General features: G+C 38.2%; 3 protein-coding genes across 10 annotated transcripts in view; all 3 read left to right on the top strand.

The window, feature by feature from the left end:
• The first annotated feature begins 29,118 nt into the window (after positions 1-29,118).
• Positions 29,119-49,221, top strand: LOC107772945 (DNA-directed RNA polymerase V subunit 1). Of its 3 annotated transcripts, none has more exons than XM_075217795.1 (19): positions 29,119-29,394; positions 29,902-30,103; positions 30,435-30,561; positions 30,783-30,898; positions 31,583-31,636; positions 33,315-33,479; positions 33,895-34,053; positions 34,145-34,300; positions 35,226-36,959; positions 37,062-37,237; positions 38,701-38,776; positions 38,863-38,987; positions 40,216-40,373; positions 40,867-41,141; positions 41,829-42,002; positions 42,107-42,247; positions 44,309-46,254; positions 47,219-47,333; positions 48,743-49,221. In XM_075217795.1, exons 2-19 carry the CDS (start codon positions 30,023-30,025, stop codon positions 48,950-48,952), a joined length of 5,988 nt encoding a protein of 1,995 aa, XP_075073896.1. In that variant the 5' UTR covers positions 29,119-29,394; positions 29,902-30,022; the 3' UTR covers positions 48,953-49,221. The 3 variants fall into 3 exon arrangements, with proteins under 3 accessions (XP_075073896.1, XP_075073895.1, XP_075073898.1); XM_075217794.1 differs by having other exon boundaries at positions 29,135-29,394; positions 30,006-30,103; XM_075217797.1 differs by having other exon boundaries at positions 29,187-29,394; positions 30,010-30,103.
• Positions 49,222-50,665: 1,444 nt separating this feature from the next.
• On the top strand, positions 50,666-55,900 carry LOC107772952 (uncharacterized). Of its 5 annotated transcripts, none has more exons than XM_016592418.2 (7): positions 50,666-51,290; positions 52,539-52,598; positions 52,679-52,888; positions 53,866-53,945; positions 54,040-54,137; positions 55,215-55,339; positions 55,426-55,900. In XM_016592418.2, the coding sequence occupies exons 1-7, from the start codon at positions 50,772-50,774 to the stop codon at positions 55,573-55,575; spliced, it is 1,242 nt and encodes a 413-aa protein (XP_016447904.1). In that variant the 5' UTR covers positions 50,666-50,771; the 3' UTR covers positions 55,576-55,900. The 5 variants fall into 5 exon arrangements, with proteins under 5 accessions (XP_016447904.1, XP_016447924.1, XP_016447910.1 ...); XM_016592438.2 differs by having other exon boundaries at positions 52,539-52,678; positions 52,807-52,888; XM_016592424.2 differs by having other exon boundaries at positions 50,668-51,290; positions 52,539-52,678; positions 52,807-52,888; positions 53,827-53,945.
• Positions 55,901-70,252: 14,352 nt separating this feature from the next.
• LOC107775616 (uncharacterized) overlaps positions 70,253-71,743 on the top strand; it is a 3,789-nt gene continuing 2,298 nt past the window's right edge. For both annotated transcript variants that reach the window (XM_016595374.2, XM_016595369.2), the window contains exons 1-2: positions 70,253-70,594; positions 71,218-71,616. In XM_016595374.2, the coding sequence (XP_016450860.2) occupies positions 70,324-70,594; positions 71,218-71,616 (670 nt within the window). In that variant the 5' untranslated portion in view covers positions 70,253-70,323. The remainder of the gene's footprint in view (positions 70,595-71,217; positions 71,617-71,743) is intronic.

The raw sequence follows: 71,743 nt of genomic DNA, 5'->3' as shown, positions 1-71,743 counted from the left end.
CAAGCCTTCAAGAATAAAAAGTTACAGAAACAATAGACTTTCACTCCACTGGGGGAATCGTATACCAGTCTTTTCCACAGGTTGAGGTAGTTGGGCATGCTGAATCCAATTGAGCCTAAAATGCCAAATCCCCCTCCTAGAAATCTTGACCACTCGGTGAGTTGTGAGTACTGTTCAAGGGCCCCTGGGCATGATACAGAGAAGTGTTTGAAACTGAAAATAGCTATGCAAGAGCTTATTGATACTCATCGGATCGAGGTCCAGGCCCCAGAAGCACCAAATATCAATCATAATCCTCTGCCAGCTCACTATGAGACCCATTTGATTGAGTTGGTACACAAAGGAGAGGAGCCTAAGAAACCCTCGTAGACGGTAATGATGATCCGTTCCAGCGAAACCAGTTCAAAGGAGAAGGTAACCAGTGGGAAATCAGTGGTCCAGTTAAAAGGGGTAGACAATAAGCCAGATGTGGTAGCCGAGAAAGGGTCGTCAAGCACTATTGCAGTGAAACAAGAGAAAGCTAAAGTGGTAGTACCAGGGGTTGCAAGTAAACCTGTTATGGTCGTGAAGGGTGCTTGCACAGAGCCTGTTATTATAAAACTAGTAACTCAGCTTCCAGTTGTGAGAACGTGATTTTTGCTTCACGAAAACTACTCCAAAAGAAATCAAAAATAAAACAAATTTCATCTGTGTACAATTTGGAGAATTTGCGTGACATTTTTGTAATTATTTTGTCCGTAAATGTTTACCCTTGTCGTGATTAATTAAAAAATACAAAAATACATGTTGCATGCACACTCAAGATTTAATTGTACATTTTTGGAATTAATTAAACCATGTTTTATTTTTAAAGAAAGAAAATCACAAAAAATATGTATTTTGTTGTATTTTGCCATTTATGTGTGCTGTTGTGTAATTTTATTTTTATTTTTAATTAAATATTTGACCTTGTGTGTTAATTATTGTTAAGGTTTAATTAACATTTTTGTAGGCTAATTTTGGTTTTACAAATTATTTTAGAGCTTTATTAATTGTTAATTAAAAGTAGAAAAAGAAAAGAGTTGGAAATAATAAGAATACTCGGTTTGGGCCAAAAATCCAAATGGAAATCAGGCCCAAATCGATATAGTAGCCCAGTCCACATGACCGGGACTCTCGCAAGTCCAAATGGCATCGTATAGGCGTCTTAGATCCGAGACGTTCATCTCCCTTGATCCAACGGTCTCAAACACGCCTCACAGCCCGACCCATTCCCGTTTGAGACCGACCCAGTCTCACAAATTAACCACACGACGTCGTTCCCATTGAAAAAAAAGATCCTGGCCTCTGATCTCACTAGATCCAACGGCCAGGATCAAACCACCCACTCCGTATAAAAACCTCAATCCCTCACCCCACGCCCCCCACAACCAAACCCCCCCTCCTCGTCTCTCTGAAGCTCAGAGGCAAAACCCCAAACCCTAGCCGCCCTAAGCCTCCTTCGCCAGAAACCCGGCGGCATCTACGCCGCCGGTCACCCCTTTAACACCATAGCACCCCCTTCACTCCCTGAACCCAAATCCCTTACTCCCTTGGCTCGAATCCAGCAGCATCTTCTCGAATCTTCAATCGAAAATTCGAGCCAAGACTCAACCTATGCCAAACCATCCCAAATTGATATCTAACACTCCCCTGGCCCCCCTTAGGCCTAAACCAATGAAGGTTGGGTTCGAACCTGACCGGAGCTGGACGAATCCCAAATCAAATCACAAAGAACCCTAAAAGACCAAAAGTTGAGATCTGTCCAAATTAAAAGATGATGTGGGGTCTAATCAACTTTAGTCGAGGTGTTCTCAGTTGAGAACACTCGATTAAGGTCCATTCGACCTAAAAAATGGTCGAGTCCGAGTTCGAGCCTAGGTCAATTTGATTTCGAGTCCCTGAGGTAGTTGTTCCCTTTCTTTTGTTCTTCTATGATTTTTATCTGTTTTCACGTTTAGTTTAGTTTATTTTTTGACTTTTTTGTCGAGTCTTTTGATCTCCGGACCTTTTGTTTGGTTGAAACTTTCTTCTGTTCGTTTGAATATTTCTTTAAACTATACAATCAATACGAACAAGTTCGTTGATTAGTTAGTTTCGTATAAAGTCTCGGTTTTGTCCAAAGCCGCTGGAATCACCTGTTAGCTTGTGTGTTTATTGATTGTTTGTTATCTATTATAGCTTGTATAGTTGGTTAAATAAGTGTCGTCAATTAATTTGTTTAAAAATTAGAGGAAACATGATAGTAGTTCATTGATGTTCTCCATGTATGTTTACCAGTTCTACATCTGCTATGCTAACTTATGAACCTGTTGAATATGTTCAGTTTTGTCTTTGAACTAGACTGCTCGTTCAGTCAGTAATCCCATGTTCTTCATAGTTTGCCATAGAAGCTTGATTGTCACTGATTCATCATTTGCTCCCTGTTGATTGTTTGATTTAAGTTGATCAGGATTGGTTCCCAATTTGATCAACTTATTTCATCTGATTGACACCCCTTTGTGATCTGATTTTAAGTTGAACTTAGGCTGAGAATTGGATATAGCTGTAGAAATCTAGTAGATCAATCAGAAATCAGTGTTAAGTTTAAGCTTATATAGTTGGTAAGTTTAGACAAGTAAGGCTTAGGGTAATACAGTAATATGCAAGAGTTAAGGGGTAATTTTGGGAGTTTAATAGGATTTTAACAGGTTGTAAGCTTAAGTTTGCCTAGTGGTCATTTGTTAACCTTAGTTTAATTGTCAGTGGGGTGCATAACATGAGAGCATGGGTTTATTTGAATATTATAACCCCTCCCATAACTCTTGATTAAAACAAATAGAGACAATGCATGCTAGCATGGGGAGCAAAATAGTTTACATCAAGAAAAGGCACTTAGGCATGGGAAGTTAAGGGGCAGGGGCAGATATAAGATCTGTTTTGGTTCGAGGCAGACCTTAGAGGTCTCTTGTGGGTTATAAATAGGCTTATTTAGAACAAAAAAGGGGGCTGAACACTAGGATTTCAGATTTTAAAAGAAACAAAAACTGGGCTGGTCTTTCAACCTTTAGAAGGTCAGTTTATTTTCAGAGCACATAGGCTGGATTTTTCAGACAACAAGTCCAGAGAATAGAGTTGAATAGGCTGGCTTTTTACCCTAAGAAGCTAAGTAATCAGAAGGTCATTTCTAGGCTGAAACTTTAAGACACTTCAGAGAGATATAGAGTGAGGTTTGGCTGGAATTTGAACATTATTTCCAGAGATATTGAGGGTTTGAGGCTGAGCTTTACACTAAGAGCCTGGGGTTGTTTCTCTTTGAGCTTTCAAAAATCAGAGGCTACTGCCTTCTTGCATCTGGTTCCTTCTCTGCTTTGCCTGTGCTTGTTTTTTGGTATTACTGGGCTACAAACTAGATTTCCTGCTTGGTTTTAAAAATCTATCACTGGGTTTTGTTGTTGTTGATTGCTGGTTTCTGTTGTTGCTGTTGCTGTAAATGCTACTGCTGCACTGATTATTCCTTTTCTTCTTTTGGCTTTCCCAATACCAGGTACACAACTGATACACTGTCAATGTAAGCTGAAAGTTGAAACATGAATATAGAAATGAAGAGCTGAAGTTGCCTCTTTCGAATTTGCTTTAGTTGTATATTGAACATTAAGTTGTATATATAATAGTTCATGTCTTCTATTAGGATAATGAAGGTAGTTATCATGTATAATTAGACATCCATATTTGGTAATTTAATGGCTCATCGTCTGTGTATGCCGATAGCTAGAAAAGAAGTGATGGTGTAGTAAGCAATATCCTGATTATTTCAGTTGTGTCTGTTGAGTAGCATATCTTCCAAATGTACGTTAGGCACTAAACTGTCCATTGCTAGATAATCTCACCTCATTTAGCAGGTTGCCTCGTTATAACTTGCAACAATACCGTTAGAGTATATAGCACAGGTTTACATTTCAGCCTTATAAATGTCGAGCCTGAGTCGAATGAACTAACCAGGCCCCTATCGGAAGAGAAGTGGCCCAGGTCCAGTCAATACTGTGTGCGTTGGGCTTGGGCCCATAATATCCAAACGATTGCCCATATACGCGTTCATGTTTCGGATTTTGCGAATCATATTCTGAACCCAACTATAACTAACTCGTAAGCATGTAAATAAAGTTGGAACCTTTTCTTCTTTCATTTTTAGAGACAAACTTAATAGAAAACATAGTCATTATAGGACGACTTTTCAAATAAAATGAGCCGCGCCTCGCCAAAATATTACAAATCGCGGGGGCCCTCAATAAACACATAACCATTGGTTAGACTTTGGAGTTGGCCGTTTAGTGAATTTTCACGGCCTTTTTCTAAAATAACAATATGTTAGTCTCTTTAGGACGCGTCTTAATTAATCTTACCTTCTTAAATACGGGTGTGCATTTATGTGACCCAAATCCAAATCTCAACGGAGTCAAATGTGTCTCTAATCACGGGTACATTGATTGTGACGTGGTTCGAGATGCGTGTCCACGACGTTGCAAATTCCTTTTTAAAAGAAATAATGAATGAGACGATCCTTGACAAACAAGAATACTCAAAGTGCGGGGCCCTCAACGGATAGTTATTTCGAATGCATAGATTTCGAGACAGGCCGCATAGCAAACTTTACGGCTTTTTTTTTCCTCAAAATAACAACGAGTTAGTCTTTAGGCGCGTATTTACTAACGTTATTTTCCTAAAACTCGGGTGCACATTTATGTGACCCAAGTCCAAATCTCAACGAAGTCGAAATGTATCAAAAATTGCGGGTACATTTATGTGGCGCAATTCGAGATGCATTTTCACAACGTTGCAATTCTTTGAATAAAATAATGATAATGATAAAAGCGGTAAAAGAGTTATAATTTGCATATCAGTGCACAATTGTTAAAACCAGATAATCAAGCCGAATATGACAGTTGAGTGACCGTGCTAGAACCACGGAACTTGAGAATGCCTAACACCTTCTCCTAGGTTAACAGAATTCCTTATTCGGATTTCTGGTTCGCGGACTGTTAACAAAGTCATTCTTTTCCTCGATTCGGGATTAAACTGGTGACTTGGGACACCCTAAATCTCCCAAGTGGCAACTCTGAAATAAATAAACAAATCCTGTTTCGATTGTCCTTTAATTGGAAAAACTCCTTCACCCCTTGCGGGGGGCGGAAAAAGGAGGTGTGACAACTCTGGCGACTCTGCTGGGGAAGTAACCCAGAACCACTGGTTCAGGGTTAGAAATTCGAGCTTAGAATATTTGTTCTATTTGGCTTTGTTTATTATCTGATATTTTCATGTGATATGTGCTTCATGTGCAAAATGATGTGTGTTACCGCTTTGATATTATTTGACTGTATATATAAACTGTGTCGAACCCTTCTCTTCTTACTTCCGGGGATGCTGCTCATTGGTTTGAGACTCCCTATTCTGTTAGTGTCATACCCAATAAGAAAAAGGCCGGACCAATTACAAAGCTGGACGATCCCGCGGGTCCCCGGTACGTAGCCCTCTCCTCGACTCGAGTTGTCCGCTTGGGTGCATAGTCTAAAACAAATACCCAGGTTATGAACCTAGAATAACTCAGCTTTATGCTGGATCCCTAGTAGGAGTGTTTGTTTGCATCACGTGTATTTAACCTTGGAGGCTCAACACATGGGTTGGGTCTGTCTGGGACAGGTGTACCAAAATGACAAAAGACCATCCTGATACATCTTACTTGCGTCTACTTGCGCATTTATTTGCTTCGGACTTGCATGTTGACCGGCTTTTGAATATTTTGAGGAAAGAGAGACAGAAGTACGAGGGTTAAAAAGAGTTAAATCACCTTCTTTGAAAACTAGTAGTGCCGAAACTCTGCCGAATTTTTTGAAAAAAAAGAAAAAAAAAGTTTGTTTTCAAAAGAAGTTTGTTTTAGTTAGTCTTATTTGCCAATGAAAAAGAGTCTTGTTGTCAAAAGAAGTTTGTTTTATCGACCTGAACAACGTCGGTTTGATTCTCACCGGATATGAGATACGTAGGCAACCCTTATCGGGTCCAACTTCCCATTTTGCAAAAACGACAGGAAAAATGACAAAATGTTGCTACTTTCATAAAAGAGTTAGGCGATGCCATTTTGCAAAAATAGTCGAATGTTCCTTAAAGGGACGTCGGAAGGCTGTCTTTGCATAAACAACCACCTTGGTCATTCGTTTACCTTTTGGCCGGTTAAATCCTTACAGCCTTAAAATCTTCATCCCTGAAGAGCTGAAAGGCCGTGTTTGGAAAATCAGTTTTTCTTTTCTAAAAAATTAGGGGAAAATGAGGAAATTAGTTTTTGAGTCAAATAAAGATTTTGCTTTTTTTTTAATAAATGTGCAGAATGAGCACGAGTAGGAATTCATCTGGGGCCATTATAAACAGGATCCCTTTGGGCTTACGCATGTGGTGGAATGACTTAGAAGAATCAGGGCGAGATACAATCAAGATATACTTGGGAAACTTGGTTGGGTTACTGGACATTGATCCGCGAGGGGACATTATAAGGGAGTTAATTTCATTCTGGGATCCAACATACAATGTATTTCATTTCTCAGACTTTGAGCTCACACCGACACTAGAGGAACTGGCAGGGTACATCGGGGGTCCTAAAATCCCTATAAGAGAGCAGTATCTTATTGCACCAAGGACCGTGACCATATACAGGTTCTTAGACACCGTGAAGATCCGCAGAATTATACACAACCCAGAGTTATCAGAGGGTTTTTGTAGTTTGGCATTCCTATACGACAGGTACGGTCATCTTGGAGGGTTCAACAATCCCGAGGGTAAGATCTGCAGCGGGGAAAGCCGGCTGAAATGGGAAAGACATAGGTGTATTGCTTTTATGGTGGCTTTTCTGGGCTTTCTGGTATTCCCTATAAAAGATGGGAAAATTAACATATAAGTCGCTGGGGTCATCATCACTTTGCTCAAGCAAGACAACAACACTCTGGCACCGATGATAATAGCAGACATCTTCCGTGCTCTTACTGTTTGCAAAACCGGAGGAGGTTTCTTTGAGGGTTGTAATATACTACTGGAAATGTGGATGATAGAACACTTATGTCATCGCCCTCAGTTTCTGAAATATGGGTCATCACAAAAGACTTGTATAGAAGAGTTTTCCACAAGGGTCGACGGGTTTAGCTTGCCAGAAGGGGTAACTGAATGGGTCACTCTGCTGCGTTCCGTCTCAGCAAACCAGATAGAATGGGCATTTGGGTGGCTACCCATAGATGAAATCATACACATGTCAGCCGCCGAATCTCATTTGTTGTTGATGGGTCTCCAAAGTATCCAACCCTATGCACCATACAGAGTATTGAGACAGTTGGGGTGATGTCAAATAGTCCCAAAGGAAGAGGATCTCAGCGGCCAGGTGGTCGAAATCAGGCCTGGTGGGCAGTTCCCTGAAGCAGTCGTTCGGAAAATCTGGAATGAATGTCAAACCCTGAAAGTAGATACTCGTGTACAAGACCGGGCCAAGGGCGAAGTGTCGCCAAAATACCTCACATGGTACAAAAGAGAGCTTGAGAACCAGAGACCAACTAAGAGGGATCACGTCCAAGATTTTGTAGAATCATCGCAAGCACAATGGGGTTGGCTAGAGAAAGAGAAAGAATATCGGGTCGAGATTGGCAAGCTAAAATAGCAAATTGAGGGGCTGAAATATCAAAGCAGCTTGCAAATTGGTGCTGATACTGGAGAGAAAAGCAAGTTGACTCAAGAAAACAAGGCCCTGAGAGCCCGAATCTGCCAAGATAGAAGGAATGCCGGTGACCAACAGAAAAGTCGGTCCAACAAGAGGTTGATAGCAGAGTTGAGGAGTCAAGTCAGCAAAAGCCGAGAGGACTTGGAGAGATCCGAGGCTTGCATAGCGAGAATACGGGTCAGATGGGCAAAAGGTACAATGGCATGGAGAAAGCATCTACAACAAGTCATAAAGGGATTATGAAATAAGCATTGGACTATTAAGAGAAACAAACTCCATTCTTTAGGAGCGGGTCTTTAAACAAGCCCGAGATGCCCGAGCAGGCAGAAGGCGTTGTTATGATTTGATGGCTAGAATGGAAGAACAAATGGAGAGGTTCCAGGATCGACTCGCCGACAATGCTCAAGCACTGGGACTAAAGAACCAGCGAATAGAGCAACTGTTCAGGGAAAGGAATAACATCCGAGGTAGGATTGATAAGATTGGGCACTACATCTACATGAGATGCTTAGCATGTGAGCAAATACCTCGTGATACCCTTCTTGCCTCCATCATGGGCTACGTCCACCGGATCATGAATGAGTTGAAGAGCTTACAAAAGGGTCTTACACCAAAGCCCGCGAAAAGGCCGAACGATGCCTCGCGGGCACCTAAATTGAAATTTTTAATGTATCCCTAGTTCAAGTCTTGTTTGTTGACTTTATGGGTCTGTTATCTTCCCATATGTTTTTTTTTTCATCGAGTCAGGTTAAGTATTTTGGAATCTGTATTTTGTTGTTCCTTGTTTAAAATAAGTAGCTTGTAATAGCAAATTTTGGTGATGAATTGAATGATTCCAAAAGAATTTTGTGTCTTTACTTTGCGGCAGAACTACGCCCGGTCTGATTCACGCGGGGACGTGATATGTAGGCAATCCACATAAGATTCGACCACCACTAAAAAAAAAGAGAAAAAGAAAAAGAGAGAAGAAAAGGAAGAAGAAAAGAAAATAATAGAGAGGAAAGTGGAGGGTTTAAAAAAAACACTTTAACGGCACAAATAAAACAAGCCGGGATGACGCATGCGGTTCGAGCAACAACATGTTAGAAATGGTGGAACTGCCTAGGAACATTGCATTCCCCAATGTGAAATCACACTATGTGTTAAGCTCTAACGCTAACAAGTTTGTTATTTATACCAGAGAAAGAAGTTTCGAAACAGTTATCTCGTTAGAACGTTCTGGCAGAGTACCACTATCACACAAGATCCAAAGGGCCCATTCTGAAAAGTATGTCTGGTTCGGACAAAAGTGTCGAGGAGGAAAAGACAGAGATGCAAGTAATGAAAGAAGAGGTAGACAGGTTGAGACAGGAGATAGCATGGATGCACCTAGCCTGGGCTAGGGAATAAACATCACCAACCCTTCCCCCTACTCCTCCCCGTTTGCCAGCTCGAACTCCGGAACACCCTCCCACTAGTCCATCAACGAACTTCCCCATCGCCCAATACTATCAAGGGGAAACTTCCTATAATCCCCAAGCTCCACCGCCCAAACAAAACCCTCCTCCGCCAATCATCCCCGTCTTCGGGGCACCTCCACCAGCTACACTGCAAAGATCCTCCAGTGAGCCGTTGTTTCAGGCTCACGATAACCAGTATTATCCCCCTGAACCAACCTTTAAAGCACCCGAGCCATACACTTACACCCCTCACCCTCAGTTCCCTACGGAAACTGAGAGGCCGGCTAAGAATCCAGAGCAGGATGAAGTGCTCCGTAAAGTGAAAAGCCTGGAGAAATCCTTCACGAATATGCATGGATTGGGCAGCCAAGTTAGTGTGGCCTACAAAGATCTGTGTCCCTTCCCCGATGTTCAATTGCCGGCAGGTTTCAAGATGCCAAAGTTTGACTTATATGAAGGACATGGTGATCCCATGGCACATCTACGAGGTTTCTGTAGTAAGATGAGAGGGGCAGGTGGAAAGGATGAATTGCTGATTGCTTATTTCGGTCAAAGTTTAAGCGGGTCCGCATTAGAATGGTACACGAGGCAGGATCCTAGCAGGTGGTATACCTGGGACGATCTGGCACAAGCATTTGCAGGTCATTTCCAGTATAACCTTGAGATCGTCCCCAACCATCTCACACTGTTAAAACTTGAGAAAAAGCTGGGAGAGAGCTTCAGGGAATTCAGATTCCATTGGAGAGAACAAGCGGCAAGAGTCAATCCGCCAATTAGGGAAGGTGAAATGGTGGACTACTTCTTACAAACTTTGGAGCCAAGTTACTTTGGTCACTTGGTGACGTCAGTTGTTAAATCTTTTAATGAAGTAGTAAAAATGGGCGGCATGGTGGAAGAGGGACTCAGGTCCAACAAGATAATGAGTTACTCGTCAAGGCCACGACTTAGGCTATTCAGATTGGCACGGGGGGTGCGCTCGGGAAAAAGAAGAGAGAGGATGTCGCAACAGTCGAAGCAGGTACTTGGTCCAGATCAAGAGGTCCTTCCCCTCGATACCAACCCGGACCCCACTACCCAAATTATCTGCACACTCCATACAACCCTCCACAACCCTATCATCATCATCAAGAGCCACATTTCTCCGTCCATCACGCCCAAACCTACAACCAGCCTCCGGCTCGCCCGCAATGGCGTGCGCCGGTTACCCAACATACATATCCACCTCACCAAAACACATATCCACCACCAAGAGCATACATGAATCCTTCAGGGCCAAGCTTCCGCAGAAATCAGGCTTTCAGGAACGAAAGGATGCAGAGGCCGAGAACATTCACTCCATTGGGAGAAACCCATACTACTCTGTTCCACAAGTTGAGGCAGATAGGCTTGTTAAGTCCTGTAGAACCCAAATTGCCAAATTCCCTTCCCAGAAATCTGGACCACTCAGTGAGCTGCGAGTATTGTTCGGGGGCTCCTGGGCATGATACCGAGAAGTGTTGGAAGTTGAAGACTGCCATACAAGATCTTATTGACACAAATAGGATCGAGGTTCAGGCACCAGAGGCACCTAACATCAATGAAAACCCACTACCGGTGCACCACGAGGCCCACATGATCGAACAAGTGCACAAAGGAGGGAAACCCAAAAAGCCCTCACAAACGGTAATGATGATTCGGGCTAGCCCAAACGAGAAATCAACCAATGAAAGGGCAGTGGTACAGTTGAGAAAGGTAGATGACAAGCCATTTGTGGTAGTGGGTAAAGGATCGTCTATTGCTGCAAAGAAGCCAGAGTCAGTCGGGGTAGTACTGCTAGGAGTATCAAGCACCCCAGTGTTGGTAGTGAAAGGGGCCCACATAGAACCAGTCGTTATCAGGCCAGTAATGCAATTTCCGATAACAAGTGAGAAAGCAATGCTATGGAGCTATAGTCAAATGACACTGATGCATAAGGGGAAGGAAATTGTGGAAGAAATATGCGAGGCACAGGGCTTAACCCGTTCAGGAAGGTGTTTTGCTCCCGCGGAACTGAGAAGGCCCAATCCTGTAACGATAAAAAAGCCAGTAACGAAGGAAGAAGCAGAAGAGTTTTTAAAGAAGATGAAGGCCCAGGACTACTCAATTATAGAGCAGTAGAGAAAAACCCCAACCCAGATTTCATTGCTATCCTTGTTGATCCACTCAAGCGATCATTGTCAGGCCTTAATGAAGATTCTGAACGAGGCCCATGTCCTGGACAAGCTCTTAGTGAACCATTTGGAGAAAATAGTGCATAAGATCTTTGAAGTAAACCGAGTGACATTCTCTGACGATGAGTTACCGGTAGAGGGTACAAAACACAACAGGGCACTCTACTTGACGGTAAAATACGAAGACTCGGTGGTCACTCGAGTACTAGTTGATAATGGATCAAGTGCAAATATCTGTCCTTTAGCCACTCTGAACAAACTAAGGGTTGCTGATGATAGGATCTTCAAGAGCAACGTCTGCGTCTGAGGTTTTGATGGAAACGGTACTGACACAGTGGGTGATATCGTACTGGAATTAAACATTGGTCCAGTCGAGTTCACCATGGAATTTCAAGTGATAAATGTGGCGGTATCGTACAATCTTTTGTTAGGACGACCCTGGATCCACCCAGCTAAAGCAGTACCTTCTACGCTGCATCAATGGTCAAATTTGAATGGGATAGATAAGAGATTGTGGTACACGGGGATGACGGTGCACACGCCGTCAGTGATGCTATTGTGCCCTTCATAGAAACCAACGATGACAAGGGCCCATGGGTTTATCAGGTTTTTGATGCAGTCTCAGTGGATAAAATTCCTGAGGGTGGGGGCCTTCCACTTCCCAGAATCACAGCCGCGACCTTCATGATAGCCTCAGAGATGTTGAACAGCAGGTTTGTACCGGGAAAAGGTTTGGGAATTGATCTGCTGGGAATGGTCGAGCCAGTTTCTTTGCCCAAGAACCTGGACACTTTCGGGTTGGGATTCAAGCCTACCGCAGCAGACGTAAAATGGGCCCGCAAGATGAAGAAAAGAGTCTGGGTCCTTCCTAAGCCAGTCCCACGACTGTCCAGATCATTTGTCAAAGCAGGGTGCAGAAAGTTACCAGTACCAGAAGTTCTTGGACCTTTGATCGGGCCGGATGGAGATTTGAATGAGGGCCTTGAGAGAATGTTCGCAGATGTCAACATGATAGAGGCTGGAGAGGGTTCTAGTAAGGCAGAAATACAGTTTGTTGGGCCTAGGGCCAATGTCAACAATTGGATAGCTACTCCTCTTCCTACTCGGAGGGAGTCATGGTAGTTGGCTCTGATTTTCCTTTTTGTTTTCTGGATTATTCCAGGGTTGTAATCCGAATTCCCTTTTATTATCAGTATTGTTCAACAAAGTATGAGACCTTGTTATCCCATGATTCAATAAAATGAGAAGTTTCTTTTTCATTCCTTATTTTATTTTTATTTTTATTTTTAATCTTTTGTTTCTTTCTTTTCTTTTTTTAAACAGTTCTTTTCATGCTGATCTTAACGACGTGGCATGCACAACGGATCCTCAACCTAGTCTAAAAGATTAATCTGATTCCGAATTAGCCATACAAGAGGTCGATTATGATAATGAATCAGAATACGATGAGGATGAAACCTTCGAGGAGATAAATAGGGAGTTAAGTCAGTTAGAAGAAAAATCCAGGCCCAATTTAAATGACACAGAAGACATCAATTTAGGGGATGCCGGTGATATTAGAGAAACGAAAATAAGCATCCACATTGCACCAAATATCAGGGAGGAACTGATCAAAACACTTATTGAATTCAAAGATGTATTTGCCTGGTCATATGACGACATGCCGGGGTTAAGCACGGATTTAGTGGTCCATAAATTGCCCACTGACCCGGTATGCCCTCCCGTCAAGCAGAAATTGAGAAAGTTCAAGACGGATACGAGTGTGAAGATTAAAGAAGAAGTAACCCAGCAGCTGCAAGCAAAGGTTATTCGTGTCACTCGATATCCTGATTGGTTGGCTAATGTGGTACCAGTGCCGAAGAAAGACGGGAAAATCAGGGTATGTGTCGACTACCGCAATCTCAACAAGGCAAGCCCTAAGGATAATTTTCCATTGCCCAACATCCATATCTTGATCGATAATTGCGCCTGGCGCAAGATCGGATCCTTTGTAGACTGCTATGCAGGATATCATCAGATCTTAATGGACGAAGAAGATGCAGAAAAGACGGCTTTCATTACGCCGTGGGGAACTTATTGCTACCGGGTGATGCCATTTGGTTTGAAAAATGCTGGGGAAACGTACATGAGAGCAATGACCACTGTGTTTCATGACATGATTCACTAAGAAATCGAGGTGTACGTGGACGATGTCATCATAAAGTCTAAGCATCAGGAAGACCATGTAGCAGACCTAAGGAAGTTTTTCCAAAGACTGCGAAGGTATGATATTAAGCTCAACCCGGCTAAATGTGCCTTTGGTGTTCCATATGGAAAGCTATTGGGATTCATCGTCAGTCGGCGGGGTATTGAACTAGACCCGTCAAAGATCAAATCTATCCAAAATTTGCCACCGCTATAGAATAAGACAGAAGTAATGAGTCTGTTGGTAAGGTTAAACTACATCAGCAGATTTATCGCTCAACTCACAGCAACTTGTGAACCCATCTTTCGACTATTAAAGAAAGATGTTGCAATAGAATGGATGGCGGAAAGTTAGGAGGCATTTGACCAGATCAAAGGATATTTATCAAACCCACTTGTGTTGGTCCTGCCTGAGCCGGGGAGACCGTTAATCCTTTATCTGACGGTCCTGGAGAATTCGTTTGGCTGCGTGTTGGGGCAACACGACATTACAGAAAGGAAGGAGCAAGCCATCTATTATCTCAGCAAGAAGTTTACGGTATATAAGGTTAAATACACTCAACTCGAGAAGACATGTTGCGCCCTAACCTGGGTGGCCCAGAAATTGAAGCATTATTTGTCCTCATATACTACTTATCTCATTTCACTCCTGGATCCATTAAAGTATATCTTCCAAAAGCCTGTGCCTACAAGGAGGTTAGCAAACTGGCAAATTTTGCTCACGGAGTTTGATATCGTCTATGTGACGAGGACGGCTATGAAAGCCCAAGCGCTGGCCGATCACTTGGCTGAGAATCCTGTTGATAAAGAATATGAGCCATTGAGGATGTATTTTCCTGACGAGGAAGTAATGCATACAGGTGAGTTAGAATTACCTGAGGAACTAGGTTGGAAGCTTTTCTTTGATGGAGCCGCAAATGCGAAGGGAGTTGGAATAGGAGCGGTACTTATTTCTGAAACAGGACGTCATTATCCTGTTACAGCTCAGCTACGTTTCTATTGTACCAACAACATGGCTGAGTATGAGGCATGCATTTTGGGTCTACGACTAGCTGCAGACATGGATGTCCAGGACGTTTTGATCTTAGGAGACTCGGACCTCCTGGTGCATCAGATTCAGGGTGAGTGGGAAACATGGGATTTGAAACTCATATCGTATCGACAATGTTTGCACGATATGATCAAGCGATTTTGATCAGTGGAGTTCAGACACATCCCAAGAGTTCATAATGTGGTTGCCAATGCATTGGCCACCTTAGCATCGATGTTACACCACCCAGATAAAATTCATGTTGACCCATTATACATCCAGGTTCGTGATCAACATGCTTATTTCAACATGGTAGAGGAAGAAGTGGATGGTGATCCATGGTTTTATGACGTGAAGGAGTACCTCAGGATGGGGATATACCCGGAGCAGGCCATCGGAGATCAAAAAAGAGCCATTCGGCGATTGTCAAGTGGATTCTTCCTCAGTGGAGGAGTGTTGTACAAAAGAACCCCAGATTTGGGATTACTGAGATGTATAGATGCCAGTCAAGCCACGACAGTTATGACAGAGGTGCATGCTGGAGTTTGCGGGCCACATATGAGCGAATATGTATTGGCGAAGAAGATTCTTCGAGCAGGGTATTATTGGCTCACTATAGAGCATGATTGTATCAGTTTCGTGCGAAAATGCCATCAATGTCAAATACATAGAGATTTGATTCATTCTCCACCGACAGAATTGCATACAATGTCAGTGCCATAGCCATTTGTTGCATGGGGGATGGATGTCATTGGACCTATTGAGCCGGCAGCTATTAACGGTCATAGATTCATTCTGGTGACCATCGACTATTTGACTAAGTGGGTTGAAGCTAAAACTTTCAAGTCAGTAACCAAGAAGGCAGTAGTGGATTTTGTTCACTCCCATATCATCTGCCGATTTGGGGTCCCATAAGTGATCATCACGGATAATGGTGCTAATCTTAACAGCAATTTGATGAAAGAGGTATGTCAACAGTTTAAGATTGCACACCGCAATTCCACCCCATATCGTCCCAAGGCAAATGGAGCAGTTGAAGCAGCTAACAAGTACATCAAGAAGATACTGAGCAAGATGGTGGAAGGGTCCAGACAATGGCATGAGAAATTGCCATTTGCATTGTTGGGTTATCGCACTACTGTTCGGACTTCAGTAGGGGCCACTCCCTATTTGTTGGTATATGGAACAGAAGTAGTAATACCGGCGGAAGTTGAAATTCCATCCCTTCGGATTGTGGCTGAAGCTGAGATCGAGGATGAGGAGTGGGTCAAAACCCGTTTGGAGCAGTTAAGTTTGATTGATGAAAAGAGACTGGCAGCTGTGTGTCATGGCCAGTTATATCAAAAGAGAATGGCAAGAGCATACAACAAAAAGGTACGTCCCCGGAAGTTTGAAGTGGGCCAGCACGTGTTGAAACCCATCCTCCCTCATCAGGCTGAGGCAAAGGGCAAGTTCGCCCCGAACTGGCAAGGGCCATTCATTGTAACCAGAGTATTGTCCAATGGCACTTTATGTTTAACAGATATCGACGGGAAATGCGTCGACATGGCTATCAATTCTGACGCGGTTAAGAGATATTATATATGATTCCTTTTGATTGTAATTGTTGTTTGTGGTTGGCATTTTTCGGAGAATGAAATGACGGAGGCAATTCTTTCTTCTATCCAAACACTTTATCCTTCGTTTTCCCTTTTGAGCCTTATTTATTCTTTCATATCCCTCTTTTGGAATCAGTAATTAAAATGAAAAAAAAGAAAAAAAAACAATGATAACAAAAACAAAAGAAAAATCGCAAGAAAAATAAAGGAATTGGGAACTACGTTTGACCTAATTCCTCAAAGAAGGATACGTAGGCGCCTCACGGCTCGGTCATAGTGTAACAAAAATAAAAATCCCCCAAGCAAGAAAAATTGGGGCAGAAGTTTGTGTTTATAATTTTGGGAGAGAAAGTTGATTCCAAGAGTTGTAATGTTTTACCCATCAAAATTAATGTGAACCTCTGGTTACCCTTTTTCTTTTAACCATACACAAGAACCTATATTGATGTCCAAAAAAGACCTCCCGATCAGTATCTGAGAAGTGCTAAATCAATGCAAACGGAAGTCGGGAATAACATTTTGATCCCTAGCAAAAGAAGAAGATCATAAGCTGGAAATGAATTGATAGCCGAAAGAATCCCCCAACAGAGAGATTCATATTGGTAGCACTCCGATCCCCAGCTGAAAAACGAAATAAAATGAGAGAGTCTTATCGGTGAAAACCTTCACAGGCACCGTAAGGCGACGGGAGTTGAGAGAAATGAGAAAGTCTTATTAGTGAAAACCCCTCGAAAGGCACTATGAGGCGACAAGACAAGATTGGCATAAAGGATCCGCATTTGGCAAAGAGTTGAGTGTTTGTTTATCCCCAACAACCTGAGGTCGTCCGAAAGGTTGATTGATACAAATAGACTGGGTTGATTAATTCGGAATGCGCGACATGATCGTTGGGATTGGTTATATCATTCAGATAAGTTCTTTTCTTTCCTTTTTCCCCAGCATTTGTTCAGAAAGACTTCTTCTTTTTCCTATTTTTTTTTTGAGATCATCACTTTTCATTTCTTGGTTTTAAGAGACTTTGCTTCCCCGGCAGTTGTTTTTGAAAAGGATTTTCAGAGCTTACTACCAGTCGCCAAAATAATACCAAACAAAATGCAAATAGGACAGGCCCAAAGGACAAGGCAGCAAAGCGAAAAAAGGTTGGTCTCAAGAACAAATGATGAATGGGTCTAGACCCAAGAGGGCAAAATTTCCAGGGGAAGTTGGAGAAAACGGAAAAGCAATAGTTAAAAGGTTCTGAGGATCCCTAGCAGACTTGCAAGACACAGGGATAACTCCGACAGATTCTCGACCAAGCTCCATAATGGTCGGATAACACAGAGCGGGAAGGAAGAGAAGAGAAGAACCATCCCCAGCAAGAATGTCAGCCCCAACAAGTTTTATAGCAAAGCAAGGAAGAGAAAAGAAGAACCATCCACAGCAGAAAGGGCACGACAACTCACCACGTTTTAACTCTGAAAGATTGTCGAACAGAGAAGTCTAACACGAGTTTGGTGAAAATCGGTATCCCCAACAGTTTTTCGGGAGAAGGCAAAACAAGCTTTAAAGAAAGCAATGTCAGGAGGAAGGTAACACGAGTCTTAAGGGAGATAGTCTTTGAAGGAAAAATATAAGCAGAAAAACAGTGGGCAGAGGAATGAAACATTAGTCATAAGGGAAGTAGTCTTTGGAGGAGTAAGATAACACATTTTTGAGAAAATGTCATCCCCAGCAGCTCGCATAGAAGACAGTACAGGTTTGAGGGAAGTAGTTTTGAAGAAAGATAAGTCAGGACAGAAGGAAAAGGGTTGATAGAATCCCCAGCAGGAGTAGCGCAACCAACCACCATGATTAAACTCACAAGTTTCCTTTGTTTGAAACATGGACGGAAGCTAGGTTCATATCAAAGCATAGGAGAGGCATTTCCTCCTAAGTTTATTTTACCCATAGGAGAGGCATTTCCTCCTAAGTTAGTTTCACCCATAGGAGAGGCATTTCCTCATAAGTTTAGTTTTACCCATAGGAGAGGCATTTCCTCCTAAGTTTAGTTTTACCCATAGGAGATGCATTTCCTCCTAAGTTTAGTTTTACCCATAGGAGACACATTTCCTCCTAAAGTTTAGTTTTACCCACAGGAGATGCATTTCCTCCTAAAGTTTATTTTATCCATAGGAGAGATATTTCCTCCTAAGTTTAGTTTTACCCATAGGAGAGGCATTTCCTCCTAAGTTAGTATTGAAGTTGGGAGCCCGCCCATATAACAGAGGCATACATTTCTGTCCTTTCATTCTGTTCTAGGTCGCCCACCAGTAAAATGCGGGAATACTTTCTGTTCTAGGTCGCCCACCAGTAAAATGCGGGAATACATTCTGTTCTAGGTCGCCCACCAGTAAAATGCGGGAATACATTCATGTTCTAGGTCGCCCACCAGTATAATGCGGGAATACATTCAGTCTTTTTCATTACAAGCGTTGAAGTTGGGAGCCCGCCCATATAATAGAGGCATACATTTCAAGATCAAGTCAGAAAACAATAAAATAGAGGGTTACAACAAGAATCCCCAGCAGGAAACAATAAAAATCCCCAGCACCGGGAAACAGAAGGTTGCAACAAGATGTCCCAGCAGTGGCATTTCCTCCTAAGTTTAATTTCACCCAGAGGAGAGGCATTTCATCCTAAGTTAATTTTACCCATAGGAGAGGCATTTTCTCCTAAGTTAGTTTCACCCATAGGAGAGGCATTTCCTCCTAAGTTTAGTTTCACCCATAAGAGAGGCATTTCCTCCTAAGTTAGTTTCACCCATAGGAGAGGCATTTCCTCCTAAGTTTAGTTTCACCCATAGGAGAGGCATTTCCTCCTAAGTTAGTTTCACCCATAGGAAAGGCATTTCCTCCTAAGTTTAGTTTCACTCATAGGAGAGGCATTTCCTCCTAAGTTAATTTTACCCATAGGAGAGGCATTTCCTCCTAAGTTAGTTTCACCCATAGGAGAGGCATTTCCTCCTAAGTTTAGTTTTACCCATAGGAGAGGTATTTTCTTCTAAGTTAATTTTACCCATAGGAGAGGCATTTCCTCTTAAGTTAGTTTCACCCATAGGAGAGGCATTTCCTCCTAAGTTTAATTTCACCCAGAGGAGAGGCATTTCCTCCTAAGTTAATTTTACCCATAGGAGAGGCATTTCCTCCTAAGTTAGTTTTACCCATAGGAGAGGCATTTCCTCCTAAGTTAGTTTCACCCATAGGAGAGGCATTTCCTCCTAAGTTTAGTTTCACCCATATGAGAGGCATTTCCTCCTAAGTTAGCTTCACCCATAGGAGAGGCATTTCCTCCTAAGTTTAGTTTCACCCATAAGAGAGGCATTTTCTCCTAAGTTAGTTTCACCCATAGGAGAGGCATTTCCTCCTAAGTTTAGTTTCACCCATAGGAGAGGCATTTTCTCTTAAGTTTAGTTTTACCCATAGGAGAGGCATTTCCTCCTAAGTTTAGTTTCACTCATATGAGAGGCATTTCCTCCTAAGTTAATTTTACCCATAGGAGAGGCATTTCCTCCTAAGTTTAGTTTTACCCATAGGAAAGGCATTTCCTCCTAAGTTGGTTTACTCTCATTATTGCATCAATAGTAAAAGTGGTTTACAATTTGGCTAACAACTCACGAATATTCCTAGTACAAACTAGGGCAAAAATTTCGTTTGTTTTGTTCACTTTGGTTGCAGGAACCCGCATGTATAACAGAGGAATACATCTCAAGATCAAGTCAGAAGCCAGTAATACGAAGGGTTACAACAAAAAATACCCCCAGCATGAAGCGCAGTAGGAGTCAGAAGGAAGACCGCGAGCCGAGCCCGAAGTAGAGAAATAGTGGAGGAAACACAAATCAATGAGACATCAAGGCAACGAGAGACACAGGAGCAAGACTGAAGATCTTAATAAGATTTTGTAATGCATAGACTGTAGTTTAGTCTAGCTTCTTGTTTTCTTTCAGCATGGTGTAATAAGGAGGTCAGTAAGTAGCGGCAGCAGCAGCAACATCAGTAACAGTAAATCCACAGGTCCATGGTAGTCCCAGCTACCAAAACTTCCCGAACTACATTAACCTGATTCCCCTTTAGCCAGGGATATGTAGGAAACCTTTGAAGCAAAGGTTCGGTTAAATCTTTTCAAAAATGCTTCACACGGAGTATTCCAATGAGCAAAAATCGCTCGTATCCGCTCACTTTATCTTTGCACGAAAACTCTTTGTGTTTTCGGACAAAGAGGGGCAGCTGTGAGCACATGATTTTTGCTTCACGAAAACTACTCCAAAATAAATAAAAAATAAAACAAATTTTATTTGTGTACAATTTGGAGAATTTACGTGACATTTTTGTAATTGTTTTGTCTGTAAATATTTACCCTTGTCGTGATTAATTAAAAAATACAAAAATACATGTTGCATGCACACTCAAGATTTAATTGTACATTTTTTTAATTAATTAAACCGTGTTTTATTTTAAAGAAAGAAAATCACAAAAAATATGTATTTTGTTGTATTTTGCCATTTATGTGTGCTGTTGTGTAATTTTATTTTTATTTTTTAATTAAATGTTTGACCTTGTGTGTTAATTGATGTTGAAGTTTAATTAACATTTTTGTAGGCTAATTTTGGTTTTACAAATTATTTTAGAGCTTTATTGATTGTTAATTAAAAGTAGAAAAAGAAAAGAGTTGGAAATAATAAGAATACTCGGTTTGGGCCAAAAATCCAAACGAAAATCAGGCCCAAATCGATACGGTAGCCCAGTCCACGTGATCGGGACTCTCGCAAGTCCAAACGACGTCGTATAGGCGTCTTAGATCCGAGCCGTTCATCTCCCTTGATCCAACGGTCTCAAACACGCCTCACAGCCCGACCCATTCCCGTTTGAGACTGACCCAGTCTCACAAATTAACCACACGATGTCGTTCCCATTGACAAAAAAGATCCTGTCCACTGTTCTCACTAGATCCAACGGCCAGGATCAAACCACCCACTCCGTATAAAAACCTCAATCCCTCACCCCACGCCCCCCATAACCAAACCCCCCCTCCTCGTCTCTTTGAAGCTCAGAGGCAAAACCCTAGCCGCCCTAAGCCTCCTCCGCCGGAAACCCGGTGGCATCTACGCCGCCGGTTACCCCTTTAACACCATAGCACCCCCTTCACTCCCTGAACCCAAATCCCTTACTCCCTTGGCTCCAATCCAGCAGCATCTTCTCGAATCTTCAATCGAAGATTCTAGCCAAGACTCAACCCACGCCAAACCATCCCAAATTGATATCTAACACTCCCCTGGACCACTTAGGCCTAAACCAACGAAGGTTGGGTTCGAACCTGACCGGAGTTGGACGAATCCCAAATCAAACCACAAAGAACCCTAAAAGACCAAAAGTTGAGATCTGTCCAAATTAAAAGACGATGTGGGGTCTAATCGACTTTAGTCGAGCACTCGATTAAGGTCCATTCTACCTCAAAAATGGTCGAGTCCGAGTTCGAGCCTGGGTCAGTTTGATTTCGAGTCCCTGAGGTAGTTGTTCCCTTTCTTTTGTTCTTCTATGATTTTTATCTGTTTTCATGTTTAGTTTAGTTTATTTTTTGACTTTTCTGTCGAGTCTGTTGATCTCCAGACCTTTTATTTGGTCGAAATTTCTTCTGTTCGTTTGAATGTTTCTTTAAACTATACAATAAATACGAACAAGTTCGTCGATTAGTTAGTTTCGTATAAAGTCCCGGTTTTGTCCAAAGCCGCTGGAATCACCTGTTAGCTTGTGTGTTTATTGATTGTTTGTTATCTATTATAGCTTGTATAGTCGGTTAAATAAGTGTCGTCAATTAATTTGTTTAAAAATTAGAGGAAACATGATAGTAGTTCATTGATGTTCTCCATGTATGTTTACCAGTTCTACATCTGCTATGCTAACTTATGAACCTGTTGAATATGTTCAGTTTTGTCTTTGAACTAGACTGCTCGTTCAGTCAGTAATCCCATGTTCTTCATAGTTTGCCATAGAAGCCTGATTGTCACTGATTCATCATTTGCTCCCTGTTGATTGTTTGATTTAAGTTAATCAGGATTGGTTTCCAATTTGATCAACTTATTTCATCTGATTGACACCCCTTTGTGATCTGATTTTAAGTTGAACTTAGGCTGAGAATTGGATATAGCTGTAGAAATCTAGTAGATCAATCAGAAATCAGTGTTAAGTTTAAGCTTATATAGTTGGTAAGTTCAGACAAGTAAGGCTTAGGGTAATACAGTAATATGCAAGGGTTAAGGGGTAATTTTGGGAGTTTAATAGGATTTTAACAGGTTGTAAGCTTAAGTTTGCCTAGTGGTCATTTGTTAACCTTAGTTTAATTGTCAGTGGGGTGCATAACATGAGAGCATAGGTTTATTTGAATATTATAACCCCTCCCATAACTCTTGATTAAAACAAATAGAGACAATGCATGCTAGCATGGGGAGCAAAATAGTTTACATCAAGAAAAGACACTTAGGCATGGGAAGTTAAGGGGTAGGGGCAGATATAGGATCTGTTTTGGTTCGAGGCAGACCTTAGAGGTCTCTTGTGGGTTATAAATAGCCTCATTTAGAACAAAAAGGGGCTGAACACTAGGATTTCAGATTCTTAAAAAAACAAAAACTGGGCTGGTCTTTCAACCTTTAGAAGATCAGTTTATTTTCAGAGCACATAGGCTGGATTTTTCAGACAACAAGTCCAGAGAATAGAGTTGAATAGGCTGGCTTTTTACCCTAAGAATCTAAGTAATCAGAAGGTCATTTCTAGGCTGAAACTTTAAGACACTTCAGAGAGATATAGAGTGAGGTTTGGCTGGAATTTGAACATAATTTCCAGAGATATTGAGGGTTTGAGGCTGAGCTTTACACTAAGAGCCTGGGGTTGTTTCTCTTTGAGATTTAGAAAATCAGAGGCTATTGCCTTCTTGCATCTGGTTCCTTCTCTGCTTTGCCTGTGCTTGTTTTTTGGTATTACTGGGCTGCAAACTGGATTTCCTGCTTGGTTTTAAATATCTGTCACTGGGTTTTGTTGCTGAAAGTTCAAACATGAATATAGAAATGAAGAGCTGAAGTTGCCTCTTTCGAATTTGCTTTAGTTGTATATTGAACATTAAGTTGTATATATAATAGTTCATGTCTTCTATTAGGATAATGAAGGTAGTTATCATGTATAATTAGACATCCACATATGGTAATTTAATGGCTCATCATCTGTGTATGCCGATAGCTAGAAAAGAAATGATGGTGTAGTAAGCAATATCCTGATTATTTCAGTTGTGTCTGTTGAGTAGCATATCTTCCAAATGTACGTTAGGCACTAAACTGTCCATTGCTAGATAATCTCACCTCATTTAGCAGGTTGCCTCGTTATAACTTGCAACAATACCGTTAGAGTATATAGCACAGGTTTACATTTCAGCCTTATAAATGTCGAGCCTGAGTCGAATGAACTAACCAGGCCCCTATTGGAAGAGAAGTGGCCCAGGTCCAATCAATACTGTGTGCGTTGGTCCTGGGCCCATAATATCCAAACGACTGCCCATATACGCGTTCATGTTTCGGATTTTGCGAATCATATTCGGAACCCAACTATAACTAACTCGTAAGCATGTAAATAAAGTTGGACCCTTTTCTTCTTTCATTTTTAGAGACAAACTTAATAGAAAACATAGCCATTATAGGACGACCTTTAAAATAAAATGAGGCGCGCCTCGCCAAAAAATTACAAATCGCGGGGGCCCTCAATAAACACATAACCATTGGTTAGACTTTGGAGTTGGCCATTTACTGAATTTTCACGGCCTTTTTCTAAAATAACAATACGTTAATCTCTTTAGGACGCGTCTTAATTAATCTTACCTTCTTAAATACGGGTGTGCATTTATGTGACCCAAATCCAAATCTCAACGGAGTCGAAATATGTCTCTAATCACGGGTACATTGATTGTGACGTGGTTCGAGATGCGTGTCCACGACGTTGCAAATTCCTTTTTTTTTAAAAATAATGAATGAGACGAGCCTCGACAAACAAGAATACTCAAAGTGCGGGGCCCTCAACAGATAGTTATTTTGAATGCATAGATTTCGAGACAGGCCGCATAGCGAACTTTACGATTTTTTTTTCTCAAAATAACAACGTGTTAGTCTTTAGGCGCGTATTTCATAACGTTATTTTCTTAAAACTCGGGTGCACATTTATGTGACCCAAATCCAAATCTCAACGAAGTCGGAACGCATCAAAAATTGCGGGTACATTTATGTGGCGCAATTCGAGATGCATTTTCACAACGTTGCAATTCTTTGAATAAAATAATGATAATGATAAAAGAGGTAAAAGAGTTATAATTTGCATATCAGTGCACAATTGTTAAAACCAGATAATCAAGCCGAATATGATAGTTGAGTGACCGTGCTAGAGCCACGGAACTTGGGAATGCCTAACACCTTCTCCCAGGTTAACGGAATTCCTTATCCGGATTTTTGGTTCGCGGACTATTAACAGAGTCATTCTTTTCCTCGATTCGGGATTAAACTGGTGACTTGGGACACCCTAAATCTCCCAAGTGGTGACTCTGAAATAAATAAACAAATCCCGTTTCGATTGTCCTTTAATTGGAAAAACTCTTTCACCCCTTGCGGGGGCGAAAAAAGGAGGTGTGACACCAGTAATTAACAACAAGGTTGTTCCTTGTAATTATGAACGGGTGACAGTGATTTAAAGATAATCCAATGCCGTTAAAGAAAGCTGTAACTAAAGAAGAGGCAGAGGAATTTTTGAGGAAAATGAAAGTGCATGACTATTCTGTTGTAGAGCAGTTGAGGAAAACGCTCCCTCAGATCTCATTGCTCTCATTGCTAATCCATTTAGATGAGCACCGTCAGTCGCTGATGAAAATCTTGAATGAGGCCCATGTCCCCGACAAGATCTCGGTAAACCATCTGGAAAAGATAGCCAACAAAATTTTTGAAGTAAAAAGAGTCACTTTTTCCGATAATGAATTGCCCTTAGAGGGTATTGAGCATAACAAAGCCCTTTACCTTACAGTGAAATGTGAGGATTCTGTGGTTACCCGGGTATTAATTGATAATTGTTCAAGTGTGAACATCTGTCCTCTCTCCACTCTAAGCAAGCTGAAAGTAGAAGATGAAAGGATCCATAAGAATAGTATCTGTGTGCGGGGATTTGATGGCGGGGGCAAAGACTCCGCCGGGGACATAATGTTGGAGCTGACTATAGGTCCAGTAGAATTCACAATGGAATTCCAAGTGCTGGATATAGCTGTTTCCTACAATTTGCTATTAGGGCGACCGTGGATTCACACCGCTAAAGCAGTACCATCAACACTCCATCAGATGGTCAAGTTTGACTGGGACAGATAGGAAATAGTTGTGCACGGCGAAGATAATATTTACGCTCACAACAACACCATTGTGCCATTCATTGAAATGGAAGATGACAAGGGACCATGGGTCTACAAAGTTTCTGACGCAATGTCAGTCGTGAAAGTTCCAGAAGGGAAGTGTATTCCAAATCCAAAGATAACCGCCCCATCAGTCATGGTAGCGTATGAAATGCTGAAGAATGGTTTTGTACAAGGAAAGGGTTTGGGATCAACTCTGCAAGGCATCATACAACCCGTGTCTCTTCCTGAAAACTTGGGAACATTTGGTCTGGGATTCAAGCCCACAGCCATAGACATAAAAAGAGCTAGGAAATTGAAACAGAGGGCATGGGTCCTTCCAAAGCCGGTCCCACGTCTTTCCAGATCATTTGTCAAGTCTGGTACGAGGAGTCGCCCAGTAACAACAATTCCCAGTTCTATGATTGATCCTGACAAAGAGTTAATTGAAAGATTTGAGAAGTTGTTCGACAGTGTGAACATGGTGGAAATTGGAGAAGCTTCTAGTAACGCAAAAGTGCAATTTGTCGGGCCAAAAACAAAGCTTAATAATTGGAAGGCTACTCCTCTCCCTACTCAGAAGGAGTCTTGGTAGTTTACTTTGATTTTCCTTTAAGTTTGTACGGATTATTCTAGGGTTATAATCCATATTTCATTTTTTTTCAGTCTGTTTGAGTGTGCAAACCTTGTTAATGAAATATCTTTTATCATTCAATGAAATACAATTTCCCTTTCTTCATCATTCCTGATGGTTTTCCTTTTTGTTTTCTTTTCTTTTCTATATAGTTCTTTTTAAGCTGGTTCTAATGACATGTCATGCATAAGGAATCCTCAGCCCAGTCTTAAAAATCAGTCTGATTCCGAAATATTAGTTCAAGAAGTAGATTGTGATTACGAATCAGAATACGATGATGAGGATGAAGCCTTCGAAGAGATTAGTAAGGAGTTAATTCACTTCGAAGAAAAAACCAAACCCAACCTGAATAATACAGAAGTCGTCAATTTAGGGGACACAGACAATATCCGAGAGACTAAAATAAGTGTCCACCTCGAGCCAGAGATCCGAGAAGAGTTAATCAAAGAACTCATCAAGTACAAAGATGTTTTTGCAAGGTCATATGACGACATGCCAGGTTTGAGCACTGATTTAGTGGTCCACAAATTGCCTACTGATCCAGCATTCCCTCCCGTCAAGCAAAAGTTGAGGAAAATCAAAACTGATATGAGTGTGAAGATTAAAAAATAAATTACTAAGCAGTTGGATGCAAAGGTTATTCGAGTCACTCGATATCCTGTTTGGTTGGCTAATGTCGTACCTGTACCGAAAAAGGACGGCAAGATCAGAGTATGCGTCGATTACCGCAATCTCAACAAAGCAAGTCCAAAGGATAACTTCCCATTACCCAATATCTACATTTTGATCGATAATTGTGCCAAGCGTGAGATAGGATCTTTTGTGGATTGCTATGTCGGGTATCATCAGATTCTAATGGATGAAGAAGATGCAGAAAAGACGGCTTTCATCACGCCATGGGGGACTTATTGCTACAGGGTAATGCCATTTGGTTTGAAGAACGCTGGGGAAACTTACATGAGGGCCATGACTACCGTGTTTCACGATATGATACACAAAGAGATTGAGGTATACGTAGATGATGTGATCATAAAATCAAAGCGTCAGGCCGACCACGTTGGGGATTTGAGGAAATTCTTCTAGAAGCTTCGCATGTACAACCTCAAGCTTAACCCTGCCAAGTGTGCATTTGGTGTTCCATCCGGAAAGCTGTTGGGATTCATAGTCAGCCGGCGAGGCATCGAATTGGACCCATCAAAGATCAAAGCCATACAAGAATTGCCACCTCCGAGGAACAAGACTGAAGTGATGAGTCTCTTAGGAAGGTTGAACTACATCAACAGGTTTATTGCTCAGCTCACAACAACTTGTGAGCCTATTTTTAAGTTGCTGAAGAAGGATGTTGCGATCAAGTGGACTGATGAGTGTCAAGAAGCATTCGACGAGATAAAGGGGTACTTGTCTAACCCGCCTGTGCTGGTACTACCAGAACTAGGGAGACCTTTGATTCTTTACTTGACTGTCCTGGAAAATTCATTTGGTTGTGTACTGGGCAGATGATGTCACAGGCAGGAAAGAACAGGCCATCTACTACCTTAGCAAGAAGTTCATGGCTTATGAGGTTAAGTACACTCACCTAGAAAAGACATGTTGCGCCCTAACTTGGGTGGCACAGAAATTGAAACATTATTTGTCATCCTACACTACTTACCTCATTTCACGCTTGGATCCATTGAAGTATATCTTTCAAAAGCCTATGCCGACAGGAAGACTTGTGAAGTGGCATATTTAGCTCAAAGAGTTTGACATAATCTATGTGACTCGGACTGCGATGAAAGCCCAAGCATTGGCCGATCATTTGGCCGAGAACCCGATCGATGAAGAGTATAAGCCACTGAGGACTTATTTTCCCAATGAAGAGGTGATGCATATTGATGAGCTAGAGCTGGCTGAAAAACCAGGTTGGAAACTTTTCTTTGATGGGGCTGCTAACATGAAAGGAGTGGGAATAGGAGCCATGGTTATTTCTGAAACAGGGCATCACTATCATGTTACAGCTCAACTTCGTTTTTATTGTACTAACAATATGGCTGAGTACGAAGCATGCTTTTTGGGTTTAAGGCTAGCTGCAGACATGGATGTCCAGGAAGTCTTGGTCTTGGGAGACTCAGATCTTCTGGTACACCAAATTCAAGGAGAATGGGAAACACGAGATTTGAAGCTCATACCATACCGACAATGTTTGCATGATCTTTGTCAACGGTTTCGATCAATGGAGTTTAGGCATATTCCAAGAGTCCATAATGAGGTCACCGATGCTTTGGCTACCCTAGCGTCAATGTTGCACCTTCCGGACAAAGCCTATGTCGATCCTTTGCACATTCAAATCCGAGATCAACATGCTTATTGTAACATGATTGAAGAAGAACTTGATGGTGAACCATGGTTCCACGATATCAAGGAATACATCAGAATGGGGATAGATCCAGTGCAAGCCACGAGGGATCAAAAGAGAACAATTCGACGGTTGGCAAGTGGGTTTTTCTTAAGTCGAGGAGTTTTGTATAAAAGAACTCCAGACCTTGGATTGTTAAGATGCATATATGCTAGACAAGCTACGGCTATCATGTCCGAAGTTCATTTACCTGATAAAGATGATAATATAGAGTAAAAATTTAATGAATAGTACAATTGCTCAAATTTAAATATACGTACAGGTGTAATTTGACTATGTTCACATTTTCTGGTCAACTTTTCAAACAAATGGTGAGTTTTGGCTAATTTTAACCCATTTTAAGAACCTTCTTTTTTTATTTAAAAAATCTCGATACACTATCCTTGATAAATGAAGTGTTATATTAACCGAGGGCGGAGGTCATTGTCAATTATATTTTAATAGGCACCGGCATCTTTTATGAGTTGAGAGCTACGAAAAATCAGTATATCACATAGTACAAACATATCGGTCCAACCCCAATTTTAATGTCCTGGTCTTCTCTTTTTTCCCAATTAGATTTAGAAGAGCGGAGCATCCAAATCACACACTAAAAGAGTGTAGTCTGTAGTCTGCATGCTTGAGTACTAAAACCCTCCTCATTTTGTCCGCTCTTCCTCTTCTTCCTACTACTACGCCCAGACCTGAATGTGACTTAGGAATTTCCCTAAACTCCGGTAAAACGTAAATAGGAGAAAACAAGAAGAACATTTAGTACAAATTCGGTATGCATTCTTTTCTTTTCGTACAATTTTTGCTGAAAATTTCAATGGTAGTGCTTCTTTTGCATTACCCACTTGTTGAAAAGGGTATTTTTGTTTATTTGCATTTTAGAAATTGCTTTATTATGTTTTTTTTTTTTTTTGCGGTGTATTAAATTGGGGTTTGTTGACATATTCCTTGTTGAAAGATTAACCCTGTTCTGTCTTGTTAGGTTCGCGCTGTTTGGTAGCTAAAACTAGGGTTTTGGGTTTTTCCTAGGGTTTGATTCTTGGTTGTGTTTTGCTTTTTTTTTTTTCTGTTGCATGTGGAATCTGCTTAGAATTATTTGTGCAATTATGCTGTTGGTTGGATATAAGCAGTAGAGAATTTTTTTGACATTCTTCTCTTCACCTTTAGGTTTTGATGCATGTTAATCAATTTATGAAATAATGTCACGTCTAAAAGATTAACAAAAAAGTCAATTTATGAATCTGATTTAGAGTTGTCTTACATTGACTATTTTTCTTTAGGTGGAAGTTGAAAATTTACCCAAAATGGTGGTCAGAGTAGATCCTCCTATGTAGCTTTAGCTGCAGTTCTGGGGACCTAGTGATTTTTAAACTTTTCTTTTCAGCTAGGGTGGATAAAAACATGGAGGAAAGTTCGTCATCTAAAGTAGCGGATGGAACTATTAGCGGTATCACGTTCGGTTTGGCGACACCACAGGAAATAGTAAGTACAAGTTTATGCAGTTTTAATGTTATGTTTGTTACAAGGTTCTCAAGAAAAAAGTACCGGCCTTAGTCCATAAATGCTTTTTAAAAAAAAATTAAACTGGTGCATTTAAGGCTTTCTGAAGTAATGTTGATGAATGATTCCTGTAATATTCTTACTTATTTAAAGAAAAAATATTTTGTTATTTTCTCAACTTTTCAAGTAATTGTACTGAATGTTCTTAGTTCAACTATGAAACCAGTTACCCTTACAATTAAGTTTCTGAGTTGGCTAATGTTTTTTTATGCTGTATCGGTTATGAATTCCTAATTTTTCTTGTTTCTGGCAGTGTAAATCCTCTATTAGTGATTGCCCCATTACCCATCCCAGCTTACTTCTCAACCCTTTTCTTGGTCTGCCTCTCGAAGCTGGCAGATGTGAATCCTGTGGTACTGCAGAGCCTGGACAATGTGAAGGTACTATAACATTTTCATCTATTTCACTTCTATTATTTCTTCAAAACATAGAGGTAATGCTAAGGTGCAAGTGGAGTGTAATATGGTATGCGTATGTCGATAAATCAGTGAAGTCGAGAAGTTGACAGGGGCCAAATGCTGGCTTAATGCGTAATTGGAATTATATGCAATTGCTGATCGCCTCTTCTGAAGGGTCAAGTAACCTCAATTTTCCGTTTCAGGTCATTTTGGATACATTGAGTTGCCCATTCCTATTTATCACCCTGACCATGTCAGTGAGTTGAAAAAGATGCTAAGCCTGCTTTGCTTGAAGTGTTTAAAGATGAAAAACAGAAAGGTATTGGATCTTATTAAGTTCTCCATCTTATGATAAAAAAAAAATTATTTTTGTTTCAAAGATCATACATGAGGAAGTTTAACATCAGTAGCATTGAAACTGTTTTTCTTTAGAATTATTTTTGTTGCTGTTAGTCAATATATAAGCAAACATCACAATGTTACTGGTGATATGTCGGACCCTACATTTGGACTTGTTATTTTAACAAACATAATGTGGCCATTTTTGCTAATCTTTCTGGGCCCTTTTTAGATCAATTTTCTTTAATGCTGCCAAATGATGATTTTGTTGAGGTTACTGACTGTCAGATATTAACTCTGGTAGTTCTCAAAATGAAAAAAAAAATCTGATACTAACTCGACAAAGAGTATTATTTAAGCTGAAGCTTATAAATAGCTAAACTATTTTTGGTAGGTTAAGTGGTTGATATCTTCGATTCCCATTGAGTCGAGTTGCTAATTCTGTAATTTGTTGCGAATGTAGTCCAATTTTATAGACCTAAATTGTTCCTTTTCCTCATCTAAGGCTTCGGAAGTTGAATTGACAATTTTCATGGACTTGTACTTGGAAGGTGCTTAGTGCATGAGTTTTGGCTTGTTCTCTGCAGAGATGTAAAATAATTTAAATTTGGTGTGAAAGTGCTCTCTGTGCGATCTTCTAACCTTTATTGGGATAAATACTCAGGTTCAGGTCAAGCATGTTGGTGTTCTTGAACGAATGTTGCCCTCATGTTGTGAGGTGAGTATCTTGCTGCCGTGCAATTATGTTTAGTTGCTAATAAAAAAAATATTGCTGTTGAGTATCGGCATTTATGTGCCTCTAAACTCTTCAGAGTTTCTTATGTGTTGTAAACTCAGTTATTCATATTCTTATATTAAACTAGCAAGGTCAGGTTTTGTTCTTTTCCTTGTCTATGTTTTGATTTGCATGGTTTCCTTTTTTTTTTTTTAAATATATATAATTCCTTTCCTTTTTTCATCGGTTATAAATTGGAAATTCTAAGAACCAACCAACAGCAGCATTGTTATAGATCGACCTGATAGGAATTATTATATGGACTACATAGGCTCTCAATAAGACCCTCTATCACTTGGAGTGTATCACGGTTTTGTGCCCTTTAACTGGGTTTGTAGTGTCATTTATTTGTCATGCTTCATAGAAGTAGTGTGCTTCAACCAACCTTTTTTGCTTGTCCCTCTGCCTCTTAGTTAGTAATACAAGTTTTCATAGGCACCTGCATGGAACAATGATTTTTCTTTGTAAGGGTGACTAAACCCGTGTTGACAGTGATGACTTTTTTAGTTTTTTATTGAGGAAGCTCTTTGAGCTTTCTGTGGAAGAGTCCTTGAAATTCATTTGTTGTATGCCATAAAAAGTAAATGAATCATAGAAAAGTATGTGCAGAGTTGAGATTGCTGTATATGAGATTTTTATATCTGAGTATGATCTAGTTCTTTGACTTCTTTCAACGAGGTAATGAAGTTATCTTGTCGGGGGCACAAAGTGGTGGTCCTTTTCCTGTCTTTCCTTTAACAAAAATGAAAGTCTGATAAAAAAAAAAGAGAATAAAAATGAATGAAGTTTTGAAGAAGAGGCTTTTCTTCCTTATCCCCACCCTTACCCACAGAAGGGGCATAACAGGCAGGAAAAACAAAATAAAAACCAGTGGGGAGGAGGATTGGGCGAAGGGCAGAAAGAAGGTGAGGTGTCTAACACTGTTAACACTTTATTGATGCAATATTTAACTATCAATTGGCATCGTTTCGTTATTTCTTGTATAGTTTTGGTTAGATTAAGTAGATCAATACCCTAAAATTGGAACGTCATATTTAAGCCACATAGTTCAACACGTATAGCGGTATATGAGCAGACATGTACTTATTGTTTTGTGTGGCGAGGAAATCACCATGTTTAGTTCATGACATTTTGATGAAAATCAAACGGGATATTCCTTCTTCTGGAGATTCGTGAATATGATAAACTGATTGAACTGACAATTTCTTGCACGTTCACCTGTCTGCTAAACTGTTCATCGAGTTATGTGCTAATGTCAATTCTATCAATAGTTATTCATAGCAAAAGGAGATAGTTGGTATCTGTTTGTATTTATTGATTTTGTTTACCAGGAGGTTCTTCGAGGAAAAGCTTCAAGTGTTTATCCAAACTGTGTTGTCTTACCGACAACCTGTTAAGAAGAGATTCTCTGTAGGTACTAAAAGAGAAGGAGCTCATGCTTTGTTGCTTAGCCATAGTCCTAAACTGAAAGATACTGAGCACTTTATTTGACTATGGATATTTATAAGCTGGAGTCTGTTTAAATTTGTAGTAATTTTTCTTATTGAATTCATAAGCAGAAGCTGAACTTTACTTCTTGAATAAAGTGACTTATGGATTTAATATATTTGATATGATGTAGGATGTCGTACAAATCTCAATAAACGAGGGTAAAACCTCAGATGGTGCTTCCTATTTGGAACTGAAAGTTCCAAAAAATGCTGCAAATCTTCCGGACTGGAACTTCTTGGAGAAATATGGCTACCGCTACGGTGACGGTTATTCTAGACCTTTGCTTCCTTCTGAGGTTAGCTTCTCAGTCGCTGCAGAATTACCATGCAATTTAACAATTAGGGACTGAAGAAAATCAGCTTATAAAGTGTTAACTTCTGTAATAAGCTGAATTGAATTGGATTAATGTCTTTGTTTGCTTCTTGAGATGCTCGTAAAAGTTAGTATACATTTGGTGCCTCTTGGTCTATCTCTAGTGGTTGACGTATTTGATATTGGTTGCTTTTTCTATGTTGCCCTTCTGATATTGGTTGCTTTTTCTATGTTGTACCTATCATAAAATAAATGTCTGGGAGTTTGCGTTCTGGTTCATCAATTAATTCCATTGAATTGATATTATTTTACATTGCAAAATCAGTATTTTGCTCTGGCTAATAGATATCTTAGTTTAACTTGCTTTCTCTTGTTTTTGTTATCACACACGATTTTAGGTTCTTACAATCCTGAGAAGAATTCATGAAGATACTAGGAAAAAGCTGTCAGCAAAAGGCTATTTCCCACAGGATGGATACATCCTGCAATACTTACCAGTGCCTCCCAACTGTTTGTCTGTGCCTGATATATCTGATGGGAATAATATCATGTCTTCGGTAAGACACATAAATAGAATCTTATATGTTGTTGGTATTCTCTTTTCTACGTCAAGTTGCAAGTTGTCATAATTTTATGTTGCTTTTTCAGGATCATTCTATAACAATGCTCAGGAAGGTACTGAGGCAGATTGACATAATTAAAAGTTCAAGATCTGGTATACCTAATTTTGAGGCTCATGAAGTTGAAGCCAATGATTTACAAGCATCAGTTGTCCAGTATCTCCAGTTTAGGGGGACAGGCAAGGTACTAAGACTGCTTTTATTGTTGGATTTGAACAACGATTCTAATTTCCCCATCTGTTTAACTGTTAGATTGCTTTGTGATTTTATTGGTGAGGCTTCCACTATTACGACACCACTTATTTGGAAGAAGTTTGTTGCATTTGCAATTTCTAACAAATAGTTACCACACCACTTTGTGCTTTGAGTGTTCGACTGTTTCTGTTTGCTGTTCCTTTTTAAATTCCTGAGTATATATTAAGTGTCTGCATCTATGAGACTTGACTAATTTGCATTTCTAAACAAACAGAAAAGTCAATGATGAGTTTCTTCAAATTGCTCTGTTTCATATCTGAAGAAATCATCAAACGTTTTCTGTTTCTCTGTTTGCTTTTATACCTTTGAGAGTTTGTTCACTGTAGCTAGTGGAGTATTTTTGTTACCAAACAATTTAAGAAATATCATGTCCACTCAAAGAAGTTCCTCAGTATACTTTACTGAATATAAATTGTCGGCTCCATGTAACATGGAAGGAAATGATGAGAAAAAATGAAGATGGTTCTGTCTTAAACTGGACAGTGCACTCCAACAGTGTTGCAGGGGTCGATATGAGTTGCCTTGACCTTGTAGGAGAGGGAGTTTTTTTCTTTTTTTTTTTTGGGGGAGGGAGAGGGAGGGGGGGAGGGGGCAGTAATAGATTCTTGGGTAAAAGGCCTTGACCTTGTTTTGCAGTTGGACAACAGGAATGCAGCCTTTATCTGATTTCAAACGGGACTGAAAATTTGGTGAATTTTCTGAATAGTACGTAATTTAGGATGAAAAATCTATTTTCTCAGTGAATCAGGGAATGTAGAAAAACAGAGAATTTCTGGGTTTGAACAGAACCCAGAAACTTTAGTTCTTTGATATTTAATTCAAGAATATAATTTGATGTCCATTCTCAATGCTAGGCATCTCGTGACGTTGATAAACGTTTTGGAACAAACAAGGAAGCAGCTGATACCACCACTAAAGCCTGGTTGGAGAAGATGAAGACCTTGTTTATCAGGAAGGGGTCTGGTTTCTCGTCTCGAAGTGTCATAACTGGTGACCCATATAAAGGGGTGGGTGAGATTGGTTTGCCATGTGAAATTGCTCAGAAAATTACTTTTGAGGAGACAGTAAGTCAGCACAATATGGCATACTTACAGAAGTTGGTGGATGAAAAGCTTTGTTTAACCTATAAAGATGGGTCAAGTACTTACTCTTTGAGAGAAGGGTCAAAGGGGCACACATTTCTACGACCTGGACAAATAGTGCACAGGAGGATAATGGATGGTGATACCGTTTTCGTTAATAGGCCACCCACAACACACAAGCACTCCCTCCAAGCCTTATCAGTGTATGTCCATGATGATCACACTGTAAAGATCAACCCCCTCATATGTGGTCCCCTTAGTGCTGATTTTGATGGGGACTGCATTCATTTGTTTTACCCTCAGTCCCTTGCTGCCAAAGCAGAGGTTGTGGAGCTCTTCTCTGTAGGGAAACAGTTACTGAGTTCACACACTGGTAACTTCAATTTGCAGCTTGCCACTGACTCATTGCTGTCATTGAAGTTAATGTTCTCAAAGTATTTCTTCGATAGAGAAGCTGCCCAACAGTTAGCAATGTTTCTTCAGATGGCCTTACCTGATCCTGCACTAGTAGATGTTCGTAAATCAGGTACCATGTGGACTGCCTTACAGATCTTGGGGACTGCCTTACCTGATGGCCTTGATAGTTGTGGGGAGACACATACAATTGGGAAAAGTCAGTTCTTGGGGATCGAGTACAACAAGGACTTGCTTTCATCCATTCTGAATGATGTTATCACATCTATCTATTTTATGAAGGGGCCAAATGATGTGCTGAAGTTTTTCAATTCTTTACAGCCTCTATTAATGGAGAATCTGTGCACAGAAGGTTTTAGTGTTAGTCTCCGAGATTTTTACACGTCAAAGGCTGTTAGGGATGGTATCCAGGAAAGAGTTCAGTGCATGTCCAAGTTGTTGCATCACTTGCGGTCATCCTATAATGAGTCTGTGGAAGTACAATTAGAACATCACTTGCGTAATGAGAAACTTCCAGTTATTGACTTTGTGCACAAGTCATCTGGCATTGGTGTTCTAATTGATTCCAAGAGTGAATCTGCCCTTAATAAGGTGGTTCAACAAATTGGGTTTTTAGGCATGCAAATATCCGACAGAGGAAAATTTTACTCTAAAACATTGGTAAATGACATGGCTCGACTGTTTCAGAAGAAGTATCCTTCTGCTGGTAGTAACCCTTCGGAGGAATTTGGGTTGGTTGGAAGCTGTCTGTTCTATGGGTTGGACCCTTATCAGGAGATGATTCATTCGATCTCTAGTAGAGAAGTGATTGTCCGCTCCACAAGGGGATTGACCGAACCTGGGACTTTGTTCAAGAACTTGATGGCCATCCTCCGTGATGTGCTAATTTGCTATGATGGGACTGTTCGGAATGTCTCCAGCAATTCCATTATTCAATTTGAGTATGGAGCTAGTGGTGGGTCAAATTTCCCAAGTGAATTTGGTGCTGGTGATCCTGTTGGAGTGTTGGCTGCAACTGCTATGTCCAATCCCGCATACAAAGCAGTTCTTGATTCCTCTCCGAGCAGCAATTCCTCCTGGGAGATGATGAAGGTAGTGCTTCAAATACAAGTCCTTTTCTGACACTTACTTCTGACCAGCTACTTTATATGCACTCACCTAACTGTGTCCCCCAACCCCTTTTTCTTATTTCAGGAGATACTGCTTTGTGGAGTGAGCTTCAAGAATGATGTTTCTGACCGTCGGGTAATCCTTTATCTGAATGATTGTGGGTGCCGTAGAGGGTGCTGCAGAGAAAAAGCAGCGTACCTCATCAAGAATCATTTGAGTAAAGTATGTCTTAAGGATGCTGCTGATGAGTTCTTGATAGAGTAAGCACCCTAATCTTTCATTTTTTATGCTACCACTTTCTTGTCTTCTAATAGTGTGTGTGTACCTACTATCTGCCCAAAACAAAAGTACACTGTTGAAATCTGACACATGAGGCTTGTGGAACAGGTGCGTCATTGGACTTGAGACCTGAATCTCAATGGGAAAAAAATAAAAATTAGTAGGCTGGCGTTGAAATCTAGTGAGTTTAGGGGGTTGTTAGGTCATTTTGCCAATAATTTATAGAAGTTGAGATTAGAACCATGGAAGTTAGTTTGATGGGGGTAGGGGAAGACAATGATTATACTCCGACCAGATTGTAGCCAACTTAGTCACTGCATCAAAAAACATTTTTCCTGGTCTAATGGAATTGCATTACACTGGTTTCACAGTTAAATATCTATTTCATTAGACGCCTTGGCGAGGTTCTGCAAATTTTCAGTTGAACTTTTGCTGCTATTCTCTGATGCCTGCAGTTGTCTTTTCTTGTTTATAAATTTTTGAACTCCATTTTCTTTTGCTGCCAAGTGGTATTTCTGGTACTACATGAAAGTGAAGAGTTTCTTTCTTATTTTTAAGTTTGGGATATAGTGACAAATGCTCTTGATTAAACTGGAAAATTCGGCATAAGATTTATCCAGAAAGTAGAAAATCGTCATAGAAAACATGATTATCTGCAAATAGCACCCATCATTTATGCTTACTGAAATGTCGAAGGTTCTCAAAAAGTGTGAAAGAACGAAAAGGTTCCTCTAATATGTACAGAAGACTTTTTTCACTCCCTTGAAATCGAAGAGAGCTAATGCAACTGCTGCAAGGTGGCGACAATCTTCAGAATAGGAATGATTTCAAGTACTTTTTCTTCTCATGATAAAGATCTGGCAGTTTTTCCCAAATTATTAGACATGAACAGCTTTTCTGTTCATAAACTATCAAGCACGTTAGTTCCATTATCATCATTTTGAGTCAGTTATTTGTTTTACCTCAATTTTATAGCAGCACTTCTTGCACATATAGTTCATTGCTTTCATTATAAAGATACTCAAGCTTTTACATCTCAAGTGTCATGCTAAAACCTGTTGATTGTTGATAAAATTTAGATTCGAAGTTTGCACTATTGTATCTCAGTTTAACTTATACATATCCAATATACTATAAGATATAGTAGCGACCTCTGTGAAGAGGTAAAAAGAAAATAATCTAATTATTTAAGAGGGTGTTTGGATTGGCTTATTTTACGTGCTAATTGGCTTTTAAGCACTTTTTTAGCATGTGTGGTGTTTGGCAAAGATAAAAAGTGCTTAAAGGCACTTACTTGTAGGCATAAAAAGTATAAAAGTAAGCCAAAAGCCAAAAGTTGGGTATTACCAACTTATGGCTTTTGGCTTTTAGCTTAAAAGCTACTTTTTATAAAACCAATCCAAACACCCTCTTAGTCGGTGATCTTACTGCTTCTTTCTTGTAGATATGGAGGGCAACAAGCAGGATATGAGAATTCTGAAACAGGGACTGGCCTCGTTGGTCATATTACTCTCAACCAGGTTCTACCTAGTTTTCGAACTTACAAGCTTTGGAGTATTTTTTCCGTGAACTATTTCGTCATTGATGCTTCTGTTTGGGTTAACAGGGACAGCTGGAAAATCTGGGAATCAGTGTTCTTGAGGTTCTTGAAAGATGCCAAGAAAATATCAGTTCATTCCAGAGGAGAAAAAAGATTGGCAATCTTTTCAAGAGAATAGTTTTGTCAGCGAGGTCAAACACTATTTTTTTCTTATTGCTTCAATATGACTTACTGATCTTGCTGTTTTATCAATCGGTATGTTGTTAAATTTTTTAAGTTTTTAGCATCACAGACCAGATTCTATATGCACCTTATGATTATGTGGACGGTTTAACTTTAGTGACAGTATGTGATATAAAGACTGTTATATGTGTATGCATCTCTAGAGCGGAAATCTTAGCAGCTCTTTATTCGTTTTACTACTACAGGTCCTATCATCTGTGGAACTGTAAACATGGCATGCACCTTGTTTTCAACTCATCCTATTTACCTGAATATGTTTAAATTCACTTATTGTCCGACTGAGAGACTTGATAGTCATGCATGAGGAATTGTCCGCATGTTGCACCAACTGTTGTACTTTTATGCTTAAATGCTACAAGGTCAATATTAAAGTGATGAAGGACTCTGATCGGTTTAATATTTTTAAAATAGTGTCCTACACCTATGTCAAGCAATTAACTGTGCCTCAATCCGAAACTGCTAGGCTTCAGCTATATGAACCTTTATATGCGTTCTTCTCTCCTTGGGTCCATTTCATCCCGAATCTATTTCTATATGTCAGGCAGATGCGTGGCTCTTCATTCGTGGACTTGAAATGCAATTCATCTCTTTACATATCCTAGAAGACTATTCATCGTTTATGTGGAAATTTCTATAATAAATAAGCTCAGGCCCAAATAATGTTAGGATTGGCTAAATGAATCCTCTGGAACGATTTTGCTCTATTAGGTAATTGTAGTCCAAGTCATTTCAATATTACTTTGCTTATAGTTTTTTCGGCAAATTAGGGGTTCTCTAAAACTAAAGGTTTTTTTAACACTTACTCCTAATCTTGCCACTAAAAAAGCGACTGTTTCATTGAAAGAACCATTTGTAGATAAATTGGCATCAATAACTAGTATCCCTTGCATGAGCTATTGTTAGTATGTATCCATCTTTATGGACCTCATCCTAAGGATGCCTTCTTGCCTTTCTTGTTTCATTAATTTTGTCACAGAAATCAGCCTGCAAGTCTTTGTGCTGCGATTCCTGATCTCTTTTACTCTTCTATCTACCTTGCATCTTTATCAATTCAAGAGATTAATCAACTGCTGTATTGTTATCTTATTACCCATCTTTAGTTATTGCTTTGTGTGCAAAATAAATCCTATGCGCTTACAAAACATTTGCATCATTATGATTTTTTATGTTATGCAGTGCATTTTGTTCGTTTTGCTACAATTCTGGAAGCAAGTGTTTGAACACACCATGCTTGAGGTTCTCTTGGCCAGATGCGAGTGACGATCACTTAGAGAGGGTTTCTCACATTCTTGCTGATATGATATGCCCAATTCTGTTGGATACAGTTATCAAAGGTAGTTTTGGATTAACTGAACATGTTTCACGGTATTTGAGTGTGCGCATGGTCATTTTGAGTATAAATCCAATCCAGTTTTTACATCTAGTGTACTGTTAAATTTTCTCTTTAAATTGAGTTTTGTCATGGAAGGAGAAAAAGGAGAAGGTTGATAGTATAGGTTGGACCAAGGTTCCAAACCTGTTTGTGTTGAACTGGTTTATTAGTTAAAACGGAGAACTGGATAATTGCGCTGGCTTATTAGTATAAATGTGAAGAATGATGGTTGTTTTGTCATGAATAAAGGTAAAAAATTCTCAGGGTCTCTCTATTCTTATTGATGTCATCTTAAGGTGTTACAGTATATCACATTTAAGTACTATACACATATATGCATTTTCTGTTATGGCTTCCTAGGATAACTGCAGTTGCGAAGAATTTCAATTTATTATACCATGGTTTTTCTTGGAAATGAATGCTTGATTCTAACAAGGTACACCCATAATGGACAGGTGATCCAAGGGTTTCAAGTGCAAATATAGTTTGGGTTTCTCCTGACACAATGACTTGGATTAGGAACCCGTCCAAGAGTCAAAGTGGTGAATTAGCTCTGGATATTGTTCTCGAAAAAGAAGCTGTTAAGCAAAGAGGAGATGCATGGAGGATTCTCATGGATTCCTGTCTTCCTTTCATCCATTTGATAGACACTAGGCGCTCCATCCCATATGCAATAAAGCAAGTCCAAGAACTGATTGGAATTTCTTGTGCCTTTGAGCAAGCTGTTAAGGTGCACCATTAAATGCCTTGAATTTCTTTCTATTGTGCGGGTAATGCTCTGTGGGTAGCCACACACGTACCCCAGGGCATTCTCATAAACAAACATCGTGGCCTTCTCACATCACGTCTCTGAAAACAGACCTATTTGTAAAGCCCCTTGTTGACCCTTTTTTTTTGGTTGATAGAGTTGCTTCATTGAAAGGCATCAAGCAGATGCAGTGATTGCAAAAATAGAGATGCTAGATCCATTTACAAGATGTTATGATAGGATCTGGGAGCTAGCCAATAACCAAAAAATATACCTTAAAGAGGCTAGTCTAGAGTGAGGGAGCTCAAAAAATCTAAAAAGACAGTAGAACTATTTACATAGGACTGTTTGGACAAAAAAGACTAAGCAAACATCTGGTCTTCAGCAAGTGGGTTGGAGGTGAGACTCCACCAAAACATCTGAGGTTTCTTTCAGTCTATACACTTGATGAGCCTTGAAACTTGAAAGATATCCTTTCCGGGAGAGATAGGATTTTTGAGTAGTAATTATAAATCTGATCTATCCACAATATCTGTGGACTTCCTGACATGTCTATGGTGATTGGTTCAGCTACAATTTAATCTTAAACATTTTGGTGATCAACTTTTCCTTCCTAAAGTTTATCGACGTCAGTTACTCGAAGTGCTTACAATATGGTTTGTTTTGCAGCGCCTATCGACGTCAGTTACAATGGTCACAAAGGGTGTTCTCAAAGACCACCTAGTTCTGTTGGCTAATAGCATGACTTGCGCAGGAAATCTGATTGGTTTTAATGCTGGTGGAATAAAAGCATTGTCTCGATCATTAAACATGCAGATACCATTTACGGAAGCAACGTTATTTGTAAGCGGCATTAGTTTTCTTCTGTTCTCTACAACATTTTACATTGACTACTTTCCCTGTGAGCTATCTTTTTAATGAGAGTCCTATTTTATTATCTTTCTTAGACCCCAAGAAAATGCTTTGAGAGGGCTGCTGAAAAGTGCCATGTTGATTCTTTGTCAAGCATTGTGGCTTCTTGCTCCTGGGGAAAACATGTGGCAGTTGGTACAGGATCTCCTTTTGAAGTTATCTGGAACACAAAAAATGTACGTCTTTTGCTGTAACATCTTAATAGTTATTTGGTATAAGAATGCGTTATATTGGCTTTTGATTTGATTGGGTCATGCGATTGGTTGATATATGCTCTTCAGATACAGCCATTTCTCTATATTGTTATGTCTCGTTCTTTCATTAATTGGCCGAATGGAGTTATATTAATTTACAGATCATTGCATGCTCTGACGAATCTTTAGCTGTGTGACATCACTTTTCTCTAATTATTGCTCTATTATGTTTGCATCTTATATTTTGGAACACCTGTTTTCCAGTTCTACAGTAATAATTTTTCCTAGTTTGAATACAATATAACCTCTATTACTCCAGATACAGAAGTCAAAAATTGAACCCACCATTGCCCCCTCCAACAACAAATAACTCAATTAACACATTCAGTTCTTCTCTTGATAGTCATGCCGATCAAACTAGCACAAATGTTATGTAATGGAGAGAGTATCTGGCTAGAGGTTGACAGTTCAATGTTTTGGTGAACATGTATTCTTTTTTAGGATGATGAAATTTATGCTTTGATGTTTACAGTCGTCCACTATGATCTTTTTGAGATAAGTTCACCATGCGAGAACCAAGAATGTAACCAAGGATGCAAGAAGTGTGTGGTTATTCTTTCCTTTAATGATTGAGTTGTCTAAATGGGTTCATGCCACTGTAAAAACTAAAACTCCAGGAAGAATAATTACGTATGTACTATGTATCCAAGTGTAACCTGTGCACCTTTATCCTAGTTTATCCAATACATGTATGATAACAAATATGTGGAGTAAAAATGGTCTAATACTAACTTATACTTCGTGCCAAAGAAATGCATTTGCTTTTCCTAGATGGCTTGATCTTATGTTTTTATAATGTTAGAAGATTCAAATCACTGAACCATCTTTTCGATAATTATCTGTGACAAACTATGTAACCTCAAGGAAGAGAAGACATAAATAACCTTGAAACTTGTGCAAAAAATGCATGGAGTAGTAGATTAGCGGTGCAATATGATTTTCCCATTCCATGCAAAGGTGGTTTTATTAAGGTAAAAGAACATAAGATGGAAAGGTTGGACAACTATGGAAGCAACTTTTCCCAGGACTTGGAAATTTGAATGCATTTTTTCTTTTTCTTTGTGTAAATATAAAAAATTGGGGACCTATGTGCCTCAAACAACCAGAGAGTTTTGACACTGTTATCTGATCTCTGTCCTTGGCTAAGTTCCATTTTTGTGGTAGCATGTTGTAGTAGACTGGAAGGCTGCTATTTCTTGTGACCTTGAAATGGAAGCAAACACATTCTGTCTTATACCAGAAGTAAAGTAGACACCTCATCGATCAATAAAAATATGAGTGACTCAATGTATTGCATGTATGCTAGCTCATGCATAAGAAACTTATTTTCTCATGTCTGGACAATTCATGTAATAAGATATTTAGTGAAACATGTGAGTGATCCTTTTATTTATCCCTCCCCAAGAGCTCCCCACTTTGCTCCCTTGGGGACTCGAACCCACAACCTTTGTGGTTGGAAGTGGAGGGTGCTTACCACTTGAGCAACCCTCTCTTGTGACATGTGATGATCCTCAAAGAATTAGTTGACTGCTCTATACAGATTATGATGTATTATTTAAACAGTGAAATACTATGTAAAAAATTTAATTCAAATTTGGACAACTGTAAAATCCAGCGCAACGCATTTGACTTTTTTGGTAGACCAGGAGCCATTATGTTGAAATGGTAGTTTTAATTGTTGTATTCTCAGCAGCCATTAATTACAAATTTGTGTTTCAAGCAGGTTGATTACATTTTACTTGGTTAAAGGTTCTGTAGTTGTCATAAATAGCTTTCTTGACCTGTACCATTAAGCTGAATTCTTAACCAGCTACAACTAGCACGTGTATTTTCATCCAACGCATCCAATTTTGGGCGTAGTTTAATGGTCTATGCACTTAAGTTCTTTTGTTTGATAAGCAGCTGAATATCTATTGTCGAAGTTGCACATTTTTTTGGTTTAAGGGCCTTGAGGCTAACATGTGAAAGTCTTTTTTGTGCAAGGTTGAATTGAATATACCGGATGCACATGATGTTTATAGCTTCCTGCACTTGGTGAGGAGCAGCTCTGCTCAAGAAGTAGAAGGTACCAGTTGTCTTGGTGCGGAAGTTGAAGAACTGGAGGTGGAAGACGAAGATATGGGATTATACCTGTCTCCTGATCGGGACTCTGGTTCAGATAAGCCCACTTTTGAAGATAGAGCTGAATTTGATAATGGTATAGAAAATGAAAACTTAGATGAAGGAAAGCTTAGTGGCTCTGCATGGGAAAAGGCATCATCTGAGAATGTCAAATCTGGTGGTAGCTGGGATATGGCTAAAACCCAAAATGGCGCTGAAAAGGCTGTCAATCAGTCAGATTCCTGGTCTTCTTGGGGCAGAAAGGTTGATGACGCTGAGAATAATCCTCGTCAATCTGGGAACGGAGAGCAGCTAGAATCATGGTCTGCCTGGGGAGGAAAGGCTAAGGAAGTAGACAGTAATCCTCAGCAATCCGGGAATACAGCGCAGTCAGGGTCATGGTCAGCATGGGGAAAAAAGGTTGATGAAGCTGGGAATAGCCAGTCTGGGAATGAGGAGCAGTCAGGATCTTTGTCCTCCTGGGGGAAAAAAGTGGAAAAAGATACTGGTTCGTGGGGTAAAAAGGTTGAGGAAATGGAAAGTCATAATCCCCAATCTGGGAAAGATGAGAAGTCAGGATCTTTGTCCTCATGGGGGAAAAAGGTGGAGAAAGATGGCGATTCTTCTTGGGGGAAAAAGGTGGAAATTGATGGTGGTTCGTCTTGGGGGAAAAAGGTGGAAATTGATGGGGGTTCTTCTTGGGGGAAAAAGGTTGAGGAAGCAGAAAATCATAGCCACCAGTCTGGGAAGGAAGAGAAGTCAGAATCTTTGTCCTCATGGGGGAAAAAGGTGGAAAAAGATGGTGTTTCTTCTTGGGGGAAAAAAGTGGAAAATGATGGTGTTTCTTCTTGGGGGAAAAAGGTGGAAAAAGATGGTGGTTCCTGGGGTAAAAAGGTTGAGCAAGCAGAAAATCATAGCCACCAGTCTTGGAAGGAAGAGAAGTCAGAATCTTTGTCCTCGTGGGGGAAAAAGGTTGAAAAAGATGGTGTTTCTTCTTGGGGGAAAAAAGGGGAAAACGATGGTGTTTCTTCTTGGGGGAAAAAGGTGGAAAAAGATGGTGGTTCTTCTTGGGGAGAAAAGGTTGAATCTGAGAATACCCCTCGACCATCTGGGAAAGGAGAACAGTCAGGATCTTGGTCCTCATGGGGGAAACAGGTGAAAGAAGATGGTGGGGCTTCTTCGGGGAAAAAGGTGGAGAAAGATGGTGGGTCTTCTTGGGGGAAAAAGGTTGATGAACCCGAGGATAAGCCTCACCAGTCTGGGAATGGGGAGCAGTCAGGATCTTGGTCCTCATGGGGTAAAAAGGTGGAAAAAGATGGTGGTTCTTTGGACGGGCCTAAACAGTCAAATTCTGAGTCATCTTGGGGAAAAACTACTAAAGGTGGTGGATTTGGTTCAGCGGCTGCTGAAGGCAATAGAAGGGTTGACCAGTTAGTTAATGGAGGGAGCTCTAGTATAAGTGGAGATGAACAGTTAAATGAACCAACTCGTGATGACGCTACAAAAGTTGGTGGTTGGAATTCTTCAACAGTTGGTGGTTGGAATTCTCAGAAGGTTGGCATTGAAGAGAATGATAAGCAACCTCAGTGGGGTCAGCGCAGACGTAATACAAGAGGAGATTTTAGGGATAATTCACGAGGTTGGGGCTCTTCTAGTGGTGGAGAGTGGAAGGGCAACCGGCCTGCAAGATCAGCTGATGACTCCAATAGAGGTGGGAATTTTACAGCAACAAGGCAAAGGATGGATATATTCACAGAAGAGGAACAAGACATACTTTCAAATGTTGATCCTATTATGCTGAATATCAGAAGAATAATGCATCAGACAGGGTAAGTTCTATATATCTCTGCATTGACTATATACATTTGTGACAACTGCTACATGATGAAAATGTTAATTCCAGCAGAGAAATTGAGTCTCATTTCCGATTAATTTTTTTTTTTTTTTAAATTTATCACCTTGGTTGGGTAGCTGCTACCACCCACCAGCGCAGGTCAGGATGACTCTGTCCGTCCACCAAGGCTTGGATACATGAGAAGAAATCACCTAGTGTTTTTGCCTCCACTGGGATTTGAACTTGAGACCTCATGGTTCTCGACCCACTCATTGACCACTAGGCTACACCCTTGGGTGCTGTTCCCTCTTATTTTTTCTGCTGAAAACTGGCTGCTATTGGATTTACAAATTGTTTGTAGTCTACCATATCAAGTACTCTGCACCTACTGCTCTCAACAGGAAAAAAAACAAAAAAAAAGGTTCCAAGCACCTATAGACAGGTCACAGATTGAAGAATTTGAACAATTTTTTATTCAATCTGCATATGTTTTCCCCATATTATATTTTGTTAGCAGTTGCCTTACTGTTAATGGAAAACAAGGGATCACAACTACCCTCGGTAGGGTCAAGTGATGAGTTTACAGGAAAAGAAAATGCTGACGGATGTTTTGGATAGAAAGAGAGAAAGGAAAAAGAGAGTGGTGTCATTTTGAGTTTGGATTAGTTTTAGTGAGAGGGAGGATAAAGTCGTGGATAAGGAAAAAGTCAATTTCGTTTCCATCCAATAATGGGGCAAAGCAGATGGAATCAGACATCTTCTGATGGAACTTTTGTTAATGTCGAAAAAGGCCTAGCATTACAAATAGAATTGGTACATATTCAGGATGTCACAAAAAATGACATCCATTATTTGCTCTGCTAGTCAATAATGAAAAGCTAATACTCTTCCCCTTCCTTCTGCTTAAATGGTCTGTTTTCCCCCTTGTAACATTTTCTGGTTACATTTTCTTCGTGAAGGTACAATGATGGCGACCCATTATCTGCTGATGACCAGTCATATATCATTGACACTGTTCTCAATTACCATCCCGATAAAGCTGTCAAGATGGGAGCTGGTCTTGATTATATCACGGTAAGTGACTCTGCCACTATTTTTAAACCTACAGTATTTAAATGATGCTTTTAAGATATTTTACTCTGGACCATATTCTACTCTAGACAGTTAGTACCAAGGTTTAGAGCAACAGTATTTTTTTCTTCTTTACATTGTTCAAAGTGGAGCCTTGGAGCAACGGTCCAACTCTGGACCATATTCTACTCTGGACTGTTATGTTAGGTCACGGGTTTGTGCCGTTGGAATTAGCCACTAATGCTTCTATCAGGTTAGGCTGCCTACATCACTCCCACTTGGGGTGCGTCCTTTACCCTGTGTGAACGCGGGTTACTTTGTGTACCGGATTGCCCTTTTACTTGTTAAAGACAGTTCATTAATTTTACAGAGAAATGTGGGGTTAAAGATGTTAGGAAAGGCAAGAAAAGATATAGTGAAAGGACTATAGAGTTGATAATTAAATTGCTCCCATTGTAATCAAGCTAGTGTGAGCATCGGGGTATAATGGTGTTTTCTACAGCTTTCTTCAAGTTGTACATTAGTATTGATACCTGTGGCGGTCAGCCCATCATATTCCAATTGATCCTATATTATCTAATTTTAAGAGGTGATAGCATTATTTTCAGCCAAGTGGATAATGCTAAGTCATTATGTTGCCATTGTTTGCATTATTTTGCTGCTTTCAGTGCTGGAAGTTGTAACAGTTGGTCTGAAGAAACTGACAACCTTGTGATAGTTTTGCAATTGGACTTAAGTTTTTTCTTGGTCACCGTTAGACTTAGTTTCAGTTAGTCATTACTGCTTGAGTACTGCTTGAGGAATTTTTGAAACTCTCCACTTTGTTGTCATTAGACTTGAGGAATTTTTGACCCTCTCCACTTTTCATGATTGGATAACCTCTCCAATGCAGATTAGAGACAACATAGAAGCATATACTTTGCTTCTTTCTTCTACTCCCCAGGTCAAATGCACCTGGGTCCTACTTGTCGAGTGCTCCCCTGCCCTATATATGTCATTTGCTTCTAGGAGAGCAGTTTATTCCATTATCCGACCAGTTAATTCAATGAAAGGAAATTACAGTGGAAGTGTTTAAATCACATTATCTTCTGCATCTATGCGAACTTTATTTTTATAAGCACCAATACAAATGGCTTTCATTTGTTCCCTTGCGACAACTTGAGAAGGAAGATAATGTCTTCACTTTGGTTTGAATGCGTTCTTGAATAAATGAGGATGGGTGTTAGCTGTTACTCTGTTACAGAACTCACATTGTTGAGCTACTTGTTATCAGGGGCCATGAATTTTGTGTTGGTCTTGTTTCTTGCATAATTTTAGTTGTGTTCTTATGTTACACGCGCTATATTTACAGTGAGCATTGACGACCTTTAGGTTTCAGTTTAACTGGGCTAAGATTTAACCTGTGTAAACAGGTTAGCAAACATACCGAGTTCCAGGACAGTAGATGCTTCTACGTTGTTTCTACTGATGGTGCCAAGCAAGATTTCTCCACCCGGAAATGTCTGGAGAACTTCGTCAGGTCAAAGTATCCTGATAAGGCTGAGACTTTCAATGGCAAGTATTTCAAAAAGCCTCAACCTCGCAACACTAGAAATGCATCTCCATCTCCATCAGTTGGTTGACCTTCTCTTGAGTTCAGATATTTGTACAGTTAACTTAGTTGCTTTGTATAATTGATGGCAAGACAATGAGCTAAAGGAAACGTGCATGTTGGCAAAGTTGGCAGTTAGAAGTTCTTGTGTATATAGTTTAGTCCCTAACTTATAGAATTTTCAGTAAAGTCCTTTTCAAGGCTGTTTGGTAGCTAAAGAGCTGTTAGCCTATTCACCTTTGTAAACCACCAGCACACTAGCATCGATGAATGATTGAAAGCTTTAGCTTTTTCTCTTTATTTCGTTATTCCGTTCCGTGTCTTCTTCCGCATTTTAGTCTCAGTAGTTTTCTTCTTTTCCTTTCGTCTCAATCATGGCATTTGCTGGAGCTAGTAACGAGAATCGTTACACCCTGTAGAAAATTGTGCTGGTAAAATGTGAAGACATGCAGATGAAATTTGTATGCTTCTTTCATCTGACTATAGAAGAAGCAACAACCTGATGTAAATCAAAAAGTTAAACTGTGCAGATTTTATTTTGTTTGAAAACCCCCTAAGTGCAGAAATGTCTTTGAACATATTGTTGTGTTGGAGATATTTCAATGCTAGAGCAGAGACCGTCAATGTTTCTAATATATTGACTGTAAAAATAGAGTTTCCAAATAAAGTTCTCAAAGAAATAGGCGACGTCTTTTACGAGAAGCTGCCAGGTAATATCTGAGTAGTCCTGGAAGTCAGATTGGTTCAATAAATAAGCCAACAGTCGCTGCGTGAGATCGATGCCAGGTCGCCCTCGTAACAAATGGGAATACTATACTACAACAGCTTATTTTGTTAAAAAAGTTTTCGCTAATATGACACTATTATTAGAGTTTTTTTACATAATATTTAGTGGCTTGTTGACTTGCATTTGAGTTTGTACGTCACACTTTAACATTATGAAGTTGTGCTCGATGTATGATCCTATTAGGGAAATCTTTTTTACTATACACCAAATTAATATGGCTATGGGCATAACATGTGAATTTTACGTAGACTTTATCACTTTTTCATTGTCAATTACTCATATGTAATTTTTACATTAATTTATCACTTAATTCAATAAACTAATATAATTCGATACATACATCTCTTAACTCTGAATGCTAGTGAGTTTTTCTATGATATCAGAATAATTAATGTTACAAATCCAATTAAGACTAAACAAAAAACAAATGATGAGTCAGTATACGCATGGACTTCTTTGTTTCTTTTCTCTTCCGGAAAAAAAAGAAGAAAAACACCACTCTGCAAAAAAGGGAGAAATTCAAAAATAACCAGATTTACAAATGGTCATTTATAAATAGTTACAGTTTCAAAAGTAATCGAAATTTAGCCACTTTTCATGTAAAGATAAATCTGAACGAAAACATTGTTCAAAATCCGGAAAAATACTCCAACATAATATACTGAAGTTCCAGTATAATATACCGGTCCAGCATAATATACTGGAGTTTGGAGCATCGATGTATATTATACTGGAGACGACAAAGTATACCGGTCCAACATAATATGCTAGAAGTTCATACACAGGTGCACCGAACTCCAGTATATTATGTTGGACCGGTCTCTATTGCAGCAAAATAGTGGCAATTTTTCATTGACTTGATAAACGCTGACTATTTTTGAATGACCAGTCCGAAAACTGGCTCGAAAAAGTGCTTTTATATAATATGTTAAACGGGAAAAGCATGTGGACCGCTATAAGCAGATATTTCTCGTAAATATTGTATTTTTCAAGTCAGGAGGATATGAACATTAATTTTAGAGGAAGAAGAAGCTCTGCGTAAAAGAGAGAAGGTGGGGAAGCTATGAGTGGTTTGGCTTGTCCATGGCTTTGTGGAGCCTATTCCTATCCCTCTGGATTCTTCAAATTCCCATCTTCCAACACTAGCACCTGCTCCTCTGTTCCTGCCTTTATCATACATTGCAGTAATTCTCAATTTACACCTCAAAGCCCGGGCCCGGGGTCTTCGCAAAATGACCTCAAATTTGTGCTTCACGATGCTCTGGACGCGTTTGGTGTCAATACAACCCATGCCCGTATATCAAGAGAAGGTTTCTGCTCTCAAATTCGAAAACTATCGGATATAGAGAGAGGAACCAGTATTTGCATAAACAGAGGGGTTGATTTAGGGCAAGCCGCTCTTCATATAGCGGCGGAAGATGATTCCCTCATTTCACACTCCTCTGTCCCACTCCCTGTCGCTGATTTCCTTGAGAGATTGGATCATCTTTCTATGGAATACTGCTCGCACTATAGCTCTTCCTTTAAATCCTCTCCAGAACACTTTATTCACTGTTTAGAAACGTACTTGTACGTTAATAAGGTAATTTTGGAGTATTTTGATTTTATCATGTTTCTTCTTCGCTATATCTGTTTGGAAATGAATGCTTACTCAATGATCATTTATATACTGCTTGAATGCCTTATGTTGTATCTTAGATATGAAGAAAGAAGCTTACATACTCCATGTACCTTTAAAAAGTTGGAATTTAAAGCGTTAATAAGTTAATTTAGGGGATTTTAAGGACAGGAGAATGAGATGTGTTATTGCACATTGAATGTTCAGTTCAAGTGGGAGAATAGATATTTTTTTAGCCTAAGGAGCATTCTTACCCATAAAAAGGCATTCTTTCCGTAGGATGTATCGTTGTTAAATTCCTGACGGATGTTGTGGTTCTCGTTGTTGGCTGATGTCATGCAATTGAAAGCTTTTTCCCAATCGTGTGGAAAGTTTCTAATTCAAAATTGTGCACCCTATTGCCATGAATGGCCATAATTACTGAGTTACACTGAACTTGTTTTTTACAATAGTGATTTGAGAGCCGATACGTTGCTTGATATTTCTTTAAGAGAGGTGAGGGAGTAAGAAGTTGGTTGGAGTTCCAAGCAATTTTCAATTTAAATTGATTGCTATCAATTGTGATCTTTGGCCTTGAGGTTTAGCTGGTTGAATTCGATACTTAGGTTCCCTTTTCACCCTTTCCCATTATTACAAAAGCTGGAAAGGTGGATCATTTGTGAAATACTTAAAAAAGATGGCTTTCCTAGGGAATTACCTTCTCTGCCTACCCTTTGCTTTCAGTCAGTGGGAAGGGAACATACCCCATTACTAGAAGACATACATAGTGAAATAAATACAACTTGGCAGAGGGAAAGAATGGAATTATCACGAAGAATTGGAAAATTTTGATTTTTTTTTCATTTTACTTGAAAAAGGGCATGCAGATGAATCCTACAGGGATCAGATACACAACCTGTTCCACCATGCATCTAAATACAACTGCAAAATGGTTACACGCTGAAGAAGTTCCATTTTCATGACTGAGGCTGACAGGTATTATTGGATCTGACTGCAGCACAATATTTCATGAGGGGAACATGTATTTGATGGCATATTTAATTGTGTTAATGCGAAACCCCGTTCGTATTCAACTATAAATTGTATCTGCTTGTATGTTTTTCCTTAATTTGTGAGTAGGAGGTACTATTTGGTTGTTTTAAGTTTATGGCCGGTCTTATTTCCTTGTATGATCGAAATTATCTTCAAAAATCCTGACATTTCAATTCACAGGGTTTCCGAAGGACTGGTGAGAGGAATCAATCAGAGCCCCGGGCTCTTTATCTTCACCCAGTGTGCCCCTTTCTCTATCTGTTTATCGTGGCTACAAACTATAGCCTTCATGTTAAACCAACATTTTTGCTTAACTTCAGGTTTTAACACATCGCTTCGGTTCTGCTTCACTACTTTCCCTTATATACTCAGAGATATTGAAGATGCTTCGCCTGTGGGGCCTTTTAAGTTTTGATATTGAGGTTTTTTTCCCTCATGATTCTTTTAGCTCTCCTCGAGGCTACTGCAAACAAAAAATGAAAGAGTCTGATCAATCACATGTCATGACTACGCAGTCGTTGCTAGTGGAGGTAAATTTTGCTGTGAGAGTGATCGAATCTATTTCCATCTGATTTTCTTTCATTGACTTATCATATATTAAATGGGTGTTCTAATGTATTCTTTCGATAAGTGTTCTGCATTCCATTCTTATTAGATTCTCTGAAAGTTTGGAAAGTTATGGAGAAATATCTAGGAATGCTCCCTGAAATTATAGAGGACCATAAATAGTTCATTGTCTAAGAATGCTCCCTGACGACATCTAAGAGACCAGAACATTTAGAGTCTTCAAAATTCTCCTTCCCGTTTTAGAAATGCTGCCTCTTTACTCTTAGTTCAGTTCAAGTTGTCATCGCTGACACTGTCTTTTGGTAATGTCTTTTAAGCTAAAGTCAGGTTCATTTCAAGTCCCAATAATTTGTAACCTTTTATATGAGAGAGGAGAAGTTACAAAGCTGTTTTTTTTCTAATTTACTTCAGTCAACATTTCTTTAGAGATGGCTAATTTTTCCATATATAAATTCTACAACTTTACTAATTAGTTATTTGACCAGAGTGTGTAACTGATTGAAAGAGGTAAATATCACTTTCACTGTATCATACCCTTATTAGCTGGGTGTTTTTTGGTTGCTTGGCTTTTATGCTGTTGGCACCTTTTGTGCCAAGGCTGGGCCCCATTTGGGACAGTACTGATCTAATTTGCTTATGAAAGAGGTATACTGCAACTGCACTGATTTGTTCCGTTTCCAGAATCTGAGAGGATATTCTGAAGAGAAACCTGCTAAAGCTAATTTTGAACGATACAACTAATCGGCTAATCCTCTTTATTAAATTGTGCCTTCATTACATTTACACTTTCTTGCTGTCATATCTTGAAAAGCTCTCCATCTGACTGTCAATTGAATTAACTAGAAGTCTGATGTGCTTTTTTGCTAAATTCTGCTTATAGTTGCTCCATGTCTGTATATAGATGCTAAAAGATTTGAAGGATGCTTTCTGGCCATTTCAGCTCGATCATACTAAGAGTCCTTTCCTGAGAGCAGCACGAGCTGCCAACTGTTCTGAAAGTGCCAATGATTCTGAAGAAAGGTCTTTAAGCAGTTGCACAATCCATCCTTAAATTCCCTTTCACTAGATAATACTACACTTGTTTACCCATCCTTTTTATATCATCTGCATGCAGTGCATTCGAGCTTGCATCTATCAAGGCTTCTCTGCATAGGCTACAGCGTGGTGTTTGGACCAGTGTTCGATTTGGGGACATGAGACGTGCACTCTCTGGTATGTGCATTTGACCGTTTCCCTCTTTCGCATGAAAAAGTACTGTTATACTTTTATGAATTGTTGTTGGTTCCATTAAGGCATAATCATTATATATCTCAATTTTGATAAGTAATTATTGTACATTTCATGACATTCCAATAAACCCGGCTGTTCATTTTATGTCTGAAAAGTTCAATAGACAGTGATTGTTTGGACAGAAATGAAGGGTCAGAATTTTGTAAGAACATGTTACTTGATAAATAAGGCAGCTTAGGATGCTCTGTCAAAAGTTACTGATGGAATATCAGTTTTTTGTTATAATGTTGGTTTCTAGTTGATGAGAAATAATTGGATACAGTAGTTAGGAGTAGGTTCAAATTTACTCAATGTGCCATATTTGGCTGCACAATATCAAGAGAAGGGTAGGATTATCTTGATTACACCTTTTTTCCCCTTTTTTTTTCCTTATTTTCATTACATCTTAAAAGAGAGTCTATTGTTTGGAGACTAGGTTGCACCTGAAGCGAGAGAAATTGATTCTGTTTAATGAGTGATGTTCCTGGGGGAACTTCGGTTAATTAGTATTTAAATCCTACCTGACTTAGAAGATTAATCACTGGGTTCCTTATAATAATAACTTTAAAAAAAGAAGAATCAATGACTAGGTTAGATAAGCACTTAAGAGGTTTTTGACAAGTAAAAAAATCCAGATGAACTTTCATCTGTGGAACTTCCCCTGCATGAAGAGACCCACACTTTTATTTGCTTGTTTCTTCCAAAAGGTGTTGGAGGGTACAAAGGCATCGTTTTTTAGAAACCATCATGGTCTAAAAGTAGGCTTGAAGACAGTTATTTCTGACTCAACTCGTACATTTCATAGGTTTTTCAAAAATAATCTTCAGGGACGTTTAGATTCCTCCGTGCAGTGATATAAAACGCTTCCCAATCTGGCTATGTCAATTCAGTTTGAAGTTTATGTGCTTTTCTTCTGATATGATTCCCAGAGGAATTTTATTACTAAGTTGACTTGCTGTTGTAGCCTTACAATTTGTCTGGTCTATCTTTGCCTGTTATGATCATTAATTCTCTTGGCAGCATGTGAACATCTTATCCTCTTGCAAACCGATCCTACGGAATTGAGGGATTATGGTGTTCTGCTCTACCATTGTGGATTTTATAAGGAAGCACTCCAGTACCTTACATTATACCAGGATAGGAAGGTAGTTCTCATCCTGCTTAGTGACTCTTAGTTTGGTTTCGTTTTCATTTCTATCATTGACTAACTTTGCAGATTTTCTTTGTACAGAAGGAATCGTTTGGTTTGATTGATAATGTGGAGGAGGAAGAAGCTTTGGAGAAATTAATTATTCGTCTTAACCTCATCTTGATGGAGGAAGGTTGGTCTCCCCCCTCAGATAACAGAAGTTTCCTGCGCAACAACTCTGAGCCCTGGTAATGCTTGTAACATCGCGTTCAATAAGCAGGTTCAGGTGTACTTGAAGTGTGGACAAGTGAAACTTGTGGAATCTGCCCTCCTAAGGATCTAAAGATAGAACCGATCCTCTGTAGAAAACTGTATACCAGGAAGTAATGTATCTTAGAATAGGTTAAATGTAACAAAAAATCCATAGTCATGTGTATATAGGAGAATGCTATTGTCCCTTAACCCATAAAAATACGCTTAACAATTCCAATTAACCAATGAAAGAATAGAATGCTTCATGGAATAATATGTTTGTGATGACTGATGACAAATATCAAGCAGAAACTTTTCTTGCTAATAAGCTTCTCTAGTAAGCTCTTCTTGTTAATTGTTCCGACTTACAGAGCATAAACAGGGTATACCAGAATCCTCATCTGTTATCAATTGTTTCTTTTAAGTCTAGCTTCATTAATATAAGTATTTTTAATTCGTTATTACTGAGTTTAAGGGCATGATTGTGTTGCTTATGATAGTCTCTGTTATGATGCTGTTTCATGAACTTGCTTTTCCATCCTTATTTTTGTAAAAGAATGGCTGAGATATTCTCCTACTGAGAAGGAAAAAAGGAACTCAAATAGCCTTCTAGTTGCAGCTAATTCTTTGCTAAATCAGCACTTTGGTAAACTTTTATTTGTTTTCAAATTCAATTAAGAGAATCGTGCAAAGTTTCTCTGACAGGATCACACCTTATAACAACTTGTGCATTTTGTCGTTAAATTTGTGATGGCATAGTAGAAGGAACGGAGGAATTAACAGTTAATCCACCCGTTCAAACATTACATATGAGTAGGGGTGTACAAAGGTCGGGTTGGCTTGAATTTTTGCATTACCAAGATTTTTAAATCTATAAACAAAATGAAACCAACAAAGTCGGGGTTTTTCAATCTCGGTTTTTCTCTGGTTTTTCGATTTTTTCGGGTTTTCAGTTTTTCCCAAACATGTAACTTGTGCTCCAAATATTTCTTTAATCTTAGTACGATACAATTATATAATATATTTTTCAAGAAAATAATACAATAATATGAGATAAGTCATAGTATTATACTAAAGTATTTAATAACAAAGATAATAAAATTGCATAAATCAAACTAAACACTAAAGAAAAAGATAAACTAAGTTATACATTTTGATTATAAATTAATGTAAAACTAAAAAACTAGATATCCAACACTATCGTCATTCCTAGCGTTGAATTGAATTTTTTTTGTTACCATTAGTATTGATTTTAACTTTGTTTGAGTTACTACATTTATGGGCTATAAAATTTATTTATCATCCGAGAGTGTCAAGTCCAATCTTGAAATAATACGTTAAAAAATAAAATTATGAAATTTTTTAAGAAATATTTATAAATTACATTACAATAAATATTTGTAAGTATAAAATATTTTTAAAAATTGTATAAATGTACTATCGGATTTGTTTGGTTTCGGTTTGATTTTCTTTAGTTAATTAACTTAAACCAAATCAATTATGGTCGGACTTTTGTTTATTCAATACCAAATCACAGTCGAGATTTTTTTCCGATTTGACTTGGATTATCGGTTTTCTTTGTATACCCCTACATATGGGCGAGGCAATAAATGGTACTTTTACAAACATTTGTTTGTATAAGTGAAGAAAACACCATTGGAGAAAAAGATTTCAGCTTTTGTAAAAGAGTTAATACCTTAAAACCCCCTTAAACTATAATATTTTTGTCAATTTCCTACTTAAACTATTCGGTATCCCTAAAAAACCCCTGAACTATATTGTCCTTCGTATTAAAAACCCCTCGTCGCTGACCTGGCACAACGTATGCAAACACTCGCTTGGGAGCGCGTGACAGCTGAAAAAAGCCATCAAAATGGCTCATATGACATAAAATAATGGTTAATTAGCCTTACCCTCTTTCACATTTATTTTTTTAATAAATATTCTCCATATTTCAGTTATATCCACATTTCTTCCTCGTTTTTTTAAACCATTTTCCATTTTTGTTTTACATTTCTTCTTTATTTTTCATCTTTTTCTTCATTTTTAACCTTTTTTCTTCAGTTCGCCATATGGGCTTCCTCTGAAAAAATTTCTCCCTCTCTTGTTTCCTCTAAAATGATTTATTCTCTTTCTTGTTTTAGTCTTCTTTCATTTCTTACACATATTATTGAAAGAATACCAATCTAAATATTCTTATTAAACTAAACACCATGTAGAGAATAAAGTTGAATATCTTGAACCTTCTTATGTAATATGGAATAAGAGAACATAATTTTATTTGTTGGCCAATTGATTTTTATTTGTGAAATTTTATTTTGTGTAATTTTTTTTATGTAATATAAGATGATTTTTAAGAAACACTATATGCCTTTATTTATATTGTTCTGTGCTACAAAGTGAATATAAATGACTTATTCAATTGGAGTTTAGCATAAAGCACAATCAAAATTAAACCTAAAATTAACACAGTGCATTAAATATTATTTTGGACAAAACTCATAAATTAATCAATTATCCCAGAGTAATACAACATGAGTAAACTGTATAAAAAACTCTTTAAAAACCATAAGTTAATATAGTTAGACAGACGCAACATGGGATTTTAATATATAGGGGAATATAGTTCAGGGGGATTTTGGGGACACCATATAGTTTAAGTAGGTAACTAACAAATTGGCGAAAGTTTAGGCGGGTTTTAGGCTGAGTTGAATAGCCACGTGTAGTGCTATATGGCACATTTTTTAAATAATTAGGAGAGTGTACTACGCACACCTCTAAGAATGCAATGAGAGATTTTTAATATGAAGAGCAATACAATTCAAGGAGGTTTTGGAGACACTGAATAGTTTAAGTAGAAAATTAACAAAAATATGAAAGTTTAGGGGAATTTTAGGGTATTAACTCTTTGTAAAAATCAATAAACAACTCTAAAGTTGTATACGTATTTAGTTGAGAAAAGTTCTCAAAGTGTGAAAAAGAAAAAAAATTCGAAGAAGGTTTTCAATATGTTTTTCAAACAAATGTCAGAGACAAGTGAGACAACCAAGGCTCCGCTTCAAGACTTACAAAATTTGTACTCCTGTTTTTAAATTTTTCTTTGGTCTTCGCAAGATTTAATCAACTCTTTTTCTTTAAGAAAAAAATAAAATAATTTGTAAACATATCACATAGTATCAAGTTTCTCCACACTCTGAACTGGCTACAGTGAAATTCACGAAAAGCATGCCTGTTGCTGCAGCTGCTGCGGCGGCAACAGCTGTGGTTGCCTCTTCAATGGTAGTTGCTGCAGCAAAGAGCACATATGGTTCAAAAGCTGATCTCCCTGTTGCAGCTAGAAAATAGAAAATTAAAAAATTTAAAAAAGTAAAAATAAAAAAAAGCGTAATTATTTTTTTGAAATACAAAAAAAAAGTAAAAAAAAAATAATTGAGGGTGGGGGTGGGGGTTGAAGTGGGTGGGTGGTGGTACAGAAAAAAAAATAGAAAATTAAAAATACAAAAAAAAAGTAAAAATTTTTTTTTTGGTGGGGAGGGGAGGGGGAGGGGGTGGTGCTGGAAAAAACAGAAAATTAAAAATACAAAAAAAAAGGTAAATTTTTTTTGCGGGGGTGGGGGTGGAGGTGGGGGGTTTGGTGGTGCAGGAAAAAAATTTAAAAACTAAAAATACAAAAAAAAAAAAAATACTTTTTGAGGGGAGGCGGGTTTTACGGGAGGGGATGGGGGAGGGTAGGTGGATAGTGCAGAAAAACAAAAGAACATAAAATTAAAAATACAAAAAAAAAAAAAAAAAAAAAGTAAAATTGGGGCAACTAAATAAATTTCTATATAAGTTGGGTTGAGATACATTTTATCTTGGGTGAGTTTCATGGGTTGTATTTGGGCTGCTTAATGGGTCAGAATGGGCTATGAAATATAATGGGTTAACTTGGCCTCAACCCAAATTGACTCATGAGCTAAAATGTTTGTAACCCAACCCATTAATCTCTGGGCGGGTTGGACGGGTTAGATGGGTTTGGGCTCAAATTGCCACCCTTAGCTTAGCTGCAGCTGTTGTAACAGCCACAGCTGCAGCAGTGGTAGCAACAACTACAGCTGTCACTAAGCAATATGAAAACCTGGAGCTGTCTACTCATTCACCAGATAGTCCTGTATTCTTCCTTAATTTAATAAGCTCCGGAAGAGTTGATGGAGATGCCGACGGTGCTGTATATGAGCAGCGGAGTAGTGGTGATCAAGCGCATGAGGCATTAAGAGTGAATTCTGAGAGTGAAATAATATCAGATAGGTCAACCGGTAATGATAATGTTAAATCTGATGTGACACTTGATGATGTCGTAAATTGTGAGATTCCATTCAAGGTAATGATTGTGATTTGTCCTTGTCCAATGTCTTACAGTAACCTTATCATGGTTGCTACTCTCTATGCAATGTGTTCTGCTTTTTTCACTCTACAACTCATGACACACTACATGGCATTAACAGACATGTATGTCTGGGCTCAATGTGTAATTTCCTATTCTGAATTTGTATGCTAGGCTGTCAGCAAACAATCAATGCACGCAAGATTGAATTAGGCCGATAAACCGTCCGATAAGAGCTAAATCAATATCAATCCGTCCGATATTTTATCGGGTGACTAGCGGATTAATACATTTAAAAGCCGATAACCGATAAGCCAAACCGTTAAGAGTAAATAACCGTCCAATCCGCCCGATAAGCAACCCTAAATGTTGCAGTGATATAGTTAAGATAGTTAGCAGAGTGTGATTCTTGACTATAGTTTTGTAATGGTTTACTTTGGTGATTAATACAATTTAAAAAAATGGCATTTATTTGTGTCACGACCCAAAAATCCATCCGAAGGAGTCGTGATGGCACCTAGTCTCTAAACTAGGTAAGTCTAACATTAACCGAGATAACATTTATATTTGCTAACTTTAATTTAAATAACTCTTAACAATTTACAATTCCCAAAACCGGTGGTACAAGTCATAAGCCTTTCTAAGAGTAGTTATACAAAATAAATACATCACTGCTCCGAAACAAAAGGAACAAATGGAAATAGGTACAATTGAAGGTGACTCCGAGGCCTGCGAACACTGTAGCAGGTTTACCTTGAGTCTCCAACGCAACGACCCGCACAACTGCTACCGATCAAATACCTGGATTTGTACACAAAAATTTACAGAAGCGTAGTATGAGCACACCACGGTGGTGCCCAGTAAGTATCAAGACTAACCTCGGTGGAGTAGTGACGAGGAACAGTCCAGACACCTACTGGTCAAATAAATTGAACAAGATTTGATAATAAACTATCAACCTAGAAATGACATAGTAATATCAACAACAGGGAAAGAACAAACTACAATCAATAGAAACAATAAAGAGAAATACGGGTGGAAACGAAAGATAACCAAATAAATTAACACCAACATAGCTGGAACACAGACAAGTAAAAATGTGCTCAAACAAGAAAGGCGATGTCAGCTCAATAAATCATATCGTTTTCGATGCACAATTTCCAGCCATTTCAAACTCGATGTCTCATATCATAACCTCAATTACCAAACTTTTAGCACAATCTGGCACCTTGTGCCCACATATTTCCATCTCACTTTACACAACAACGTTCTCATGTTACTCAGTTCATAGGGTCCATAACTAATGCAATTAAGATGTTCAAGGAGTCTGATTTACATAACATAAAGTAGAGTACAACTTCTAAACCAATTAGGAACTCACCAAGAAAAGATGAAGTTATTTTTAGAAATCATTTGAATAGAGAAAGTACCATTTTCAATTAAAGTACAACATCAAATAAATTATTACCTTTAACAAGGAATTTAATAAATTAACTTAGTAGCAATTCAATTTTTAAGTAAAATACAACCTCAGACGGTTTAAGGAAATTTAATTGGGTAACTAAATGAATTGAAGATGAAACAATTATTGAAATTTTAAAGTATTGAAAAATATGTATATAAATACGGCGAAGTATTGAAAACACGATGTGGTTCATTCACAAAGGATCATAGCGGTAAAGGAATCTGAACACTTAAAATACTTGAATTGGTAACAACAAATAAGCATAGCAAATAGAAAATGCACGACATCACCCTTCGTGCTTTTACTCTCGTTCTCACCATAAAAATCAATATTCACTTTTATTTTTTCTTGTTGCAGGCGTGCAACCCGATCCCATTTTAAATATTACCGTGGCGGCGTGCCACCCGATCCCATTTCATATATCACCGTAGCGGTGTGCCACCCGATCCCATTTCATATATCTTGTTACAGGCGTGCAACCCGATCCCATTTCATATATCTTGTTGCAAGCGTGCAACCCGATCCTCATCCATTTTCTAATGAGTAAAATACATGATCCTCATCCATTTTCGAAGAAATGAGTAAACTGTGAGCTAATAAGTAAAGTATATAACTGGGTCGTATAGGAAGATTACTGTATTTTAAGGCGGAGGAAGAATATGGAAAGAGAAAAGGAGAAAAAAAGAAGAAAAAGGGTGTAACTAAATCCCTTAATTGAAGGCACTAATAATGGATTGTGAGCCTTTTAAGGTAGAATGTATATATTTTGTAAACAAAACTTGTGTAGGTAGAGTGATTAACTAAACATGAACATTTAGGATAATAAAGTTTCCAATAGTGTATAGGAATGCAAAAAAGGGAAATTACCAGCTATGTCCATTTATAAGTATCTCATTACAAAAATTGGCCAATTGATAAAATATTACTAATATTAACCAAATTAGTCAATTATCTATTTGTAGCAAAAAAAAATCAAATTTTTGCTTTATTTTGAGTGTGTGCTATTAGAATAGGTTAGGCACAACTTAAGGAGCTTGAATCTCAGTTTTGGGATGATTTGGTGAAGTTTTGAGGTGGTTTGAATTGAAAATTTGAAGTAAAACTGAACATGAAAAAAATGATATGTGTATCACAATATGTATCATTTGTGTATCACATATGTATCATTTGTGTATCACATATGTATCATATTTGTATCACATGTATATTCATGTATACCTGTGTGTGAGATACATGCGTGATACATGTTTTGTACATGTGTCGCAGAAGACTTTTTTGAACTCGATTTAATTACGAATTTTGATACAAAACCAGTCCAAATCACCTCCAATCTTCCTCAAATTTTGTATATTGACTTATCTATATATTTTCAATGAATTTCAACTATACCCATTGAAAAAGTTCCTTTTTTGTTTAGATTTTTGGAATATTGTATATATTTTTGTATTTTATCACCTTATTTGCCACCTCATTCATGAAATTTTCTTTCCTCTTGTATCTAGTGTTGCTAATCACGCTTAAAAATATGGAAGGTGATTTTTACATGTGATTCTTTGAGAAAAATAACCCTATTATTTGATTTTTTAATTTTTGTTGGCTAATTTTAATAAGTCTATGACTAATGACTAGGGGTTGATAAATTGAGATTTATTTGGGACATTTGCTTAAGATTCCTCTTTTGAATTTCTATCACATCTAGGCCTAAATAAGGTGAAGTATCAATGATGCCCGAACTCCATCTTTTCATGGGTCACAATCACATAGGGTATTTAGCCAAATGGTCCTTTACTGAATTCCTCATTTGGGCAAAGAACCGGTAAAGAAATGACATTGTTGAATCGATAAAGAAATTCGTAGAAGCTCAAGAACAATAACCCCTCCTAAAACCATAGCGCGAAGAAGATCGAGATGCAACGATATCTCGCCAGAAGTGTTTACCTCTGTTCGCGCAGTTTGTTAACACCGAATCCTTACCCTACTACCTCTTCATTTTGGCCCATCTATAGGCGTTTCACATTCAAAAACCCTAATCAACCTCCCGTTGAATCAAATTTGGGTCATACAAATGACAACAACCTTCAAGTCGAAGATGATATCAGTAATAAAGGTGATTTTTACCAAAAGTTTCAATCTTTATTAGTTTGGATTAGTTCCGCTAAAGGGAAGCAGCTTGTTTTTAATTTGTTAGATTTATTTCAATTACTGAAGTTTTGATTACTAGTTATTTATTCTGATTCTGAGCACCTTTATAATTAGGTTGAAAGTAATATTGTTTTAGTTACTGAGAAAGGATTGAAAAAAGATTGAATTCATATATGAAGTTGATTTCTTTTACAGCTTAGAAAAAGCAGATAGATAGATTCTTTGAAGGAGACGAAGAAGCATTCCCATCAATATTTTCGGGTTTTTTTAGGTTTTCGGGTTTTTTTTCGGTAAAATCTTCATACAACAAAATATATAACGCATGCTCAAAATATTTCTTTAATCCTAGTAAGATACAACTATATAAAGTATTTTCCAAGAAAATAATACAAAATATGAGATGTGTCATGGCATTATCTTAAATATTCAACAATAAAGATAATAAAATTATGTAATATAAATATTGCTAATTAAAAAGTCATAATAAAAATAAACATAATCTAAAAGTACTAAGTCATACTAAAATAAATAGACTAATAAGGGAGTATTAATTACATGACTAAATGCTAAAGAAAAATAAAAACCGGTTATGCATTTTTATCTAAACTATTGCAAAACAAAAAATAGATATTCAATGCATTCCCGTTCGTAATATAGAATTGAATGTCTTTTGTTAGCATTAGTATTGATTTGATTTTGGTTTGGGCTTTTGTTAGCATTATTTAATTTACTAATATTTGTGAGCACGTGATTTTTGCCTCGCAAGAACTACTCCAAAAGAAATCACAAATAATTTTTCTCTTTATGCAATTTTTGAATTTTTCGTGACATTTCGTCGGTGCATGTGCATTTTATTTTAATTAAGAAAAATACAAAAAATGGTAATGTAGATGCATATGCATTCCGGAATTAATATTGCATTTTTAAAATTAATTAATCATTGGTTTATATAAAAGGATAATAATAAAAATAATATACTTAGGAAATTATAAACCATAGTTTGGTTTTAAAAGAAGGAAAATCACAAATAATATATAATTGTTATAATTTTTGTCATTTAAGTATGTCTTTGTGTGATTGTGATTTTTAACTACTTGTTTAATTTGTATGATATTTATTGTCAAAGTGTTAATTGATTTTACAATTTAATTAGGAATTGTGTAAAATTAGGAATAAAAGTAGAAAATGAAAAGAGTTGAAAATATAAGGCAAATCGGATCTGGGCCAAAATTTTAGACCAAAAATCAGGCCCAAACATTCAAAGGACCCGGTCCATTTCAGCCAGTCCCACAGAAAACTCGAACGACGTCGTTTCTGAGTCTCAAATCTGGGCCATTGATTCGTTTCAATCAAACGGTCCAGTTCAGCCCCTGCATAAATGAAACGACGCCGTTTTAGGTGATCAGATCTGAGCCGTTCATCTTCTTTGATCCAATGGCCCCCAGAGCTTGGACCAAACCCGATCCCACAACCCGGTACACTTTTACCCGGTGAACCCAGTCTCTCAAAGAGACCAAACTACACCGTTTGTTTAAGTGAATTAATCCAGGCCATTGATCTTAATTGATCAAACGGCCAGGATCCATCCACCCCACCCCGTATATAAGTCCCAAACCATACCCCCACCCCCCAAACCAAACACCCCCCTTTTCTGTTCATTGTCTCCTTCAGAGACCAGATGAACCCCACCGTCAACCACCCACCGGAAATCGCCTCACGGCAGTTCCGGTGGTCCAAATGACTCCATTTTAACACCCTTAACTCCTCTCAACCTCCCCGTTCCAACCATCATCATAGCTTACCTCGAATCAGACCCCTCGACTCTTCGATCAAAGTTTGGTCTGAAAACCTAACTTTCTCCGATGACTTCCAAATCAACACCCTAGCTTATCCCGACTACCCTCGTCATAGATCCGGTAATGGTTTAGGTCGAATCTTCCTAGAACTGCTCGAATCTTCATTTGAAGACGAACCAAACAGGAACTGCCCAGATCCTTTTCAAATTCATACCAGGTGACCCCTAGGCCTCCTTTACCCCTAAACCACCCTTGATTCCCTTCGAATCTGCCCAGAAATGTTCAAACCCCAAATCTGAGAAAAAGTGGAACCCTAAAATTCCAAATCAGGGAATTTGTCCAATTAAAAGAAGGTTTGGGGTCTAATGGACCTTAATCAAAGTATTCTCAAATTAGAATACTTCGATTCAGGTCCGTTCGACCTCAACAAGGTTCAAATCAATTCAAGATTAAGACATATTCTGGGTTTGAAGATTCAGAGGTATTTTCACTGTTTTCTTTTGTACGCTATGTATGTATTATTGCCTGTTGTAGTAGTCTGTATAATTTTCCTATTCTTTTTAATTCTGTCTCATATCCACTATACCCGTTTATTCGATAAAATTCTGTTTATTGTTTTTGTTTGTTGTAATTGTTCACAATGTGTGTAATCGACTCGATTAAGTTCGTCGATTAGTTGTTTTATTATAAATTCTTGTTCCTATTATTGTTGATTGAAACAGCCTGTTCGTTTATTTTGTATTGACTGTTATCGTTTGTTTTAAGTAGTCAATTAAATTAGTTCTCGTCAATTAATTCACTCTTGTTTGTTAAATCAGCAAGTTCGTTAAATGTTGTTGTGTATATTTGATCCAGGGCCATTTAGTTCCAGGACATTGTCATCCTAATGACAATGAACTTGAATTCCTGATGTTCATTCATGTGCATATTGATTCAAGTTTCAACTTTAGCTTCACTGTTTTGTCAAGTTCTGTGTGGTATTAATGTTCAGTTTGGTTTCGTTCAGTGTATTGAAATTGTTCCTTTATTTTGCTTTAGTCAGTCTGTTCCCTGAATCCTTCATCTATATTGTAATGCTATATGATCCAATGTAAGGTCAGAATTATCTGATAGGATTAATGGTTTGAGTCATAATGTTTCTTGTTGAATATTAGGGCCTGATGTGGATATGACATGGGTTTGAATTCAGTTTTACAAGTGTTAATTGGATATTGTTGGGTTAGAAGGTTGCATTTTAGTTAAAATTCAGTCCAGAACTTAGGAGAATTGGTTATAGATGCAGTTTAAGGGTTTTTCAGGGGCAATTTGGGATTGAAACAGTTAGGTTTATATTTTAGTATTAATGCTTTGATAATGGGGGTATTAATTAATACACTAAGGGGGAACAAAGGGTAATGAGGGCTGAAATTAAGGAAAAAGTTTCCTTTGTGGCTAATTAATTAGAAAAGCAGCCTTAGTGGCAGTTTTAGTGGAAAAATTCTGTTTTGAATAACAGAAAGGGGTCAAGCATTGAGTTTTAAAAAGGGGGCAGACTTGTATAAAGAGGGGGAAGCTGGACAGAAAAGAGAGCAGAGATTATCTGAGAGAACTGAAAAATTAGACAAAGATTTTAGAAGAAAAGGCAGACTAAAAAAAAGAAGAAGAGGGAAGAATTCTGAAAAAAAAAGAACTCTAATATTCAGAAAAATAAAAACTTTTGGCATTAAGAGTTAGAGTTGGAGTGTTAAGGTTGAACTTCTGCATTAAGAATTTCAGGCTGCTTTCTTTGAGTGTTTGAAAAAGAGAAAACTACTGCTTCCTTGCATCTGTCTGTGTTTAATTTTGGATTTCTGTTATCATTTCATTGCTTCACTGGATTTCTGGACTGTTTGGTTACTGGGATTGTTTCTATTGGTTGTCATTCTGTGTTTGGTGCTGGTTGTTGCTGTTGTCTGCTGCTGATCTACTGATTTTCACCTTCCTCTTCTGTTCTATTATTCGGTACACTTTCGAACCACTGTGATGTAGCCGTTAAAGAAAAAAAAATACTCAAGTGGGCGAGTACTTAAGTTGTATATGCAGTTTAATAGTCAAATGATAGGAAGTTGTATAATCTATCTTTGTAACTTAGTGAAGAATATGGACGATATACTGGATTATAACTGCTTTCTTTTGTTTGTAAATTGCAATTTGTAAATTATTAGTAGTATGTTAGTTAAAATTTCATTTCGTTGTGAAATAAGTATTGAGTGGTTGATTTGAACAAGTTTAAGTAATTATAGCTGAAACCGGTATTTATTTGAAATCGTAGGTAACATTAAATTGATAATTGATAAGTAACATTAAATTGTGGAACTGAATTCTTTGAAAAGGTATGAGCATCAATTAGTATAATATGTGTTACTTATAAGTCTCGCGTGAGTTTCATAGTTAAATAATGCCAATTTTGTTAATGATGTGTTATCAAATACCTTAGTTCGAAATAATTTTTGGGAAATAATCCATGTAGGATATCAATCTGATATTGGTCGGTTAACAAAAATCTAGCTTTGAACTCGCAGACATTGGATTAGAAGTATTTCGCAATTTTGTAGTTGTTGAATTTTTAAGTAACAAAGACCCGCAAATTTTAGGCAAACATGGGAATCCTTAACTAGTAGAATTAGCAGGTTTAGCATATTTGAAGAGTAAATATAGCAAGACTAAGAACATTAATTCAATAGGCATGAGTCGAGTAAAAAATGAGTTAGTATTGGAGTTCAATATTTTATTTTTATTCTTTTCGAAAAAGTATTAGTAATTAAGGTTAATTCTATTTGCCAATATTTGTGTCTAATTAATACCCATGGTTTGTTCATTTAACAAAATAGGCTTAGGATAGTTACAAGATGTTTATTTTCTTTAAAAACAAAAAAATAAAAAAATATATACTACTTGTCAATTTTGTACTTTATTTACAATTTCAATTTTGATGATGTTTATTTCTCGTCAACAATGATCGTAAATTGGTAAATAATAAACAACGGCCCGTTTAAGCATGTAAATAAATTAAGGCCTTTTCTCTTTCATTTTGTAGAGACAATTTTAATAGAAAAAAATGTAGGCACTTTAGGATTATCCTTTTAAAATAAATGAGATGAGTCTCGCCCAATAAAATGCACAAATTGCGGGGCCCTCGATAAATATTTAATTAAATTACTTAGAATTCGGATCGGCCGTTTAGCAAACTCCACGGCTTTATCCAAAAAATAATAATTACGCTAATTGCTTTAGGTGCGCATCTTAATAATCTTACCTTCTTAAACTCGGGTGTGCATTTCATGCGACCCAAATCCAAATCCCAAAAAATTGAATAAAAATGTGTTTCGGATTGCGGGTGCATTTCATGTGACGCAATCCAAAGATATATTTTTAAAACGATGTTCACATTCTTTTGAAATATAATAATAAAAGCGGCTAAGAGATAAAATTTGCACATAAGTTTATAATATGTATTATATCAGATAATCAAGCCGAATATAATAGTTGAGCGACCGTGCTAGAACCATGGAACTCGAGAATGCCTAACACCTTCTCCCGGGTTAACAGAATTCCTTATCCGGATTTCTAGTACGCAGACTGTAATACAGAGTCATTCTTTTTCCTCGATTCGGGATTAAAATTGGTGACTTGGGACACCCTAAATCTCCCAAGTGGCGACTCTGAAATAAACAAACAAATCCCGTTTCGATTGTCCTTTAATTGGAAAAAACTCCTTGTACCCTCGCGGGGGCGGAAAAAGGAGGTGTGACAGTATTCATATGTATCTTCTTGTATTTTTGTACCGTTCTAAGTCCAACCTTGAAATAATACCTTAAAAGTTAAAATTATGAAAAATTTTAAAAAGTATTTATAAATTACATCACAATAAGTATATTTATATACTATTAAATATGTCAAAAATTTCTATATATGTAATATCGGGTTGGTTTGGTATCAGTTTGACTTTCTTTAGTTAAAACCAAACCAAACCAATTATGGTCGGGTTTTTTTTTCCGACACCAAACCAAATCAAACCAAACCATAGTCGAGTTTTTTTTCTTGGTTTGACTCAGATTATCGGGTTGGTGCGGTTTGTCGGTTTCCTTTGTGGAATCTAAAATTTTAATAGCAAAGTTTATGTTCTTGTTTAGATTTCTTAATTTACACTATTTGATTTTAGCTTTATTTTAAAATTGCCATTTCTTAATTTTATTTCTTTTATTTTACAATTGGTGAAAAGACATTGTTCACATTAATATAGTATAACAAATAAATGACAAAATAACAAGAGTAAAATATCAACAAACAATTATTTTACCACGTAAATAAACACGATTAAACAGCAAACATTTACAAAATAAGAAATAACAAAAAAAAAACGCAAGAATATAAAATAAACTATGTGTAGTAAAAAGCAACATAATATTTTAAATTTACTTTGTTAATAATCAATTTCCAGCGCTAGTACAAGGTGGACTTTTTTCGTGGTTAAGTGATACTTGTAGACTTATAATACCCGATCCGATAGATAGATTAGAAATTTCGAAGTGGCGAGAGAAAGAAATAAAAAAAAAAAATTTGTAATGTCAATTCTTTCTACCTTAATTATCCATTAAGAGAAATAATTACAAAAGACGAGGAATAACAATGAAAAGGAAATAAGAGGGAGAAGAGAAAAAGAAGAAGAAAAAGATAGACAAAATTATACGCTATGTCCACTGAAAACATCAGTTAATTTTTTATGCATTTAAAATATTTATTTTACCAAAAAGAATTTATTTCAATTTCAGAGTCCACATTCAAAAGTATCAAAACGCTTCGTCTAAGTTCTAACCCCGATTTTAACATTCTTTTCGATGTACCATGTTTTCTTTTTCTTTTAGTAAAAATTATTTTTTTATCATTCCTATTCCTATGTTATTTCCCTGTATAGTATCTACTTAACACTTCGTTGAAACAGAGGGAGCTAAAACCCTAAAACCATGAGACGAGCTCTTTCTTCTTTGTGCTCTCGCAATTTCCACCTCTCTCAAAACTTCAAATCAAATCTGAATTATATCAACAGCAGTGGCAGTAAAATCATACACTCCCCAGTTGTTTCTCATTTCCCTTCAAAGTTTAGATTCTTCTCATTATCAGAAAATGATTCATCGAATCAGAACGCATCTGAACCCAGCCCTCAGTCCCAGACTATCTTGGCCGAACCCACAAAGAAAGAGGTCTCTCTCAATGTTGAAGATATCAACAATAAAGGTGAGAAAACTTGTATTTTGTGATCTTCATATCTTTTTGGGGATTCAGTGGAGATTATTTGTGAAATCTGAGAAAATGGGGGTTATGGGGTTAATTTTCTCGCTGAAAAAAGTATGGACGAAATTAGTGTTTGATCTATGATGCATGTAGTATACTAGGAAACTGCATTATTTAGCGATTTTGCTGATTAATCTTTATAAAAAGAGTGATTTTTCTGGTCAATCATTAATTTAATGGATCTCTCTTGCTATGATTGATGCTGAGTTACCCGTATTTGTGTTGGTGGGATGTAGCATGTACTTGATGGGATAGTTGATATGCGTAAGCTGCACGGACACCACGAGTTATAAAAAAAAATTAATCGATGATGATTGCTGACAATAAGATATTGGAGACAATTTAAGGGATAGAATTCTGGGTTCTAGTTTAGTATCGTCTCTATGTTTGTTATTCCAATTGCAATGTCCCAGAAAAAGGAGTTATTTTTCAACTTTCATGGTGTTCTATCCAATGGATATTCCTTTAGGAGTACTTTGTTGTATAAGGTCGGGGATTATATATTTTAAATTTAAATGGGTATCTTGGTTTCATATTAAGTAATCTCGTTTGTTATATTGCTGTAGAGTTGAAGACGCGGATTGAGGAGTACTTCAACAAAGGCAATGAAGAGGCTCTTCCGTCAATTCTTGAAGCAATTTTAAAGAGGAAATTGACGAGAAAGCATGAGCACACAGATGATGAGTTAATGGAGGAGCTTCAAATGAAACCCCTGGATGATGTAAATGACCAAGAGTTTGAATCAGATTTCGAGGATGCTCACTCCACTGATGAAGAGATTGAAGATTTGTATGACACAACGGATTTAGTGAAAAGGAGAATGGCATCTGATCAATTTTTCAACATGGATGATAGAAAGTGGGATGATATGATAAAAGAGGCTACCGAGCATGGGTATCTTAAGGATACGAAGGAGTGTGAGGAAATTTTGCAGGAGATGCTTAGCTGGGATAAAATTCTACCTGGTACTACTTCTGAATGCTCTTATGACTTCTTGAAAAGTTTTTCAGATTAGGCAGGTGCATAATTTCTTTGCTCCAGTTAACAATTAAAAATAATATCTATGCTCCAATTCAGCTATCCTACTGATAA

This window comes from Nicotiana tabacum, chromosome 7 (genome assembly GCF_000715075.1).
Source record: "Nicotiana tabacum cultivar K326 chromosome 7, ASM71507v2, whole genome shotgun sequence".
Classification (NCBI taxonomy): domain Eukaryota; kingdom Viridiplantae; phylum Streptophyta; class Magnoliopsida; order Solanales; family Solanaceae; genus Nicotiana; species Nicotiana tabacum.
This window is presented reverse-complemented; position numbering and strand designations above follow the sequence as displayed.

Bases quoted from the DNA above. Each gene is read 5' to 3' on its own strand.
- LOC107772952 (XM_016592414.2), top strand. From the start codon at position 50,772: ATGAGTGGTTTGGCTTGTCCATGGCTTTGTGGAGCCTATTCCTATCCC. The intron at 51,291-52,538 runs GTAATTTTGGAG...TTCAATTCACAG, and splicing joins CGTACTTGTACGTTAATAAG to GGTTTCCGAAGGACTGGTGA. The intron at 52,889-53,826 runs GTAAATTTTGCT...GTCTGTATATAG, and splicing joins CGCAGTCGTTGCTAGTGGAG to ATGCTAAAAGATTTGAAGGA.
- LOC107772945 (XM_075217795.1), top strand. From the start codon at position 30,023: ATGGAGGAAAGTTCGTCATCTAAAGTAGCGGATGGAACTATTAGCGGT. The intron at 46,255-47,218 runs GTAAGTTCTATA...TTCTTCGTGAAG, and splicing joins AGAATAATGCATCAGACAGG to GTACAATGATGGCGACCCAT. The intron at 47,334-48,742 runs GTAAGTGACTCT...CTGTGTAAACAG, and splicing joins CTGGTCTTGATTATATCACG to GTTAGCAAACATACCGAGTT.